General features: G+C 52.6%; 1 protein-coding gene, 2 long non-coding RNA genes and 1 other non-coding gene across 7 annotated transcripts; 1 reads left to right on the top strand and 3 right to left on the bottom strand.

Annotated features, from left to right (window-relative positions):
• The first annotated feature begins 1,547 nt into the window (after window positions 1–1,547).
• Window positions 1,548–10,332, top strand: LOC132246503 (uncharacterized). Of its 2 annotated transcripts, XR_009457824.1 has the most exons (4): window positions 1,548–1,765; window positions 7,988–9,316; window positions 9,780–9,909; window positions 10,118–10,332. It is a non-coding gene; the product is annotated as an uncharacterized LOC132246503 (long non-coding RNA). The 2 variants fall into 2 exon arrangements; XR_009457823.1 differs by having other exon boundaries at window positions 9,780–10,332.
• On the bottom strand, window positions 3,768–3,839 carry TRNAA-UGC (transfer RNA alanine (anticodon UGC)). Its single transcript has one exon. It is a non-coding gene; the product is annotated as a tRNA-Ala (tRNA).
• Window positions 10,333–46,170: 35,838 nt separating the features above from the next.
• On the bottom strand, window positions 46,171–57,724 carry LOC132246442 (maestro heat-like repeat family member 5). The gene is made up of 13 exons (XM_059719561.1): window positions 57,609–57,724; window positions 56,040–56,988; window positions 55,004–55,503; window positions 54,495–54,604; window positions 54,031–54,153; window positions 53,571–53,653; window positions 53,089–53,194; window positions 52,892–52,987; window positions 52,268–52,375; window positions 51,696–51,831; window positions 51,257–51,357; window positions 50,371–50,523; window positions 46,171–50,137 (listed from the first exon to the last, which is right to left on the bottom strand). The coding sequence occupies exons 3-13, from the start codon at window positions 55,500–55,502 to the stop codon at window positions 49,994–49,996; spliced, it is 1,659 nt and encodes a 552-aa protein (XP_059575544.1). The 5' UTR covers window position 55,503; window positions 56,040–56,988; window positions 57,609–57,724; the 3' UTR covers window positions 46,171–49,993.
• Window positions 57,725–61,824: 4,100 nt separating this feature from the next.
• Window positions 61,825–65,013, bottom strand: LOC132246422 (uncharacterized). 3 transcript variants are annotated; one of them, XR_009457674.1, is made up of 3 exons: window positions 64,979–65,013; window positions 63,675–63,825; window positions 61,825–62,230 (listed from the first exon to the last, which is right to left on the bottom strand). It is a non-coding gene; the product is annotated as an uncharacterized LOC132246422 (long non-coding RNA). The 3 variants fall into 3 exon arrangements; XR_009457673.1 differs by lacking the exon at window positions 64,979–65,013 and adding an exon at window positions 64,904–64,943; XR_009457675.1 differs by lacking the exon at window positions 64,979–65,013 and adding an exon at window positions 64,787–64,801.
• Between the last annotated feature and the right edge of the window lie 4,880 nt (window positions 65,014–69,893).

Consider the following 69,893-nt stretch of genomic DNA (forward strand, 5'->3'; position numbering starts at 1 on the left):
ACCATATTCTCTCTCCCTACAGGCTTCGCACTGCTTCACCGTTACACCTGATACGAGCTTGCAGTCATTACCGCTAAGGCATTTATCATCTAGGTTCTCTGATCGTACTAGTCCCTGGCACTACCAAGAATGCCACTCTCCATTGCCCGTTCCCCCCCCACAAAGTCATTTTTCTCCTGGCTGCTCTTTATTCGTCAACAGCTAGGTGTGGGGAAAACAGGACGTTCTGGCCCATCTTGTTTAGATAAAACTTCCAATTCACATTTTAAAAAGAAATGCTTAAAAATAGTAAATAAATAAATAAATAAAATTCAACCTCCTCAGAGCGTAAGGTACTATCTGTGATTTGCTCTGTGGTATGGCTTCAAGTTCCTCATTAATAGCAATGCCTTGTGTTAGAGATCGCACGCTGAAGCCATGGCTCCTTCCCTTAAAAGCAGCTTTCCGCCGAGCAACGCACAAGCAAAACAGTCCCTGTACGGCTGGGGTACACTGGCACGCGCAGTTTGGAGCGAGCGGTTAAGAGTCAAGGGGGTCTCTTTCAAATCACGGAAGTGGAGAGCAAATCTTGACTATGACAAATTCAGTGTAATGGCAATGTTTATTTTCCCCACTTGCTGCTCCAGGGCTGGCACCGTCGAGCGCCTCGCTGGACCTTTCGGTTTCGACACGAGAGAAGCGGCAGACCCGGCTGTCGGCCGCGTCGCTTCGCAGCCTCCTCACGGACACGCGCGCCGCTGCGCTGTGCTTGTCTTTTCAAACCGTCACTGGTTACCTTCCCGCCTCGGTGATGAACTCTAGTCTAGAGAGCGAGGCCAGCGGCCCTCCCTCTTCCTAGCTCACGGGCAGCCCCCTCAGAAACACTCGTTTCACTCGAATTTTTGACAAGGAAAAATTGTTTTTCCTGCTGCTAAGAAAGCCCCGACAGCTCAGACCGGTCTGAACTCGCTGAGCTCCTACGCGACCGCCCAGCTCACGCCTCGCGCGTGCAGCGCTGACACGGCCACTGTCGTCCGGCACCCCGCCACCGGGCCGCAGCATCTACCGGGAGTAAAGAGTTTAATCCACGAATTAACTGTAGCTGTGACTAAGGAAAGCGCCCTCCGCACAGCCGCGCTGCCGCAGCAGGGCTGGGGGACCCTCGGGTGCTGGGGACACACTTCCTGCTCCGCGCCTGCAGGCCGGACCCCGCCCAGTCCCGGCGCCCGCGGAACCAGCGGAGCACGAGCCCGCAACCGAGTCCCCCGACCGCGTGCCGGAAAAGGGCGGCCTACGGTCATATTTAAAAGCTCTCAGCCCGGAGGGACGTCCGCCACACCCAATTAGCTGCTGCGGCGCCCAGCGCCTATCCACCAATAAACGCGGGTATGAAAGAGGCAGCGCCCGCCCTTTCCCCGGCCCCGGCCCCGGCCCCGCCGGCCCGGGGGGGCGTGGCCTGGGCGAGGGTGCGCCTGCGCCGTGTGAGGGACCCGTAGTGCGGGAGCGGCCGCGGAGGAGCGCGGGGTTCTGAGTTGTGGGGCGGGGCGGGGCGGGGCGCAGCGCAGCTCCGGGCTCGGGCAGGGGCTCGGGATGCGCCCGGGGAGGCAGCGGGGAGCCGCCCGCCCGCCTACACGGCGCTGCACGTGCCCCGAGCCGGCATGCGGGAGCCCCGGGGCCGCCTGCTCCTTCCCTCCCGACCCCAGCCCCAAAACATCCGGGGAGCCCCCTCCTCGGCGCCTCCGGGTGCTTAGTGTTACCTTTTGCACGTGGCTGTTCACTAATTATTGTAAGTTTACATAGTGCTAATTAACGTTCATGTTGCTTACTAGTCTAATTATTTCTCATTCTAACGGTGCATGATTATCATGACGTTAATAAGATGATTTTTAACATTATTATCATGACATTAATGAAATTATTTGTAAAATCTGTTGGGCTCGCAAAACGCGCTCTGCATATTCAGCTTCTTTTAAAACAGTTGAACGGGAGCTAGAAACCCGACTGGGCTGGGCATCAGCTAATCATTATTATTGCAGTACTGCTATATCGTAATTATTCTTTATATATTATTGTAATTATTGTGACTGCCTGTATAGTGTTCCTGTTTTTGAAAGCCGGTGTGTTTTCTGCACTCGATGGAGGTGAACAACTTTTCTTTTCACCTCCCCTTTTCTTCAGTTAACTCTGAGACTGGGTCACCCGCTGCAATTCGCCCTCCGTGCATTTCTTGGTTGTGTCGGGGGTGAGTTTTTGGGGGAGGTAAAAATCCTTTTAAAAATAACTACATAAATAAATAGGTCTATGGCTGCTTTTTGGGGGGCTGGGGAGAAGCCCAAAGTTGCCTGCGGGCCCCGGCTCCTCCATCCCACCTACCAGGCTGAAGTTGATTGCTTCTTCCCAGTTCCTTTTTCAAAACTAATCTACACCCAATCGAAGCTTGTTGTTAATGAATTACACATCTTAAATAGAATTTCATTACATATTTGCTAATGAATATGTAAAATAATATTCTGTATCAAATATAAAGGTCAGATTAGGATGGGATTATGGGGCAAAATACTTCTTGGGCCACCCCAAACTGGCTGTTGGCGCCACAGGGGACTGTCCCAGAGCACCTTGACCACAGCGTTGCCCGGCCCAAAGTGCGGTTTGGCCGTGCTGGCTGCCAGCTGACACCCCCCCGCCCCTGTACTAAATATATGGGCGTGAGTTAGGAACTAGTTTTGGGGCTGCGATTTTAGCCAGAAATCCTTCTTGGGCCACCCCATGACAGACCTGTGCGCCATCGGGGACTCTGCTGGACGTCTCTCACCAGTCTTGCCCAACCCAAAACACGGCTTGCCCGTGATAGACTGCGAACTGACAGCGTGCCAGTTTCTGTGCTGAGTATATGGACCGAAATAAGGACCCGGATTTAGGGCTGGGATCATGGCTAGAAATCCTTCTTGGGCCAGCCCACGCCATGCCTCTGTGGCACATGGGACTCTCCTGGTTATCTGCGCAGAGTCCTGCCCATCCCAGGAAATGGTTTGGCTGTGCCTGGCTGCCAGCTGATAGTCTGCCCAGACACCACTAACTACAGGGGCCTGAATAAAGAAGTGGGATTTGGGCTGGGATTAGAGATGGAAATGCTTGTTGGGCCACCCCGCGTTATCACTCTGTGGTACCAGCAGACTCCCCTGACCACAGCTTGCCTGGCCCAACTCGTGGTTTGGCCCTGCCAGGATGCCGGCTGACAGCTCCCCCAGCCACAGTACTAAGTACGTGGGTTTGAGTAAGGAAGTGGAGCTTGGGCTGGGATTATGGTTGGAAATCTGTTCTGGGCCACCTCAGCACACCCCTGTTGCACCAGGGGACTCTCCTGCTCTTCCCTGACCAGAGTCATAGTATCATAGTACTTAGGGTCAGAAGGGACCTAAACAGCTGATCAGGTCTGACTCCTTCCCTCAGGCAGGAATGGGTGCAGGATCATATCACCCCAGCCTCCTCTTGAAGATGCCCAAGGTAGGAGAGTACCACCTCCTTTGGGAGCCCATTCCAGAGCCTGGCAGCCCTAAGTGTAGGGTAATGTTTCCTGGTGTCCAGCCTGAACCTTTTCTCTAACAATTGGAGGGTGTTATTCCTAGTAACCCTGGGGGGAACAGAGCCTCCCTCAATTCTCTCTGGTCCCCCATAGTGAGTTTGTAAATTGCTATCAGTTCCCCTCTCAGCCTTCTCCTGTGGAGGCTGAATAGGTTCAGGCCTTCTAGCCTCTCTTTGTAGGGCCTGCCCTGCTGCCCCATGACAAGTGGAGATGCTGGGGATTGAACCCAGGACCTCATACATGCAAAGCATGCGCTCTACCACTGAGCTACATCCCCTTTCAGAAGCTTAACCACTCCCTTGCTGTCCTGTCTGACTGAAGACATGGTTTGGCTGTGCCAGACCATGAACTGGCAGCCCCTGCAAATAGTGTCCTAAATTTATGGGTTTGAATAAGGAACTGGGTTTTGGGCTAGGTTGTCAACAGGAAATCCTCTTTGGGCCACCCCACACCATGCCTCTGTGGCACTGGATACAATCCCACACCCCCCAACCAGAGTCTTGCCTGGCCCAGAGTGCAGTTTTTGTGTGCCAAGCTGCCAACTGACAGCCCCCCATGCCCACTGTACTAAGTACATGGACCCAAATAAAGACCTGGTTTTGGACTGGGGTTATGGCTGGAAATACTGTTTGGGCCGGTTCCCCCATCCCCACTGTACTAAGTAGACAGGCTCAAGGAAGGAATTTCTTTTGTGCTGGGATTAGAGATGGAAATCCTTCTTGGGCCACCCCACACCATGTCTCTATGGCACCGGAGGACTCTCCCGGACACCACTGACCAGTCTGGCCCGGACCAGAGCGTGGTTTCTTCATGCCAGGCTGCCAACTAACAGCCCCCCATTCCCATGGTACTAAGTATACATGCTTGACTAAAGACCTGGCATTTGGGCTGAGATTGCAGACTGAATTGATGACCAATGTCTTGCCTGGCCCAGATGGTGTGGGGTGGCCCAAAATGGATTTCCAGCCATAATCCCAGCTGTTACCAGATTTGCCTGTCACTTTGGGGTGTGCTCATTTATTAGGGGTACATTTCTAGGGTCTTTGCAATTCTATCAATGTGCTCCTTGTGTTACCTGTGTTTCTGTACGGACTGTATCTCTGCCTTCTGCAAGTCCTCACCCCCAGTGGAGCTATCTTGCAGGACTCCATTTCAGTGGGGCTGGGTTCCTCCAGCCACTAAATCAGTCAAGTGCGCACGCACACACACACACACGCGCGCGCGCACACACACGCGCGTGCGCACACACACACACTAACATGACATGCCTGACCTGGCCAGGTTTATCAGGCTGACACCTTCACATGCCAGGAATCAGTTCATTAAGGTAACACTACACTGCAGTCAGACACCAGCACACAGTGAACAGAATCCCTCTGAATGCGGCTGGGTGTCCAGCTGACACCCTCATGGGCCAGCTTTCAGTTCATTAGGGCACGCCTGAGCCAAAGTGGGTCCATCAGCCTATACAAGCTGATCCTCTTACGTGTCTCAAACTCAGCACGTCCCAATCTTTTGCCCTAACTGTCCTAGTAGTGGTAGCCTCTTGATGAGCGGACCCCACAGTATTTCTGGGCTTCACAGGGATCTTTGGCTTAGGTAAAAGAAGCGTTGCTGCAGAGCAAGTGAGGAAGGGAAGTAGAGAAGGAAAAATGCATCCAGTTACCACCAGTTTCACTATAAAAGTTATTTATTGTGAAGCATATGAGTTTTATAATGGTACTAGTAGTAATAGACATGCAAGGGGAAACAAAGAAAACAATTACAATATTCCCCTGGTTTAATTGAGTATTTGGGGAAACTTAGCTGAAGCTTAACTAATCCAATTTAGGTTCAGAAAGCTATGCCTAGAGACAAAAAGAAAGAGAGAAAGAGGGAGAAAGAGAGAGCGAGAGCTGGGGTGTCACTGTTCCCAGGCACTCCGGTGATTTGATGACAAGCAAAGTTCCCAGCACGATCCTTGAAGGGAGAGGATCTGTTTCTGCCAGCTTCTTGGGAACAACAGCGGGTGGTGTCAGAGAGATTTTTCTCTCTTGAAGCACCCTGTTTGCTGCTTTACACCTTTCTTATCCCCTTAGTCCAGCCTCTTCAAAGCATTCTTTTAATTGTGTAAATGAAGAGGGTCCCAAGCCATAAGTGACAGGGAAAATCCTGTTATACAAACAGTTTCAGTTTAAATGAATGACCTTTCTCAGTGACCAGGGGTTATCTGGTTTGGAACATCTCAAGAAATGGATTAACAACCAGCAAAAACATCAAGTTTTAAGGAATAACCAGACACGTAGGAGCCATCTTGAAATTATGGGGTTTTATTTTCTTTTTTTCCAATTCCCTTCCTTTTACAACAAGGTGTCTATGAAACGGCATCTTGACATTTTCTCTTAACTTTTTAATCCTGAGCCATTTTGGTTGTGGCCAGCCTCAAGGCACTCATGCTTACAAAATCAAATGGAGATGCGCAGAACTGAGACAGGTTTTCCTGTAGATTGTCTGAAGAGGCTTCATCTTTTGTTAAGTGCACTGACGGCGTCTGTCTTGGGGCAGTGGATTGTTCTTGGTGCTGTGTATTGAGCTGGTCCCTGAGTGAATCATGATTAATCGGTAACTGGTAGCAGCCAGGCCTGCGGTGATCCCAGGTCCCATGCCTCAAAACAGACACAGTTGCACAAGCACCCATGTCACGAGTTTTGCCTGTCAGCAGCCAGAGGTGCAGGCCCCCGAGCCCAGAAGCCCTGCATCAATCCCTCGACAGCTGGCAGGCTTCGTGGCCTCAGCAGGGGCCACCATCACTGCAGTTTTCAGCCCACTGCACCTTAACACACACGGTCATCTATGTCACGAGTTTTGCCTGTCAGCAGCTCGAGGTGCAGTTCCCCCCAAAACCCTGCACCAATCGTCTTGAAGCTTGGCAGGCTTCATGGCCTCGGCAAGGCTACCAGCCCTGCAGCTTTCACCCCGCTGTGGTGTAACACATACACGTGACATGAGTTTTGCTTTCAAGAATGTGGGGTGCAGTTCCCCCGAGCCCCTGCACCGATCTTCTTGAAACGTGGCAGGCTTCATGCTCTCAACAGGGGCTGCCACCCCTGCAAGTTTCACCCAAATCAGACAAAAAACACAGCTGTAGATATTTCATTCATTCCCCATTATACCCTATGGCCGGGTCTCCGAGGTGGCTCCAAAGCTTCCTACTCACACAGGCCAACTAGTGACTACAATGGACTGCAGAACCCAGATCTACTCTAAGCAGAATTACCTCTATCGTCACATCCACAGCTGCCCCATTCAGGCCATGGAAAACTGTCTGTGCACCAGGCATGGCAGGATCGGCGCTGGGACAGTTGGCTGTGCCGACCTCAGAGAATGGGAGAGCTTTGCATCTCCCTGGGTGATTATAGGATCGTATTTCTGAAGACACATGTACTTTTGGGGCATCCAGAAGCAAAGACACACATTTTAATGGGATGGAAAGTGGGTCAAACCTGTTTCAAAGGAAGTGTAGAGAGAGTGTCTGATCTTTTGGGAAGGGATGTTGACTGTCAGCACGAAGACTTCTTAAATGAGCTCTGTACGATGGGAAACAGCAACGGAGAAGAGGTGGTGGGAGGTAGCCAGCAAAATCAGTGGCATTTAGGAGGCAGCAGTGCAGTACTTGGACGTACCAAGTAGTTATTTCATCTCGGTGAGCAATTTTAATTCATTTTTAGCAAAATCTTAAAAACTTGAAGACCTGGACTTCTTCAGCTGTGACATCACAAACCTGAAGGATTACCGGGAAAGGATTTTTGAGCTGCTTCAGGAGATCACCTACCTAGATTGATTTGATCAGGAAGGTAATGAGGCCCCCAACTCAAAAGATGAAGATGATGAGGGTGACTTCTCTAAACATGCAGTCATTAGTTATGCCATTCAGTCAGTATCTAAATAGAAAATTCAGACTAAAGTGACTGTGGAACTGCTGGAGCACAAATCAGCTACATGTGTCAGGTGAAGGCCAGTATCACGTACTGCTCCTATTGGGTAATGCGGGGGGGGCGGGCAATGCACTTGCGAAGAGAGTAGTCATGGATGCTGTGCACAGCTAAAGGAGAGCTGCACTTAGGAAAACGTGAGTACACATCTTTACACTGAGCTATAACTATATAATAGCAGTTATTTTATTGCTGGTACCAAAAGCTTTTTTTTTTTTTTCATACCCATCATCTCATACTCGATGCTGTGGCACATTCAGTTCTGTGTTTTCTCTTCCTATAGAAAGAGGAAAAAGAGGGATGTTACTTCTAGTCCTGTCTTTTTTTAAAGATTTCTGGAGGAGGTTTTGTAGCTGAATTGAGTCAGATTTCAGAAGCTCATTTAAGATGAATTTACAAACAAGCCTCTGAGGTTTAAGCAAAGCTGTAAGGAATTAATTTACCTGCCTTTCAGAAGGGGATGAGGAGGATGAAGCAGATGAAGATGAAGCTGGTCCACCAGGAGAGTACAAACAAGGTGAAGATGATGGAGGTTCAGATTTGGGGGAGAGTGAAGAGGAGGAAGAAGCTGGCCTTTCATACCTGATGATGGACAAGATCCAGGTAGGACTTACCCTATTCTACTGTAAGGCTCAGGATTTTCTTGACACTGTCTAGCTATAAACGTGTAATAATTTAAACTTGTATAAGCAGAATCATGTAAATCCACTATCATATATGTGCAATAGAGTACTTTAGAGACACCTTTTACTATCAAAGAAGTGCGTTACAGTAGGGGAACCGCCGCTCTTTGGTATTCTCCGTTATCTTGCTCAACATGAAATGCTGCAAGATTTATTACTTCACTGCCTTGTAGAATTAGTGTCATTCTGCACCAGATCACCACGTCAGATTTAGAGGAGAACATGGCCGAAACAAATCCACCTGCCCTACCAGGATGCTCACAAGTGTCTGGGGCGCTTCAGCCTTGAGAGCCATGCCCTCACCGTCCAGATCTGCAGGTTGTCAGGTGTGGGGCTGGGGCTTCCAGGCAGGGGGGAGAGGGTGAGTATGGAGGAGCTAGGGCCTGAGGGTGCAGGGGGCTGATCAGGATGTGAGGGCTGAGGCAAAGGGGAGACAGGCTGGGAATCGAGGAGTGAGGGCTGGCCACAGGAAGAAGTCAGGGAGAGGCTGGAGCTGTGGCCCTGGGAATGCCATGGGTTCGGCCATGTAGGGGAGAGCTGGGGCAGGGAGCGGAGACTTCCCCTGGGTGGGAGCACAGGACCTTGAGCTGCTCTTAGTGGAGGGAGGTGGGTGGGAAGTTGGATCCTGGCATTTTGGGGAAGGAGAAGGGGTTGGACGCTCCTTTCACCCCACTTATCTCAGGGCCCTTTTCTTTCCTAGCCAGGGGGGCAGAAAACCCGTGTGATGTTTGCTGAGCTGACCTGCAGGGAGCCTGATGGACGCAGGGGATGGGAATGGGGCTCTGTTGGGTTCGCTGCTCTGGGAAGGAAGCGAGTTAGAGCAGAGCAGGCGTGAGGACCAGGACTTGCAGGTTGTGCCCTGCTCTGGCTCTTCGAAAGGAGTGCTGTCCAGCATGCCATAGTGAGGGGCATGGTTTGGGAGGACTCCTGGGTCCTGTTTCTAGCTGAGGGAAGGAGGGCAGGGGGTGGGAGGAAGGCTCTGTGGCTCAAGACTCCTGGCTTCTTTTTGGGATCTGTCACTTCCCCAGAATGAACCCACAAATCATCTGTGCTTTGAGTCAATTGATACCTTGGGTGATGCTGTCAGCACATACATGGAGGTGAGTGGAAGCAGCATGGTGGGAGGTGTCCACTGCCCTGGTCAGAGGAGGACGGGGTTGGGGGAATACTGGGCCCATGGCTCGGATTCAAGGGTGGATGGCGATACTGGGCTTGGGTGGCCTCATGGGTCCCATCTGTCAGGCACAGGAAGGTAGTAATAGGTGCATGGGTCAGATCCCGGCTGGCATGGATGGGGTTCCCGTCAAGGGGCTGCATTGAAGCAGAAGGGTTACTTGGCTGGGGGTGAGCCCGTGGGTCCCACGGGAGGGTTTGTATACTACAAGCAGTGCCCTCCTGCCAGGGTCCCCGTTGGGTCCCAGTCGTGCCCTTCCCTGCCCAGCCCTGTCCTGGCAGTGGCTGATGGGGAAAATGTGGGGTCTTTCCATTCTCCTTCAGCATGGAAATGGCCTCTGCTTTGCCTCCCACCCCGTTCATGCTTTGCCTCCTGTCTCCTCTTCACAGCGGTTATCAACGTGAGCCATGATGCGATACGCAGACCAGCTGCCAGCTCTGGGTGGTGGAGGAGCAGTCCATCAGCCAGGTCAATGGCGACTTCGACTGCAAGTGGGAGGTGCTGGAGGCCTCAGGCCAGGTCAGCATTAACCGGCCCCCGGGAGTGACCTTGCTGTGGGGAGGCTCCTCGAGGACCTGCCCATCCCCTCTCAGAGACCTGCCTGCACAGCTTCACGTGCCCCCACACCCAAAGGACTCTGTAGAGGGGGCAGGGTCACAGGCATGGTTGTGGGTTGAACTTTGAAGATGTGGGGTGGGAGTCTAATGTAAGACATGTTTATTTTTAGAGCTGTTCTTCTACACCTGCTGCTTTCCCAGGAGAGAGAGACTTAATTGATATGAATGGGAGGGAGGGGGGTTGTACTGGAATGGTCTATTTTAGGCAGGAGTGAGGGCTGTCCTTGTCCCATTGCTGGGTTCCCTGCCCCCCAGTCTGGAGAATGGCTTGAGCCTTGTTTTGCTTCCACCCAAGAGGATTATATTAAAATATAATAAAGGAAAAGTGGCTCGTGATGGGTTTTATTCTGAAGGGGTAGGAGTGGGGCTTCACAGTACTGGCAGGAGGGACACCCCTGAGATTGCAGTGGACAGACAGACTGGGCTGAGGCATGGGGATGGAAAGAGCTTCCCTGTAAGACACATGGCTTGTCCCATCATAGACAATGATGGCTGAAAGGGACCTCAAGAGGTCACCTGGTCTAGTCCAACCCCCTGCTTAGAACAGGCCCACCCACAACTATATCACCCCAGCCAAAGCTTTCTCTACCGAGGCCTTAACCTCCAAGGATGTAGATCCCACAGCCTGTCTGGTTAACCTACTCTAGTGTTTTACTACTCTCCATGTGAGAGTTTTTCCTAATATGTAAGCTAAAGTTCCCTTGCTGCAACTTTCGCCCATTGCTCCTTGTTCGGCCATCAACCACCACTGAGAACAGTGCAGGTCCGTGCTCTTTGCACCCCCCTGCAGGGAGTTGAAGGCTGCTATTAAATCCCCCCTCAGACTTCTCTTCTGCAGACTAAATAAGCCCAGCTCCCTCAGCCTCTCTCCTCATAAGCACAGATCCAGGTTTTCTGTTCACCATGGACAAATGTGGTGAAACCCATCTTTTTCTCATTTTAAGGCAAAAAACCCAGATTGCCTCTTTAAGAAGAAAACATCCGGAAATGGCAGGTTCCCCATGCAGGCTGGCAGAGTTCCAGCCTGCAAGGGGCTAGAGGGAGCAGGAGGAGGGCGATCAGGCAGGGGAGGCCACATGCGTGCACACATGTGCGTGTGGCAGCCGGGCAGCCTGGAGAGCACCTCCTGCAGCTCCCCGCTAAGCCTTGCACTGCGGCCATCTGGGACAAGGATGGTGCCTGGGATCCACAGGTGCAAGGTGATAAATGGCGTCTAATGGCCAGGGAGGGATTAGCATCCCCCGGGCCCTGCAGAGCACACCCCTGCAGGGGGAAAGCATTTCCGATACAGGCTGGGCCTGGCACACACGTATTCATTAGAGCTGTCACGGCAGGGGGCTGATGGTCTCTGACTTCCCCCGGCAGGTCCCCAGGCAGCCCTTGTCCTGGTAACATCTGAATTCCTCTGTGCTTGCACTTCCTGACCTCTTGAATACTCTCACTCCTCCTGCCAAGCTCAGCTGGGAGCCGCTGGCCCCTGTGGGCAGGGAGCAGGGGCAGATTTGCGTGAAGGGGCTGATCTCGGCTCTGGGGGGTTCAGAGAGACTGCGCAGGTCCGAGCCAGAGACCTGTTTGCCTGGGGAAGGCGCGCTGGTCTGGATTCCCACCGTGGCCTGGGCACCGCTCCTCCTCATGCCTCCCACCTGGAGAGTTTGATGTTGCTCGGTCTCCCTGCAGTGACTTGCTTTCTGGACCAGGATGCAATTGTGGGATGCAGCGACCTCCAGCTCTGCCCGATGCAGGGACTGGGGGGAGAGGCAGAGCGGGCTGTCAGCGTGGCTCTGCCACCCTGGTCTTCTGGGGGCTGTGGCTCCACGCAACCTCCTCAGTAGCTGAGGGAGAGATCAGAGCTGGTGTCTGTGAGCAATCTCCTCTCCGCTTTGCCTCCAGTCTCTTGGAAAACCCCCATTGCCTGCAAGTGATGTGCTAGCTCGATGTACCTGCTGTATGTACATGCTATATATACGTACAAGTGATGTGCTAGCTCGATGTACCTGCTGTATGTACATGCTACATATACATGCAAGTGATGTGATAGCTCCCCTTCACACACAGCATAGGCCTGAGTCCCCAGCATTGGGAATGTACAGCTGAAAAGCATGCGCACAAAAGCAGAGGCAGCAGTGCAGGCAGATGTGAGACATCTGTTTGTGGAAGGAAGTCGGCCGTGTGCGATTGGAGCCCCCACGTGCCAGAAGTGGAACAAGAGCAGCAGAGACTTCCTGGGATGAAGCGGCTTGTTCATCCTAGGGAGAGGCAGGCTGAGAAGGGAGCTGACCGCTCTCTGGAAATACTGCTGAGAGGGAGAAGAGCCACACAAGAGACAAGACAATGCCAGCCCCAGGAGAAGTGGGGAAATAGGGGTCACACATACAAATAGGCTGAAGCTCAGAAGAAGGATTGTAACCATCAGAGCAGGAGGCTCTGGAGCAGGTTCCCCGTGGGAGGGAAAAGTAGTTTTAAAATACAGATTGACGGATTTGAGCCTGGGATCATATAGTGGGATTGCCTGCACTGGCAAGGATATGGCCAAGAACAACGAGGTCCCTTCCAGTCCCATGTTTCCTTGTCCTCCCCAGTCCATGGTCTGAGAAAGCTACGGGGTCAACACACCATTTACACCCAACCGAGGCCAGTAGATATCATTGGCGTCAGACAGATTTCTTCTCTGCCCAGAGTGCAGCTGCTGTCTGTTAAATAAACCCCCCCTGGGCATTGCTGTAGGCATGGGGGTGATGTGCTGCTCAGCTGGGTGGTCCTCACGGGGGGAGAGCACAGAGAAGGGAGGATGCTACTCAGTCTGTTTTGGGGGTGTCTGTTCCAGGATTGTGGCTGAAGTCACTCGATCTGCCACAAGAAGATTTCTGGAGGCGGTAAAGTGACTCTTATGGTGAGAAAGGGCCCTGCTGGCTGCTCCAGAGACAGCCATGGAGTTAAACCTGCCCCTGCACAGGCCTTAAATGTGGAGCTCTTTCCAGGTGCCCTGAGGGAAAGGGGCTGGGGCTGGAAGTCCTCTTTGTGATGCGGACAGGGCAGCCGCCAGGTTTGTTATAATCATTCTTGCTGCAGCCTTGGGGCCTGAAGATCCCTCTGATTCCTGGACATCACGTCATCTGGGACAGGGATGGTACCTGGGATCCTGCCGGGAACATCCTCTCTTATGTGCAACATGGTAAATGGCTTCTAAAAACCACCCCCAGGCCCTTACTGAGGATTTTATTGCCAAGGGAAGACCTTTCAGGTATGGGCTGAGCCTGGAATACACTGGAGCAGACGAAATCGTGTCACAGGAGTGGAGGGATCGCCAGGGCCTTGCAGAGGATTTCACTGCACATATCCAGTCTGGTCCCGTCTCCTCTTGAAGCCCCCCAGGGTAGGGGAGAGCATCACCTCCCTTGGGAGCCCTTTCCAGATGCTGGCAACCCTCACCATGAAGAAGCTCTTTCTAATGTCCAACCTAAACCTGCTCTCCATCGATTTGTGGCCGTTGTTCCTAGTTACTGGTGGGGGTGCCCTAGTGAATAGAGCATCTCCTAGTCCCTGCTGTGCTTCCCTGATGAAATGATAGGCAGCCACAAGATCACCTCTCAGCCTCCTCTGGTGCCGGCCGACGAGATTCAGTCTCTCCGGCTCTCCTCGTAGGGCCTTGCCTCCAAGTGGGACACTTGTGTTACAGGTTGGCTTAGGGCTGTGCGAGGCTTCGGACCGTGCTTCAGATCTGGAGAAGCTTTGGACGCTTCGGCATCCGAAGCAGCATGTCCGGATCGAAGCGCTGGCTTCGTTAGGCTTTCCAAAGCGCTTCGGAAAAGCTTTGGAGATCCGGCCATAGGGTATCATGGGGAATCAATGAAATATCTATAACGCTGTTGTTTTTTGTCTGATTTGGATGTAATGTGCAGGGACAGTAGCCTCTGCTAGGAGCATAAAGCCTGCTACGTTTCAAGGAGGTAGGTGCAGGGGTTTGAGGGGAACTGCACCCCAAATTCGTGAAAGCAAACTTCTGTCATGTGCACGTGTTGCACCACAGGGCAGTGAAAAGTTCAGGGGTGGTGGCCCCTGGGGAGGCCACAAAGCCTGCCAAGTTTCAAGATCGGTGCAGGGGTTTGGGGGAACTGCACCTCGAGCTGCAGACAAGCCAAACTCATGCCGTGGTGACAGTGTGTGAGTGAAGGCGCAGCAGGGCGATAGCTGCAGGCCTGCGAGCCCCTGCTGCGGCCACAACGTCTGCCAGCTATGGAGGAGGTAGGGGCAGGGGCTTCTGGGGCCCTGCACCCCCAGCTGCGGACAGGCAAAACTCATGCCGTGGGTGCTTGTGGGACTGACTGTCTCAGTCTAGGGGCAGTTGATTGTATTGATTATTCCCTCTCCTTAGTCTGCGGGTTTTTAGGTGTTAATGGTTGCTAATTGACTAATTATCTAGTAGCTACTAGTAGCCAGGTCCTGTGTATTGAGCTGGTCCCTGAGTGAATCATGATTGATTGGTAACTGGTAAGGCAGTAGGTTAGCAGCCAGGACTGCAGTAGTCCCCCCACCCCGTGCCACAAGACAGACACGATTGCACAAGCACCCATGTCACGAGTTGTGCCTGACACACAGGAGGACACTCTCTTATCAAGACTTGCTCCAAACAGTGGAACTGAACAGTTCATCTATTGATTTGTATTTCTCTTATTAAAACAAGGAATGATCACACAAGATAAGGAGAAGATCACAATCCTGAGAAAATGCTCTTTATTTAATGAAACGAAAAGGCTCTGGGGATATCGGTCAGAAAGGACCAGGAGCTGCTGGCAGGATCAGACAGGGAACACATCTGCAAGAAGGATCTGATCTTCTCTTTGGAGGTCTAGGAGACTCTGAGTTTCCACCAAAGACCACTTTGCCTCGGGAAACGCAGCCTGGGTGTGCTGCCTTGGTCTTAAGCCACTCTTCTTGTGGCTGCGTGGTAGCAGGAAGAGGGTTTCTGCTGTTAGATTTAGTGCCAGTGACTTTTCCAAGCTCTTGGGTCTGTTCCTGATTGCCCTGTCTCAGCAGGATGTGTCGCCGTTTGGCTCCCTGCCCTGAGCATGCAGAGGCTTCTTTCTTTCTAGCGTTTTCCTATTTTCCACGGCCCCTGAGTGTAAAGGCAATGTCTCCTCCCCTTCTCCTCCCGCAGCACACACAGTCCATCTAATAGACTCTCATAGCTGCAGTATCCTCCAGGTCATTTTTCGGGGGTGTGCCTCGTTAGGATATTCAGCTTCTGCCCAAGCAGGAGCTTCGTTGTCTCCACAGGCCCCCTCATCTATTTCCCAAACACGGTGGTCCAGCCTCTCTTCCACCACCTCCTCCTTTAGGAGTGCCTGCCTTGGCCTCTTCTCCAGCCAGATCCTTCTTCGCCATTTCTTCTCTCCAAGCCTATGCTCTGCCCTCCGCAGCTGTGGCGGCCCCTCTCTGCACCAGTCCTTCTGCCTCATTTCCCCCGAGCCATTCGCATGTGGTTTCTCTCGTGACAACACTACTGTCGAGGAGCTTCTCGCTTTGATGGGAAGTGCTTGGCTTCAGAGAGGGGCTTAGCGCTTGGGCCCTTTTATAAGGGAGCTGCTGGCCAGCCCGGTCCCATGTAATCACTCACCGGGGGCCAACCAGACTTGGCTTGTCCATATATGGCCATCAGAAGGGTCCCCATCCAGTCCAAGCGCCCATATAGGGAAACACACGGCTATTATGACTGTAGGCATTGCCCTTACATGGGCATGGGACTCCTGAGTGGTTTTTATGGCCATGTTTGGCCATGTATGTGTGTTTTCTTATATGGCCAAAGATGGCCAAAAGCCATGTGGATGCCTGGGACTAGGACATGGGAGCAGTGGAGACAGTGGATCTGGTGCTCTGGAGAAATATCAGATCCCCTCCTTTCAGTGCAGGAGCACTGCATTCAGCCTCCTGAGTCGGAGAAGTGGGGGAGTCAGTGGATCCCCTGAGATGTCCTCTTCTGTTCAGTCATCACTCCTCTCCATTCTGATTTCAGCAAATCCAGACGCTTTCTGTGGCCATGGTCAGTGCTGACTTCTCACGGGCAAGAAGCCTGCTGCCACTTAAATGATCCCCGTCACAAAAGAACCGAAATGACGTTCCCTGTTGTCACCAAGTGTGGTTCACCTACGCGCTCATCTCTTGCTTGCATCTGAGCTCTCCCTTTACCCCTATCTCACGCTGAGGTCTGTCCTTACCGGAAGCACAGGACGTCCCCCTGCCACAACGTGGCAGCCGCCAACCCCACCTTAGCAAATCCACACTACTACCCTCTGCTTGTCCCTGTCTCCCTAGACATGCCATGTTGTGCTCTTCTCAGGCTCAGCCTGATCCCCAAATCTGACTTGAGAAGTTGGCCAAGTGTCTCTTGGAAGAACAAATGCTAAGAGGGGTTGTGAGGGAAAAGCCCTTGAGGGAGGTCACTGCAGAGGGCTGCGTGAGGTTGCTTTACTGAGCTGGGATGCTTTGTGACGTACATAAGTGAGCTCCTCTGTTGTACTCAGCTGGGCCGAAGACCCAAGTGTCTATGAAGTCACTGGCCCTGTGTCTTGACTTAGGGGTCTGATGTCAGAGTAGGCTTTGTGAGGAAACTGCCAGGGTGATCTCATAAGAGACAAACTTGTGAGATGTCTCACTAAGGACTGATGGACGGACTGATTTCCTCAGGACTCTCGTAACTACATTCAAGTATAAGTCTCAGTAAAAAAGCTCACATGTCACTGACATATAGGGGCAGGAAGAGGAGGGAGGCAGTGACGGCTCAATGCCAGCTCTCCCCTTGACTTGAGAGAGACCAAAGAGTTGGAGCTTCGTGCTCAGTCCCAAGTCGGTTTGTGCCCAGAGAGGAGGGGGTTTAGGGAAAGAAGAGCTCGTGGGCCCAGGCACGATTCCGGAGGGAAGGGATGTCCCCACAAGCTGAGGGGGAGGATGAAATGAATACGGCCAAGTGGGATTTTAGCGTGACTCTCCTGGGAGTGGGTGTTTCCTTTCAAGCCCCAGCTCCTGGAGGCCTGTGATTGTGGCAGAACCGCGCTGCCAATGAGGAGTGGGGGCTGTGCCCCACATGTCTGGAGCACAGCAGGAAACCCCAAAGAGGAGAAAGCCAAAGACAAGGACATTTATGATTACAAGTGTTGGTTGCAGCCAGAGTCCTGATTTTGCAAGGGTGAAAGACGGGTGTGGGATGCACCTGGGCTTTCCCCATTTTCTCACCTGCATTAATTGGGGAGGAGTTGTCCAAATGTGAACAATCCATGGTCACCATACCTGATGACCATATATGGACGTTTGGATCGCTATAGGACAGTTTGATGGCCATATATGGATAGAGCCTATGTGATTGGTCGGCTGCAGTCAGCAGCTCCTCTATAAATAGGGCCAGCTGAAGCTCTGGCTAGTGACCCGAGTGGGAAGCTGCTCCCAGACATGGGGTGCTCCCACTGCTGGGGCTTGGTGGCCGTCAGGAGCTTGTCCGCTCATGGCAAGAGGCTGTTGGAGGCAAAACAGAAGTGGAAGCTGTTGCAAATGGTGGCAGGCAGAATGCATCGTGGGAGGCCATCACTGCGGCTGTCCCAGAAGGCTTCTTCCATCTTGACTCTGCAGCAACCGAACAGAGGTGTTGGCAGCATAGGGGAGGAGGACAAGTCCGGGGATCCCATGTCATCTCCTCCTCTTCCTCCTCCGGGAGATCAGTGACTCCACAGCACCGCTGCTTGTCCTCAGGAACAGGGAGATCCAGTGTCTCCACAGCGCTGCTGCTCCTTCCCTGAAACGGGGGGATCCAGTGTGTCTCCAGCACAGCTGTGGCTTTCTCTGAAATGAGGTGATCCTGTATTTGTGGTGAGACACCGGGACATTCGCTGCCTCTGCTGCGTCTCTGAAATGGGGCAATGCAGTATTCCCACAGCACCGCTGCTTGTGGCAAGAAACCAGGACATTCGCTGTCTTGTGCTCGTCCTCCAGGAATGGCCCATGTAGCCACTTGAACTTCTCCTGCTGTGGCGGGTCTGCCCTCCGCCTCCATGCCCTGGGCCATCCTCCATAATGCTGTAGTTCTGTAATAAAGAGAATTAAGTTTAATTAATAAATAATAAATATTTATTTAAGTGCATATCCAGGTGTGTCTTTGACTCGTTGTGTTGGTCTCCACTTGGGCTCATGGGTGGTGCTTGGACATGCTGTGATTTCATGCTTCCCCGTCACTTTGAGTTTGGAGCTGATGGAGAACAGTATTCTCTGTCCGTAAAAAGGAGTGAGGCACATCAGTCCCCTTTCGGACCCACATGCTCTGCCCTGGGCTTAGGCCCTGTTTCCCTAGAAGAACCCTCATTCTTTTATTCCAGGGCCAGAGCCGGATCCTTCAGCAGAAATTATCCCATTGCCCATTGGATTAAAGGATTGCAGGCATTGTGAGGCTAAGGTCCAAGAAACTGCTGCCCTCACAGTGCTGTGTGAGGTTGCTTGTTAGGAAGCTTTAGTGTGCTGTAACAACCCCACGGGGACAGAGCTTTGCCATGATCACACCTAAGCTCTTCTCCCTTGTGCTGCAGATGTGATGACACTGCTGTCTGTGAGGTTTCTGGTGCAGCCCCTGGAGTTCGCTGGTGCAACGTCTAAGCCCAGGCTTTCTAACCCGCCTGCCTGGGCTGATCTCATCCTAGCAGATGAGCCTGAGAGGCAATTGAGTGCAGAAAGGAAACTTTCTGGTTCTCAGCTAACAGGCAAGGTGATGCTGTTGCTCTTCACAGCGACAGCTGAGAGGGAACATAAAATACTGCCCTTGTTGTGTCCTGAAGCTTTGTACATCACTGTGTGCATGGACCAGGAGAAGGAGTCTGTAAGCAGTCAGGTCCAGCACTTGCTCCACCTATGAGGGGCCTAGGCGGATATCAAGGCAGGAGGATCTGCTCATGCTTTCCTGGTACTCCAACCTACTCCTCCAGGGGTTTTCAACCTTTTTTCGTTTAAGTTCCCCCAGTGGCTGGACATGGAAACTGAGGCAGCGTCAGAAGGTGGAGAGGGATCAGTGGGATGCAAGGGATGCCAATATTATTTGTGGGATGGACAGAGACCTCCACACTCCCCACTGCACCGGGGGAAGAGATGTAACCGTCGCCCATCTGCAAGGCTGAGAAGTAGGACTGTGCGAAGCTTCAGTCTTTGATTCGATTTGGTGGAGATCCAGACTGCTGCAGGAAGGTCTATTCACAGTATATTTCTAGGCCCCAGCTTTAGTGCATGTCCCCAGAAACGCTCCCCTAGTATCTCCCGAGCACCGCTCCTTCAAAGGACTCTAACCTGAAAGGAGCACATGTCTGTCTAGTGACACAGCTTAACCACTGGAGAGTGAAATGATGTTGTCAAGATGGGAATTTATGGCCAGTCTCCTGACATTTGGTGTTCCCTTTCAAGCCCCTGCCCTGGCATTTTGGGATGTGGCATGAGATGTGCTGAAGCGAGTGGGAGGGAGGGATGTGTTTGAGGGTGCAGACACAGTGCAGGGGCAAGGCAGGGATGCCCCAGATCAATCTGTTTTAGCTGAACCAGTACAACTGGATATGTAGACAACCCTTGCTTACAGAGAACACATTCGCTTTGAGATTTCCTGAGGCCCGTTCTTCAGACTGCTCATAACCTTCAGGAAAGGGATGCTGAGCCCAATTCTTACCTCACTAAGGGCTGGATTAAAAGCCCAGTGCAGTCAAGGGAGACCTTTAAATCAGATCCGTGCTCGGGTGCACATTAAGAGGGCTAGCACGCAGTGGAGCAGGCATGTGCAAGTGCTGGCCAGCTCCACAGCTGCAATGGAGAATGAAAACCTGAACTGTTCTAGGCTCAGCCTAGTCCTTTTCCTTTGTCACCTTTTTTGTCCTTTGATAAACTGAGTCTTTTGTCCATTGATAGACTGATTGTAATGATGTCTATCCAGACTGAATATTTCTCGATCTCATTTCAGTCAGCACAACAGGGCCCTGCTCTCAGATGGGTCTCCAGGTTTTTAAACCAACCTTTAAGTGTAATATTAAACATTTTAAACACGAGAGGCAGCCACTCCCTGTGCTGTTCAACCTGCATTCTTTAAGGTACATAATTCCTGATTGACACAAGGCCTGTGTGAAGCTGCTAGTGTTCGCTTCGGATTCAGACTGGACCAATTCGGGGGGCGGTGATTCGATAGAGTGATTCGAATCACCGCCCCGAATCGATTCGGCTGCTGCCAAAAGAGCCAAATGTCCAAGTCGCATAGGCCCCATCCCCCGCCTGCTCTCCCAGCCCTGGCAATAGATGCTCACCCGCCCCAGCTCCCAGCTCTTTGAAAAAAAAGCCTGTACTCAGTGGGTGCTGCCCAGTGCGGGGTGGGGGGTCGATCCGCGCTGCCCCCAACTGCCCCCGACTCGGGCAAGGAGCTAAGTACCTGCAGATGGAAGCTCAACTCCTTTCACAGCCTCAGTTGTCCTTCCCACCCCGGGGAAGCAGCGGTGAACAGGCTGCGTGGACCTTACTCTGGCTACTTAACCATCACCAATGTCCAGGTGGAGGATGAGGCTGATTGGTACTGTGCTACCCAAGGCAGAGATGTACAGCAGCACAGCGCGAACCTGAGATGCAGGACTTGACCAAAAACTTGCTCTGCCCTTCCTCCGCCTGTGCTCTGCTTGAGTTCAGTCTGTGCCCGTGCCGCGTGCCCACCAGGGTGATGTCTTGTGTCTCCATTGCTTGCTCTTGCAGTCCCCCGGTCTGGTGGTTTCTAGGATTTCTCAGTCCTTGCACAGTTAGGGCCACATTTGGCTCCAATGAAGTCCCCGGGAGATTTCCCATCCACTCCTATTGGGCTAGACTCTCCCCGGCTCTGCTCTTCCTGTGGTGACTGGGTCATGTGATAACGTGGAAGAAAGCATTTTAAATGTGAGGTGAGAAGGCTTCTCCGGAGTCAGCGTGCGGACGTGTGTGTCTATAATGTTGCCTTCAGGGGTCTGGTCTCAGCCCGTGGTGATCACGAAGCCCTCCGTGTCTCCAGTGTCCCCAGGAGGGGCTGTCACTCTGTCCTGCGGCCTGAGCACTGGAGCCATCCCCAGCAGCAAGTGTCTGTCCTGGGACCAGCAGAAACCTGGCTCTGTCCCTCAGATGCTTACTTGTGAAGCGAAGAGATGCTCAGGGATCCCCACCCAGTTCTCGGGGTCCAGATCTGGCCACAAGTTCACCTTAACCAGGGGCCCCGGGGGTCCAAGCTGAGGCCGAGGCGACTGCTGCGGTGCTGTGTGGTGCAGTGGGCAGTGTCGCAGTGCCGCGGCTGGATGCAAAGTGAGGAAAAAGCCTCTCTTGCCCTCCCTCCCTCCCTCCCTCAGCCTGGGCTCTGGGCTGCTGCACAGCTTGGCTCCTGCCTGAGCCAAAGGAGTCGGTGTCTGCTCCTCATCAGGAATGTCCTCCCCTGCGCTGCTCGCCCCCTCCTGCTCCTCCAGCTCTCTGGGACAGGCCAGCAGCTCTGTGCCCACGAGAGCACAGCGCCCGCGGCCCAGGGGCACTGCCCAGGCACCTGGGGACTAGTCCCACCTGCCGCTATGAGAGCCATCCGCCAGTGCCGGTGATAGAGCTGCTGGGAGCCAGAGCAGGCGCCTGCTCCGACCAAGCCTGGGGCTGTCCTGGCCGAGGCATGTGCTGGCCGCTAAGTCAAAATGCAGCTCCTGCTGCTCTTGGCCCTGTCCTGCACACCTCACCTCCATCTGCACTTTCTCTTCATCCCCCATCAGCGCTCAGCTTGCAGCAGGATTTGGCTCCTGGCAGGGAAGCGCCTGTGCCCGCCTGCCCGCGGGCGTCCAAGCGCAGCAGCACCAGGGAGGGAACCAGGCGGGGGGTTGAGTGGAGCAGGCTCCTGGGCACTGCCCGTGCAGACACGGCCGAGCACGTCTCCGTTTCTCTCAGCTCTTCCAGAGCTGCCTTGTATGTCAGCTCCTTCCCCGTGCCCAGCTCTGGGGGGCCTGACAGGGCTCTGTCCTCATCCCTGTCACCATTACCTCCACCCCGACCCTTGGGGTTCACCCCTCCAGAAGGTCTCCAATGTCCCCCTGCTGCATACGGCTCTTTGCTGCTCTCCTCTGCATCTGAGCGGGGCCCGCTGCGTCTCCCCCTGAGGACCTGTGCCTGGGCACAGAGGTCTTCCTGCCGTCTCTGGTTAAACATGGCCATGCTGGGGTTTCACTTTGGGCGCCTCCACTTGTTTCCCTTCCCTTCTCACCCCAAAGGCAGGGACCACGGTCAGCATCATCATTGTTTCGTGCTCCCACCATCCCCTCCCTCCCAGCGGTGCCACCATGTTCCTGCTTAAGCTGCAAAAGGGCTCTTCTTCTGCAAGAGGCCAGTGAAGGGGAACTCGCCTTCTGCATGTGCTGCATTGGGCTCTGCCTGAGCCCTGGAGGGAGGCTGTCCCAGACGCGACACCGTATTTGCAGTTCAGTCTGATCCCCGGCAAGGAGATGCTGGGCTCAAAAGGCAGTTTGGGAGCCGGGGAGAAGTCTAGCCCAGGGATTGGCTGGCGGCTCTCCTTAAACTGGGATTGTCTCCCCACCCCGGGATGGAGAAGGAGAGGTGCGTGCTGTGTGAGAAGGGCTGGGAGTAGCGGGAGGTGAATTTAACCCCATCAGTACTGCTCTAGCCTTTTCGGTCTGCTTTCTCCAAGGGGATTTTCCCAAAGCAGTCAGGGACGGCCTTTCTCGGTTTCCCCTGAAGTCATTGGTTTCCATCTCAGCCCTGGGAGACTCGGTTTACTTCAGTGGAAACATTTCTGTTAGAAATCCCAGACACAGGTCATTTGGGAACGTAGCTGAAAGATTCAGAAGCCAACCTGCATGCCCCAAGGCTTTCCCAACTTGCACTGCCCCAGGGGTCTCCATTGCCAGAAACCCTTCTCCAAAGGGAGCCGATCATCAGCTTTGCTTCCAGCCGTGCTGGTCTGGTGGCACGTCACCCAGACCGTGGAAACAGAGGCCGTGTCCCCCTCCAGAGAGGGGTGGCTCTTAGCGGATGGGGATGTTGGTGTCTCCGTGCAGGGTTGTCCTCATCTGATCACGGAAAGATCATTTTTTCCAGGAGTGATAATTGTGTTCCTACCTTTCTGTACACTTCAGTCTTAAATGACTTGCCCAGGTCCTGCGAGAAGAAGGTAAGGCGTCCGGCCTGGCAGTGCTCGGTGGACCGACTCGTGAGCCAGCAAAGGCAGAGAGAGTGCAGCGGTGCCACGCGCGTGTTGTTTCTGCTAGCAATACTGTTTTCTCCTCTTCAGAATAAATGCACGGAGAACTACAAGCCCAGAGACTTGAAAGCCTTGTCGGCAGAGCTGTTGCTTGTTTTTCCAGCCTTTTAAATGGGGCGGCCAGGTCAGCTCCGTGACGCAGAAACCTCCGTTATCTGGGATGCTGAGACGGTGTCCGCCAGCAGGGACGGCACATGCTCCTGGGAGTTCCGGCAGGAGGGCCAGATCCACAGCGATGCCCACAACAAAGATGCCTCGCCATCGCAATCATCTCTGGACACGTCTTCCTCACAGGACGAGCTAGGACTCCTACCTTGCTGGGTGACTCTAACCACCGCCGCTCTGGCCTCAGCCTTGAGGTTTCTCCTAGACGCTTCGAGAGCTGTTCCCATGGTCTCCTTCTTACCGTCTTGAATACAAAAGCAAGAGGAGTGGGGCCTGGTCTCCTCTTTCTGGGTCTGGAGTTGAGCCAAAACGTTCCCGGCTGGCAGAAGAGCAGAGACGTCTCCAAAAGCGTAAGGCAAACTGCAGTCCGTCCTCATGTGGTCTTGTGCTGTCCACACTCCCGTGGGGCAGGGACCTGGCTCCACGCACGCTTCCTTTGCAGGAATAATTGCAGCAATTCCTTGAATGACGAGTATCTGCCGTTCCTCGTGTCGAAGACTGTATTTGTAAAAATTAATATATAGCGGCTGTGCATGGACAAGCGTAGCGCCTTTCCCCAGTGTTGTCACCATGCTGCTGCGAAGCACTGACTCTTGTAGGTTGGGGGGTTTGTGCCCCTATCCCTGAAAGCAGCTGCAGCTGTCGTGTGTGCGTGCGTGCAAGGGAGTGGGGGTCCTTTCTTTTTCCCTTTGAAAGGATCAGAGTCAAGATGAACGTGTCTTTCCCAAGTGGCCACCTCTGTGTCAACACCAGCACTTCTCAGCCTTGTCTGTGATGTGCCCTGCCCGAGTTCAGGTTTTCTTTCCTGTCAAAGTAGACATTGCTGAATCCCACGGGCCCAGGGGAGGAGGAGGGTGCTTGAAAACCCTGAAACACGTGTACGGGCTCTGGAGCCAAGGCCTTAGCTTGAGAGCCGACGCCTTGGCTTACTAGCACTGAAAGCTAGTTCAAGATCCAGCGTGCTTGTCGCCTCTTATGGCATTTGCTTGTTGAAGAGTGAAGCAAAATCAATCCGATTTACTTCTTGTTTCTTGCAGTTCCTTCCCAATTAGTACATTTACCTAACAAACAGACAAAACAAAACCAAAAACCAAAAAAAGAGAAAAAGAAAAAAAAAGCTTTCACTCACATGTATAAATCATAAAAAAATATTTCTATGCATTTGGAGCTTAACCAACTTGACAGTGTTCATTGAAAGGGAAAAAAGATGCAAATGTGACGTGTCAGCTCTGCAGGGCGTTGTTTGAGCCTCATGAGAAGTGTGTCACACCGGACAACAAGGCAACTGGGCGGTGGTGTATTTTTACGTCTGAGGAGCAAGCTTATACGTTTTGGGATGAGTTCTTCTATGCTCAGTATTGGCTAACATGTCAGCATGGTAAATCTTCTAGTTTATAAAGTGATCCCATAATTCAGATGATTATAGACTATATAACTTTGCTTTAGCTGATGATAGATTAGGTCTTTTTCTGTGCAACATGAAGAGCTGAGGGAAAAAAACCTCCTGGTTTTAAATGACTTTAGACCATGTCAGCTGCAGGGTGATCGGTACATTTGAGTGTGTGGTGACTTTTTATTTTGTGGGGCTTTTTAATAATCGCTGATAATGTTGTGCTCTTTCCTAAAGAAGACATATTTCCTCCTATCAGCAGGTCTGATAATACCTAGATCTCAGATGCAAGGTCTTTGGCTGTGTGTCGTCTGCGTTTGCGTGGCACGGGCTCGGATACTTGAACGCCGGCGTGGTTTCCTCTGACTGAGTGGGGACCGACCAAGGATTGAATTCCCCACGCTGGTCTGGGCCCAACCCCTGTGCAGCATTTAACTACGGCATCTCTCAACAAAAGGAGCGCTCACAAATGGCAGGGAAGCATTTTGGAGCATGTGCTAGCTCTCACTGCAGGGAAGGGAAACTTGTACTGGACTTTCCAGGGAAGCCAGTCCCAGGATGGGGTTGATTTTGTCTGCATCCAGGTCACACACCGTGCCCAGTCCCTATGCTGTGGACTTCCACATCTGCCACTGTCTTATGCAGTCTAATCCACCTTTTCAGACTCAAGTCACCCCTTGGAAAATGTCAGCTTATGTTTTGACTATGGAAAAATTGAGCAAATCTCTTGTAAAGACCTTAGGCAGACCACAGCAGGCCAGAATGCTTTTGTCACCATTATTTCCTATATGAAATCTGGGTTTCTCCTGTGCAGGTGTGTACACAACTAAGAGTGGGAATAGTGAGTCACCCTCCAGACCCCTCCCAGGATCTCCTGGCACCTTGGCTGAGAATTGCTGGCACGGGGCAGAAGGGGCGGGGGTCTTCCCCGGGCCGTAGTCCATGATTTTGGAGAGGCAGGGGGTTCCCCCTGGGAAAAACTCCAGCGCCACAATCAGGGCTCGGTTTTCCAGCCAGCTGTGCTTGCATCGACTGCATCTCCAGCTGGGGCAGGGAGCGGGTGTCAGCGTTCAATAGTAAACTGCTTGCCTTGTAGCATGTTAGAGAACCCAAAAAGCATGAAAATGTATTCAAAAACTTAAATTGAAGTGAGTAGTCTTGCTAATCATGAGAAAGGGCCTGCATGAGATCAGGAGGAATTTTAATGTGGTCTCCAGGACGAGACGATGGAGGCATGTTTGTGCCAGCCACTCTTTAGCAGCATTGAACCAGAATGTCAGGTGGGAGCCCGAACGGGAGCTGAAACTAGGGGGAGGGATCATAGCCGCAAAAACGGGGGAAAGCAATGCAGAACTCAGCTTTTTTGCGTAGAGTTGTAGGTATGAAGATGGCATGACAAATATTTCACTTAATTTCAGTTTTCCCTCAGAAATGGGATGCCCTTTCAATGCAGGTGGCTTTGCACAGGACAAGTATGGAAATCTTGAGATCAGCACCTTTTCCATTGGGACCATCTCCGTTCCCTTTGGTTGCAGAGGTCAAGCTGCCCTTGGTGGGAACAAAGGCTAGGACACACTGTAGGTTCAACACATCGCCCCTGTACATGTTCAGGGCTGGCACGTCCCCTTCTTGGGGACAGTCAAGAAAACAGAGACCTAGTGCTCTCCCCACCGCTCTCTAGGACACTTATTTCCAACTGCTTTGCCACGACCACTGTCAACCTTCAGTAGTTTTCAGTTCACCTTTCCCTTTCATCATGAAACTTTTAATTGCAGGGAAGGATGTCTTTTGCATTTGTGGATCATGTCTGGGGAACCATTGCTCTAAGATAAGCTGCACTTCCTCTGAATATAGCAGTTGCTGTTGTGAGTACGTATGAGTCCAACGTAACTCTTATTCCTTCCCTAGCCGCTTACCTTCTCTCATTGTGTTTGATGATAGCTCAGGCCTGAAGTGCCATGCAGCCATAGCCCCAGGTTGAATGGTTTATGATGAAGGCTTGAACAAATCGTATGCCGTGGTACAGTGCACATACAGATACTGCTTTGCAACCAGTGGACACTAAACTATGTGCACTTATTTCCCAATGTTTGGAACGACCACTGTCAACCTTCAGTATTTTTCAGTTCACCTTTCCCTTTTCTCATTCTGCATTGGGGCTGGCAGAGCTTCCCGCAGTTTGATCCACTCTCTGGTGGGCTTGAGAGACAGGCAGGCAGGGCTGGGGCATCCGCAGGGGCTGCGCAGGCAAGAGATGAAGCATGGCACAGGCATGTACTGCAATGAATGGCACCCAGCAGGAGACGGACCCCGGGGTGCCACCTCAGCAGCCCCTGCTGCCATGTGCTGCCAGTGCCCCCCGGTCCTGCAGGCTGGATCCCAGCGCGGAGCGGGCTGGAGGCTGCCAGCCCCTGTCCTGAACACCAAGACCCCAGGGGCAGGTTTCACGATGCACACGTAGTCGGTCCCCCAGGCCCTGCACGGCAGGAGACGAGCTCCGCAAGGATGTCTGCTGTTGTGCATGGATGTAGGACAGTGATTCGTGCCCCTTTGAAGCCTTGATGCCAGAGCTCACCCGCAGTGGGAATTGGCCTGAGTCAGGCCGGCAAGACGAGGCTCTCAGTGAGACAGGAAGATCGCTGTGTGGGCTGTGCTAAATACACTTGAGTGACCAGAGAAAACTGCCTGATCATTTCTTGGCCATGATGTAAGTGCCTGCCTTACACACTCACACACACAGCACACGCAATAACCTCTGGAACACGACTGAGCTCCCTGCTCTCTGTCAAGGCAGAGTTTTCCCACCATGGTCTGCTCAACGTGCTGGAGAATGGGAGGCCTCTGGTTTGGCAAGTCACATTTTAAAACTTAGGCTACGCGGTGCACCCATCTTTGCATGTAAAATACTTCATGTGGAGAAGGGGACCGAGGTGGGATAACATGAGATAGATGAAGACCAAGCTGTTAGATGGGTGAGGAGGAGTCTTAGTAAGCATAAAATTATAGCTGTTAGTCGTGTTTCAGCTCTTGCAGCAGTAGTGCCTTCCTAAAAACAGAACTTTTAATGATCCTTGAGAAATGTCTGTTCTCTATTCCCATTACAAGGATGGGAAGGACATGGCACTGTTTAATACCAGGAAATGAAAGATCTAACCTTGTATAATTTAACACAGAAAAGCACTTACTCTGTGGAAATTTGATTAGGGAAATCCTGCAGTGCGTCTCCACCTCTCCCTTCAGAACGGCACCGATTCTTCCCATACTTCTCCCTAGTTCATCTACTAGCTGAGTGGGAACAAGGACATCTCCAGAGATGATGAAGTGCCAGGATGCAGGACAGGGACATTTCTACCTGGGAGAAGTGGGACAATCTGTGCCTTCTCCTTTGCCTGAGGAAGGGTGAGGGAGCCCAGTAGCTTACAAATAAAGAAGTTTTTTTTACAACTATTTACTTGGTCTAATAGAAGATACCACCCTGTAATAGCTGGTATAAGCAAGTCTTTTGGGTCTGGACCTGTGGTTCTGGTCATTAGAGACCTTCATGTAAGCACCAAAGTTCATCAAGGATGAGCCTTTTTGCAGGTAAGAGTACATGGATTTGGAAATTGTGGGTGGGTGCAGCAACCAGGCCACACTTTAGAAGTCAGCTGAACTTTGAGATGACTTAAGAGTTCAACATGTCCACTCCAGACACTTCATAGATGAGAAAGGGCCACGGGGTGGTGGGGACAGAAGAAAGGGAAGGTGACGATTTTACTCATTCCAAAACTAGGTCTTACTTTGTAAAGCTGTATTTCTGCTAGGAGTCCCTACCCTACTCAACCTTGAGTATATCTATATCTGTATCTGTAGCTATATCTATATCCTCCATAATGGCCCAAAGAATTGTGGAGAAAACTCAAACGAATTGGAAATCGTTGGGTATTCGTTTCTCTGAAGTCTCATAAGTAGGCTGCTTGTTCTCCATGCCCGCTTTCTGCTGGACTTGTTTCCCAAATACCAAGTGTTATCTCTGAAAAATCTGAATAGGAACACATTGTAAAAAAGGTTCTCTATTTTCTTCATTTCCTACTGCAGTTTTCTGAGCAGCGGGTTGGGGTCCTGTCGCTGGAGTCATTCAAGAGCTAACTGTCTGCTTTCATAGCAATTCTTTTCATAGCAATTCTTTTCACTTTCCTGTGGGATGCCTAAAAACCTGATGTCTACTTGAGCATCCCAGGGCCAGTCATGTAAAAAAACACCATCTAATTCCTAATTCATAGATTCATAGATTCATAGGGTCGGAAGGGACCTCAATAGATCATCAAGTCCGACCCCCTGCATAGGCAGGAAAGAGTGCTGGGTCTAGATGACCCCAGCTAGATGCCTATCCAACCTCCTCTTGAAGACCCCCAGGGTAGGGGAGAGCACCACCTCCCTTGGGAGCCCGTTCCAGACCCTGGCCACTCGAACTGTGAATAAGTTCTTCCTAATGTCCAGTCTAAATCTGCTCTCTGCTAGCTTGTGGCCATTGTTTCTTGTAACCCCCGGGGGCACTTTGGTGAATAAAACCTCACCAATTCCCTTCTGTGCCCCCGTGATGAACTTATAGGCAGCCACAAGGTCACCTCTCAACCTTCTCTTGCGGAGACTGAAAAGGTCCAGGTTCTCCAGTCTCTCCTCATAGGGCTTGGTCTGCAAGCCCTTAACCATACGAGTGGCCCTTCTCTGGACCCTCTCCAGGTTATCCGCTCCCTCTTGAAGTGCAGCGCCCAGAATAGCACGCAGTACTCCAACTGCAGTCTGACCAGCGCCCGATAGAGGGGAAGTATCACCTCCTTGGATCTGTTCGTCATGCATCTGCTGATGCACGATAAAGTGCCGTTAGCTTTTCTCATGGCTTCGTCACACTGCTGGCTCATGTTCATCTTGGAGTCCACTAGGACTCCAAGATCCCTCTCCACTTCCGTGCCACCCAGCAGGTCATTCCCTAGGCTATAGGTGTGCCGGACATTTTTCCTCCCTAGGTGCAGCACTTTGCATTTCTCCTTGTTGCACTGCATTCTGTTGTTTTCTGCCCACTTGTCCAACCTGTCCAGGTCTGCTTGCAGCTGTTCTCTGCCCTCCGGCATGTCCACTTCTCCCCATAGCTTTGTGTCATCTCCAAACTTGGACAGAGTACATTTGACTCCCTCGTCCAAGTCACTGATGAAGACATTAAAGAGTATTGGTTCAAGGACCGAGCCCTGCGGGACCCCACTGCCCACACCCTTCCAGGTCGAGCCTGACCCATCCACCACGACTCTCTGGGTGCGACCCTCTAGCCAATTTGCCTCCCACCAGACCGTGTAGTCATCCAAGTCACAGCCAATTAACTTGTTCACCAGTATGGGGTGGGATGCTGTATCAAAGGCCTTCCTGAAGTCTAAGTATACAACATCCACCCCCTCCTCCTGCGTCCAGGTGTTTTGTAACCTGGTCATAAAAAGAGACTAGATTAGTCAGGCACGATCTGCCTGCCACGAACCCGTGCTGGTTTCCCCTCAGCATAATTTGTCCTGCCGGGCTCTCGCAAATGTGAGCCTTGATAATTTTTTCAAAGATTTTGCCAAGGATGGAGGTGAGACTGACTGGCCTATAGTTGCCCGGGTCCTCCTTCCTCCCCTTCTTGAAAATGGGGATCACATTGGCCCTTTTAAAGTCCTCCAGGACTTGTCCTGTGCGCCACGAGTGCTCAAATATTCCCGCCAGTGGCTCTGCAATGATGTCGGCCAGTGCCTTCAGCACCCTCGGATGGAGCTCATCCGGGCCTGCCGACTTAAAGGCATCCAGTTCCTCCAAGTGACTCTGCACCATCTCAGGGTCTACGCATGGCAGTCTGGTGCCTTGCTGCAGCCTCTCTACAACCCCAGTGAGAGACTTGTCGTGCCCCTCGCTTAGGAACACTGAGGCAAAGAACTCATTGAGGAGTTCAGCCTTGTCCCCCTTGTCCATCACCAATTGTTTCTGCCCATTTAGTAGGGGTCCTATTCCTCCCTGGGCATTCCTTTTACTCCCTATATATCTAAAAAACAATTTCTTGTTGTCTTTTAATGTTATCATAATTTCAGTAAAATATTAATAAATGTTGAATCGAAGAAGCATTCTGCCTTTTGAAAAGACATCTTGTTCAGGAGAGTACAACTGTTTAAAAAGATGACCTTTAACAGGACTTTTTAACTAATAAATATTTAATTGTCTTAAATAATAGGAACATAAATGTTTTAACTATATACAATTTGTCATCTCAGGAATGGAGTTTGCGCAGCCATTCTGCAGACACTGTCCGGGTGCATGTCCGTGCTTTTGCCATATTTAGATGAAAACTGGAACTGACCCAGGCTGGGGGCTAAAAACTTGATCCTGCCAAACCTTCCCGGACCCCAGAAATCCCCTGCAGATCCTGCATCCCCATAATCCCTCCCATGGATCGTGCTTGCCCCCCATCTTTCCACAAATTGTGCCAACCCATTCCCCACCCAACCCCCCATGGACTGCACCTGCCCCCCCACCGCCACCCCCCTGCAGACACCCCCTGCCCCCTGCCCCTCTGCCGATGCCCCCCTATCTAGGGTTACCGGGGGGAGCAGGGAGCTGTGGGTTGGGAATGAGGAGCACCAGCAGCGCTGGGGGGTGGGGAAGGGGCCACGTTAGTCGAAATTGTTCTTGGGAATGCTCCCCGGGGGAGACACGTGGGATCATGCCCATTGTGTTCCTGGGAGCCAAAGACCTGGACCCTCCAGTGAAGAGCCAGGAGGTAGGAGCTGGGCTGAGAGAGAGGGCGAGTGAGCACAGGGGCGCTTGTAGGGGGCTGAGGAAGTGTGAGCGTGTGTGCATGTGTGTGCATGTGTGCGTGTGGGGCCGTGCTGGGCAGGATATGTCAGCTGAGTGGAGCCCGGGAGGGAAACCCCCCTGCCCAGGTCCCTACTTACTTGAGCCCCCCGGGACCCCTGCGAACAGAGAGCACAAGCAGGTGCAGCCCAACTAGGGAGCAGCGGTTTGCACGGGAGTTCGTGCAGAGGGGCGTGCAGAAGGTGCCCAGAGGGCTGGGCCGAGCAAGCGGCCTGAGCCCAGAGGCCTGAAGAGCAGCTGATGGCTGATCTACGCACAGAGCTTTAACCTGACTTTGCAGGGGACGGGGAAAGGTCAAGTGGAGCGTGCCCGGGGACTTGAGCACAGGAAAGCTCCCTTGTGTAGGACACAAAAACAACTGTTTTTCAAAAGCTAATGCAGCGGTTCTCCCACAGCATCTCAGGACATCAAGGGGGTCAGCTGGGACCTCAGCTGCCTGTACAGCAATGCCAGGAGCATGGGGAACAAGCAAGAGGAGCTAGCCTGCCGGCTCTCTACTGGGCAATATGACCTGGTAGGGATCACAGAGGGGAGGCTGCAGGTTCTGCCCGGGACAGACGGCAGCAGCAATTATCTCTGGTGCTGGGCGCACCCCGTGCCCAGTGCTGGTTCCAGGCGACAGGGCAGCCTCCTCTCATCCAGGGCACAGATCCAGGGGCTCAAACTACCGGGAGGGCAACTGGGCTGTGCTGGACTCCTAAGAGATCATGTTCGCACTTGAGCCCGGCCTCTTGAGCTTCATGCTCGCGCTGGTGCTGGAGCTCCTTGTGCTGGTGCTGGGCCTCCTTCTCCATAATCTGCATCTGCGTCAGCTCCAGGTCATGCTTGAGGTTGTGCTCCTCAGCTTCCAGCTGCAGCTGGGATTTGCACAAGTCCCACTCAGAGGATGGCCCCTCGGGTTCTGCATGGACACACGGAGGTGATCTTGCAGCCTGGTCATCATCACACAGGATCTTAATCAGGTCTTCTCTCTTCTGCTCCCTCCTCTCTCTCTCTTCACCTCTTTCAAGTTGACCACAGTCATGTGGTCATACTCGTCAGCCACCTCAGCTATCTACACTGACCACTTGACCCGATGCCAAATTAGAGATTGTTTGCTCAAGGGGTTCCAGTGACTCTGCTTCCTTCCCCAAATGATGCCTTCAAGACACAGGTTGTCGGATCCCACAGCTACCAACACACGTGGTGGGCCAGTAGGGGGTGCTCCTGCATTGAGCCATGTGTCTCACTGCACCCAACCACCTTCCAGGATCCAAGTGCCTCCGTGGGGGCACCTCACGTCCAGCCGCCCCCACTCCTGGAGCACAGCTGCAAGCCTGGGGTAATGAAGCTACCATCCACAATCTGGTCTGATCTTGGTCCTGTGCCCAATGGGAAAGACAGGCCTAGTAGTCCTTGATGGTATTTAATCCACTGCACAAACTTGGGGTGCTTCCCTGTCTGAAACAGATATAGTGGTTTCCCTTACTCAGCCGAACCAAGGGGATCCCAAGGCATCATCTACACCTTTTCCCAATGAGTCTCCCATGCTACGTACACAGGAGAAACGTATTGGTTACAAGAAGTAGGTTTGGAATATGGCACAGGATAGAGCAATATCAGAGAAATCCCTTAGTGCAAACGGTGGCATGATAGCCTTTGATCACGCATCTGAGTTCATGCAGGCTATCTATTTAGTTAGTGAGGCTGTGCAAAATTTTGCCGGGTGTTTCATTTCAAAGCTGTTTCAAAGTGTTTCAGGCTCAAAACAGTGAAACTGAAACACAACAAAAGGAGTCAAAATGAAAGAAGGGCACTTGTAACATTTCAAAAGCTTGAAACCATTTTGAATTTTGAAACAGGGCTTACTTGTTGTCCCCGACAGCAGCGGCAGCCTTGTCATATCCGGCTCACAGATCTGGGGGCTTGCATACCTGGGAGGAGTCTGGCACAGCGCAGCAGCCCTGCCAGGGGTGTGAGCCCCCAGATCAGTGTATCAGATGAGGGGAGGCTGCAGCTGCTGCCTGGAACAGGAGGCAGCAGCAATTCTCTCCGGTGCCGGGTGCACTCCATGCCCAGCCGAGATCCAGGGGCTTGCACCCCGGCAGGACTGCTGGGCTGTGCCACACTACTCGTGGGGGACCAAGCTCCCGTATCTGTGCCGGATGAGGGGAGGCTGCAGCTGCTGCCTGGGACAGGCAGCACCAGCATTTATCTCCAATGCTGGGTGCAGCCTGTACCCCCGGGAAGGCTGCCAGGCTGTGCTGGACTCCTTCCAGAAATGCGAGCCCCAGACCTGTGAGCTGGATGAAAGGAGGCTGCCCTGTCACCTGTGACTGGTGCTGAACCCGAATAAGCCCAGCTTCGAAACGCAAAATAGTTTGAAACTTTCAAAATGTTCTGAGTGCCCTCGTTTCATTTTGAAGCTGTATCAAATCCTTTTGTTCTGTTTCAATGTCACTGTTTTGAGCCTGAAACACTTTGAAACAGCTTTGAAATGAAACACCCGGCAAAATTTTGCACAGCCTCACTAACTAAATAGATAGCCTGCATGAACTCAGATGCGTGATCAAAGGCCATCATGCCACCGTTTGCACTAAGGGATTTCTCTGATATTGCTCTATCCTGTGCCATGTTCCAAACCTACTTCTTGTAACCAGTACGTTTCTCCTGTGTACGTAGCATGGGAGACTCATTGGGAGAGGGTGTAGATGGTGCCTTGGGATCCCCTTGGTTTGGCTGAGTAAGGGGGACCACTATTTCTGCTTCAGACAGGGAGGCACCCCAAGTTGTAGCAGTGGATCAAATACCCTCAAAGACTACTAGGCCTTTGTTTCCCATGGGGCATAGGGCCAAGATCAGTCCAGATCAAGAATGGTGGCTTCATTTTCCCCAGCCTTGCAGGCATGGTCCAGGAGTGGGGGTGCCTGGTCGTGAGGTGCCCCAGGGGGGCACTTAGAGCTTGGAAGGTGGTCAGGCTCAGTGAGGTGGGTGGCTCAACGCAGGAGCACTAGCTACTGGCCCACCACGTGTAATGGTAGCTGTGGGATCCGACAACCTGTGTCTTGAAGGCATTATTTGGGGAAGGAAACAGAGTCACTGGAAACCCTTGAGCAAACAATCTCTAATTTGGCATCGGGTCAAGTGGTCAGTGTAGATAACTGGGGTGGCTGACGAGTATGACCACATGACAGTGGTCAACTTGAAAGAGGTGATGAAAGAGAGAGGAGGGAGCAGAAGAGAGAAGACCTGATTAAGATCCTGTGTGATGATGACCAGGCTGCAAGATCACCTCCACACATGCATGCAGAACCCGGGGGCCATCCTCTGAGTGGGACTTGTGCAAATACCAGCTGCAGCTGGAAGCTGAGGAGTGCAAGGTCAAGCATGAGCTAGAGCTGAAGCGAATGGAGATGGTGGAGGAGGAGACCCAGTGCCAGCACAAGGAGGGCCGGTGCCAGCACGAAGAGGTCCAGCGCCATCATGAGCATGGTGCCCAAGAGGCCAGGTTCAAGTGCAAACACCACCGTGCAGTACTCAGGATGCAGTCAAACCCTGGAGTTGCAGGCGCATAGTGAGCCCCAGCTGCTCCCCTCAGGCTGAACACCCCAATCTTCCCTCACAACAAACATGGAGGTGATCTAGAAGCCTTCCTAAAAAAAGTTTGAAAACTATGCATGCCACTGCAAGCTGGGAAAGGTCTTGAGCATATAACTAACCTTGTCTCCCAAGAGTGCATCACAAACTGCTGGGGATCAGGCTGGGACCAGGCAGCCAGTGAACAGGGACTGCCAACAGCGGAGCAGTTTGCGGCAGTTCACAGGCCAGTCGTGGGCAGGAGCACGTGGGGGCTTATGCCAGAAATTCAGGGAAGTGAAGGAGGAGGGGTGCTACTATGGGGTGACATGGAGTGCAGCCAAGGCCCCTGCCCTGCTGCTGCCTCCAGACTGCAGCTCCTGGGAGGCCTCCACCGAGACAGGCCCCTTGGGTGGGTCGGCAGTGCCCTGAGCCCTGTCTGCGGGGGTTGCTGGGCGGGACCTGTGAGGCCTGGGGGTAGCGTGGGGGCCGGGAGTCTCTTGCCTGTGCCACCTGTGCCCGGATTGAGGCCCTGGAGGGGCAGGAGAGGGGACTCCAGGCAGAGGTGAGCAGGCTGAGGGGCATCAGGGCAATTGAAGAAGGGATTGATGGTTACTTTCATTCTCCTGGATAAGGGAGGAGCACCAGGAGGTATGTGGGGGTGGGAGGGAAAGGGGCTGTGGGATGGGAGTGAGGGGCACCGGCAGGGCTGGGGGGGCAGGGGGAAGGGTATATACCCCTTCCCCCACCCGGGTGTCTGCTTCTTTGCAATTGCAAAACCCGAAACAAACCTCCCTCCCATTTTCCCCCTATCCCTCCCACTCCTTGTGCCCAACATCCCTCCTGAACATAAATTATATTTCCTTCTGCTCCCCATTCCCACCTGACCCCATCCCTCCCATGCCTGCACCCCAACCCCCCACAGGTTCCCAGTGTCCCCCAGCCTGACGGTGTTATTTATGTCAGCTCCCTTTTAAAAAGCTTTCATTCAGGTCTGAGCCTGCTGCCTCTAAAGAGGCAAGGTAGGCGCCTCCTCTTTTTCTTGATTTCGGCAGGCCCTGGGGTGACAACAAAAGCTGGTTTTCTTCTTATACTGAAGTCTGCATTGCCCTGGCTGTTCATTTCAGAGAACACGTTTGCTCCCTGTGGGAAGACTAGCTCTGCAGAAAGAGAAAAGCAAAGAAGCGTCGAGTGATTTACTCTGGATAGTAGCACTGCAAGCAAGCGTAGAAAACTGGTGAGCATTCAGAGGTGCATGCTGGCTGGACACGTACCACTTTGAAGTCTAAATAAGGTTCTTTCATTTGGTCTTTACTAGTTATAACACCTCCTTTCCCACCAACAGCAAAAGTATGAGAAGATGTTGGACCATCCAAAGTCATGCTTCTGGAAGTCTGAGAACACCAAACTTACCTGTGCACTAAATGAAACAGTTTTCTGGCTCGGAGATCATTGACTACAGACAGTAGCACGATGTATACACACAGGGCTGTACATTTAGGTTGAAAGGCAACCATTTGATTTGCTTCCTTAATGCATCATTTCCATGTGTGGTTGTCTACAGCTTGCATGTGTTGGGTTCTTTATTCAACAAAAAGGTCAAGGCAAATTCCTTTCCATTCAGCTGAGACAACCCCTTTACCTCCTCATGCACCAAGAGCAGGGGTTGAACTTTGCCTTTTGGCAGCAGAGGAGATTGCTGCTCCCTGAGCTCACAGATACCTGTCTGCTAGCAATGGGAGACAGCTGTTTTCCAAAGAGGTGCGTGTGTGGGGAGGGGGGACACTGGGATGTTGGGCTGCTGGGTGCCAGAGGTGAGCAGAAAGAAGCCTGCTCAGCCTGGCTTTCTCCCCTCCCTTTGCGTCTTCCCTCTCTTCACTGGCTCTGAAAGAGGGCTGGTAAACCCAGGGCAGGGCCTGATACTGCTGCTGATTTGACGGTGATGATAGTTTGACCTTGCAATGGTCAGGGATTGATGGTAGACTCAAGATACCCAGCAGGTTTAGGGCTTGCCAAACACTGCAAGTGCAATGCCTACAATCCAGTAGCCCTCTGTGAAGGTGAAGCTGTTCTGTGGGGAATGCTTTGGATTTATACAGTGCTTTCCCCAGTAGGGTCTTTGACCATAAGTATGGCTTTAGGCATGACAAGAGTACAAATAAGTAGTAAAGGTTAGCACGGGCATGCAAAACCTCAAACAACTGGTGGCCAGGATCCCAGGGACAGTACATTTAAAGAAAAAAGGAATCTGGGAATTTGGTTTTACCTTTGAGGGAATATTAAGGGCACGAGGATATGTCATCCCTGTGTGAGGAAGGTTAAGAATCACGTCAACGGACTGGCTTGGCTAAACAGCAAATGCTTTTGTGACTTGAAACTTAACAAGGAATCTCTCAAAATGTGGAAGCGTAGCTACAATACTACAGATGGCAATAAAGGAAAAACCCGGGCAGACCAAGGCACTGTAATACAGCTACTACGAGACACACAAGCACCCTTTGAAGTTAGATGTCAAGGACCAAAGGAAGTGTAGGTCCATTACTGATTGGGGAAAGGGAATTAAAATTGCTCAATGTGGAAAAGGCAACGTGTTTAATGACTTCTTATCTCAGTCCGCATAAAATGTGTCCTAGAGGTATCAGGACACACCTGATAAGAAGTTGCGTTCATGTTCTGTTCTTGAGCCTGAAGCAATCCAAATCTATAAAACAGGATTCTGGCATGGCGCTATTCTGGCTTTTATAATGTTGGGTTCCAAAATGAGGAACGTAACTATATCCAGGGGATTTTAACTTAATTCTTCTCCTTAACAAATGGATGTTTTTCTCTGGTGTTCTTTAAAACAAAATGTCCTCACTTGAGATGTCAAAACAAATGCATGATGGGGTTGAGGGAAATTCTATCCTAACCCATAAGTCGGAAAAAAGTCGATATTGTCCTCTGTAGAATGAAAAGGAGAGTTATAATGAACTTGATGTGAGAGGGGCTGAAAGGGAGGAACACAACATGCCACTGTTCAGGTCCAGAAAGCCGACAGATAGAACAGGGGCTGGCTACCTGTGGAGAATTTCATCCTGGGCCAGAAACAGATCCTAGACCCAGTTTGACTGTGTGACTTCCAGTACACAGATTCTGGATAGGGGAATGTCTGTGCTTTCTGCTTCTCTTCGTGTCTGTTCTTCATATTACAGAATCGGACCAAGAATGTGCAGATGATGTTTCAGAATGGCTACTACAATCTGGCCATCATAGAGGAACCTGAGATTCAAGTGCTCAAACTCCCCTACGGTAAAAAAGGAGAAGGAGAACTGAGTATGTTCATTTTTTTACCAAAAGATATCAAGGATAACTCCGCTGGCCTGGAACAGGTAAATCCTCTGATCTCTGAGGGTGTGTATAAAAGGCTTATATACGCTGCCTATGAATGCACTGATATCTTTGCTCATCTTCAATTACCTGGGCAGTACAGACAGAAGAAAAGGCAATAGTAAAGGTTCTTTATATTTTCTCCCATTTACTGTGGATTTTGAAGATGCCTGTTATTAGACCGAGAACATTCTATTTCATTTCCTTAGACAAAATATACATGGTAAATTGCTAATGAATAAAACTTTGGGGATTTAAAAAAAATTCAACAATGAATCCTGAAAATATGACTTTTTAGTGACAATCTAAAAAATGTTACTTTGGGAGCGCGGCAGGATTGAGCATCAATTGTGCTGGTTAGATATTTCCCACATTTCAAATACAATTTGATATCTTTATCTCAAAAGACACAGGAAAAGATTAAAATATATTTGGAAATGGTCCTACTTCCCATTCTTCATTTGATTATGAGCTGTGTTCTGGTAATCCATTTGTTTTTTGTAATTAAATAAGCATACTAAACATGAAATTGAAAACCAGATTCACTCCACTTGCACAAATTCAGCTCTTTGGTCTCTTTGTTTTTTCATCCTAAGTTTTCTATTCTCCTGTTTTTGCCCCTGTAGCTTGACAGCGCACTCACCTATAAAAAATTTGTAGAGTGGACCACAATGACGGAGATGCATAAACAAAACGTGAATGTGTACCTGCCCCGATTCAAGATTCAGGAAAGCTATGACCTTGGGAAAACTCTGCAGGCTATGGGGATGCTTGATTTGTTTGACACTTCAAAGGCTGATTTATCAGGAATGAACGGAAACCGTGATCTGGCTGTGTCCAAAGCCATCCATAAATCTTACGTGGATGTTAATGAAGAGGGCACTGAAGCAGCTGCTGCTACAGGGGTTGAAATAATTTATACAAGTCCTGGGATGCCTTATGAGTTTAAGGCTGACCACCCCTTCCTCTACCTTATCAAAAACAATGTAACCAACAGCGTTCTCTTTTATGGCCAATGTACCTCTCCTTAACTGGAGGGCACTTTGAAACAATATAGGAAGACCTACAACCTTGTTGTAGTGAGGATAAAAGATAATATTTCTCAAGTTTTTTGAAATTTTGCAAATTTGAAATGAGAGATTTTTGAATGCAATGGCTTCTAAGAAAAGTCTCCTAATACAGTGGCCGCAACCATACGGCTCCAGTCTGGTGTGGACCGAGTGCCTTTAGCAGCACATTGGCAGTGGGGAGTTTTTCCTGAGCCCAAGCCAGGGTCAGGCATCTAGGAGCTGTGCCTGTGCCACTGCCACTGCTTCTCTCAGCCCCCTACCCTCTGGCTGGGGGGGAGAGTGCAGCTTCCCACTGGCTGAAAGCTTTGCCTATGCTACAACTGAGGGACGGTGGTGGCGATAAGTGGCAGAGGCCCGGGTGCAGCTAGAAACTGCCCAGCTCTTGCACAACCCCTTGCTGCCTGACCTTGACATGGGGGCAGGTGCAGGCACAGGCAGAGCTCTCCACCGCCAGTGGTTCTGCAGACTGAATCTGAATATGTTGCTGGCCCCTCTTCTATGATGTTATTGTCTTTTGCCTTTATATTGCTTAGAACTTATTGTCTTTATATTGGTTATTATAATGTAACCAAAGCAGCTATCTCCTAAATTTGAAATCATTTTGACTCCATTACGTGTTCTTGTTTCCATGTGTTTTAAACTGAGGAAAGTCTGAGTAAATCAGGTGGCCAAGTTGATGCCCCTGTTCATACAGAATATGGCAGGAGACATTTCCCACAGTGAGCGAGCTGCAATCCTATTTTCTGGCTCCCTGGAGCCTTTCTTATAGAAAACCCAATGTTATGCCTTCCCTCACGTCCTGGCATTACTCCTCCAATATAATCACATCAGCACTGCTTTAAAGAAGGGGTGCTTTCATGTACACTGAAAATTGGCAACAGAAGTAACTGGATAAACCCTCAGGTTTATGAAGTTTTGTAGTCACTCACCATATCGACAGCTACCCGGAGACTTTCTTCTTCACCATCATCCCCGTCCCCACCCTGGCCTTTCCCTGAGCACAGGGAAGGGGGAGATACTGTTGCACAGGTAGCTGACCTTCTTGCTGTGCACATGAGTAAAATCTCCTCCTTCCTTCATCAATCAGGGAGAGATCTCGGGAAAATTCTACAAATGTGGCAAGCGTTCCCATCTCTCTGCCCAAACGCTGGGAAGCAGGATGCCGCCTTCAGAATAACCCAACTTTCTGTCTGAGGACACCTGGGCATAAAGGTGCCTAGACCTAGACAACAGGAACCAGAGGGTTGTCTCTGAAATCCTGCTCCTCCTCAGAGCCCAGGTGCCTGACTCAGGGTGGTATGTCTGGCACTAAAAGGAGCCTACCTCTGAGGGGAAGCTGCAGTCATGTCCACCTTTTGCATAAGCTTAGTGGTTAGAGCACTCTCTCAGGAAGTTGGAAACCTGAACTCGAGGTCCCCCTCAGACTGAAAGATTGCACCCTCCATTTCCTACTTCCCACAACAGTGAGCTAAGCCCTGACCACCAAGCTGTAGGCAAGGCTGGGATGGGAGATTGGCGACACCCTCGACATCTCCCGAATGTGGCCAATGCGCAGAAAAGAATTCATGAATGACAGGATGGGAAGGGGTCACAGTGTAGAGAGCACTCATCAGAAGCCCAGTGTTGAGCACACGTCTTGCAGAATGGAGAGACAAAGGTTTTTGCCTGTTCCAAGGAGTGGTCGAGTATTATACACTGGAGATTCCCTGGATGACATGGAGGGAAAATAACTTACGGAGCCTCCCTCCTCCCTCGAACTTTTCTGGAGAGCTCCAGCCCAGCCCAGGTGGTATGCAGGGTTTGGGGCTGGACCGCGTGGCTCCGGGGCCGGGGTGGGGAGCGGGCTGGGGCTGCAGGCAGCTCATCCAGGAGGCAGGGTGGAGCTGGCTCCCCACATCTGTGCGCACTCCCAGAGGGGTATGGGGGACACATACTCCCAGATTTGTGTGCAGGGTGGGGGCAGGTGAGAGTCGATGATTCGGACATAGACACAGCTTTATATATTTTTTCTACATACCTCAAGGTACCAGGTGGCTCGTGAACATCGGGATGGTGGGGCTGACGGAGCATCCCACGGGAGCGCAGGGGGGTCCCCAGCACGCTCAGCGGTGCACCCGGAAGTGGACAAGAAGCACTTTCGGTTCACTTCCAGGTCTGCCGCGGAGCGTGCAAGTGACCCCCCCTACCCCTGGCTTGACAACGAGTGCCTCCTGGGTTGGGGGGGCACCCGGGGTCTACTTGCAGCTGCTCACCGAACTGGGAGATGCGGGGGAGAGGGGTCCCCCACGTGCTTGGCGGCGGACCCGGAAATACTTCTGGTCCACTTCCAGGTCCGCCGCTGAGCACGCGGGCCACCCTCCCCCACGCTCCTGTGGGACGCCCCATCTGCCCCACCATCTCGGCGTTCACAAGCCGTGCCTGGTACCTCGAGCTATGTAGAAAAAACATTTAAAGCTGTGTCTATGGCTGAATCGCTGATTCTCCAAATCAGCACTGAATCTGCAGATTTGGGTTCAGCCAAATCAAATCGGGACAATGATCCAAATCAACAAATCGAATCAGTGTCCCCTGAATCAGGCCGAATGCAAATCCAAATCAAATACGGCCTGCTTCGTACACCCCTAAGAGCTAACCTCTGGGATGAAATCCTCAGGGCTCCTTTAAAACAAATCACCTAATTTTCCCAAGGGGTCTTTGTCCCCTCAGTGATTCAAGACCAGAAACAACCCTCTGCTTGGTGCTACCAGTCCATTCCTTCTTTTTGCACCCTCGCCTTTTGGGTCCTGAACCCCACCAATTTCTTCTCTCTGGCTCCCGTACCTTCTGGCTTAACTCTGGGAGGGGACTTTTCCTCTTCAAGGGGACGGAGCGCACCCAAAGCAAGCGGCTCTTCTTCTTCTTTGCTTTAAAGAGAAAGCAGTGTGTACTGGTCAGCTACAATACACCGGGTGAACCCTTGGGCCCCAAACACCTGGCTACCTTGCAGGCAGTCTCTTTCAGGAAACATCCCTGCTGGCTTCTCACTTGTACTCTCAGCTTCCTCCCCTGCTGCCTTTCTCTCTCAGTCTCCGTTTGCCTCTAGCATCTCCATTTTCAAAAGGGTCTTTTTTCACTGCCCTGCCCTTCTCTCAGGTGCCTCCCAGGCACAAGAAACAGCGAGGAGCAGGGATCCTAGTTTTCTCTGATTTACAAAACATCCCCAATTTTCAGTTTAAAAAAAGGAACTCCAAATCCACATTTTTCCGTCATTTAAATGAAACACCACTAATATAGAGATGTGTACACAGTGGTGTTGCATTTTAATCATGGAAAAATGTAGATTTGGAGTTACTTTTCTTTAGCTGAAAATTGGGATTTTTTTAAATCCGAGAAAATCAGGATCCCTGGTGGGAAGACTCTTACGTGCAGTTAGGTCGTGGCTGAAGTCCACTTGATGTGGCAGCATTGGCAAATGAGCTCCTTGTTGCTTGCAGGCCCGTTACCTGCCGAACACCTAGGCGTATCTCTACAGCGCTGGTTCGAAACACAATTAATCCCTTTTTTCCCTGTGCACAAGCTACTTGGGGAAACTTGCATTTTGCCAGCTACAACTGAGCACCAGTTCACCATTTCCCATCCCCCCCGCCACCTATTTGTCTCACACTTATTGTCCCCCATCCCTTCTGATCCTCGCTGCCACATATTCGCATATTCACAGACCTGCAGTTTGCATATTGACTTCTTTTCCACCATGGAGAACACAAAGCGCCAGCAGATTGTCCCTATGCCTGAAGAAGGGTGTTTGTGCCCGAAAGCTTGCAAAGAACAGGTTTTCCAACTATTTAGTTGGTCGAATCAAAGATCAAGCAGCGTCCTTCCATTCGCACCGCAGCTCAGACTTACCACAGGAAACACCAGCAGCTGGTCTGCGCCTCCATGCAAGCCCCAGGTAAGTACCTGGGGTTTACCCTTTCCCAGGGGGAGTCCATACTCACTGAGAGAGGGTTGGTACTCCTCAACCCCGTCGCCCGCAGGGTCGTTTTGCCGACCCCTCTGCAGAGCGCTCCTCGATGGCATCATCATCACCGTTCTCCCCTGCGTGTCCCAGGCAGCAAAGTTGTTGGGCTCCTGCGCTGCATTCCCGTCACACTGCCGCGTGGACCAGGCAAGCCTCCCTGGCTTGTGAGGGACAGCTTCCCCTCCATTTTGTGCGATGCTGAGAGGCAGCGTCCCCTCCGGTTTGTGAGGCCGCAGAGCAGGCAGCTGCCCCTCCGTCTGGGAAGCCTTCACAACCCCTGTTACTGAACAGGACAACTCTTGGGCTAATTACCTGAGAAGAAGCCAAATCCAGAATATCTTCATCTTAATTATACAAGGACTCTTTAATTAGTTGTCATTAGTCAGTTATACGTATAGAGAAGGCCACTTTAAATCTTTTAGCAGTTAGGAGATAGATTGTTGTTTCCTGAAGGCTGAGGTGCTCAAGAGGTTGGCTATATAGTAACATTGTTTTTACCTCTAGACATTTCAGCACAGGCATTCAGGGAAGTATGTGACATGACATGACATGACATTATTACCGCTTGCCTTACTGCTTTGGTTAGTGGATTTTCGTACCTTAGTGAAATTAGTAATATTAACACATGGTCGATGGTGCAATAACAATCTGTTGTAACTATTTAGCGTGTGGAGCGGTGAGTGTGGTCGTGTTAGTTGAAGCCATCAGGGACCTGGATGTGACCAAGCAGTGAGATATTGCTCTGGGGGTTTCTTTGTTACGTCTTGTCTTTCTTATGTCTTGTCCCTCTTTGTCCCCAGGAGCTTGGCAACTTCATTCAATGTACAATGGGGAGAACTAATGACAACGACTGTCATGTCATGCAATGGGAGAGCATTGAATGAGCCCACCGAAGGGACGAAAGTGCTCAGACCATTACCATCTCTGGACAGTCGGATTGCTTTTCTTACTAGAAATGCTTTGAAAAGCTGTATCCCACTCTTCACGCAATTCTTGAAGCAGAGGTACAGCTATATTCGTTCACAAACTAATTGCTTTCACATTCATTAACAAATGGGGCGATTCTGAGGGGAGGTAAGAGTAGTGGAGATGCTATCTTTTTGTCATACAGTACCAATATGTCAGCAACAAAGTCCAATCTTTTGGGTGGTGATTGGAACTGCGTATTGGATACGGTGCTTGAAAACTCAGTTACTGTTAACAGAGTCTATCAGAAAACTGAAAACAAGCCCTCTTATTTATTAAAAAGACCTAGGATTGGTAGATATCTGGAGGCTTCACCAACCCAGAGGTGAGAGGCTAGACCTGTTTCTCACCAGTTCACTTGTCGTACTTCAGGATTGATTATTTTCTCATACCCGGTCTCTGGTTCCTGCTTGTTTAGGTGCAGAAACACAACACATCTTAATTTCTGACCCAGCTCCCATTATAATAGCAATGGATTTAAATCATTGTATTAAGAACAAGGGAAGCTGGAAGCTTCATACTTCATTGCTTAAAGATACTAAATTCTGTGAGCAATGGAGAAATCGATCGCATAGTTTACTGAAGACAACAGGCATTACATGTCATCTGCTGTGACTGGTTAGGGAACCTTGAAAAGCTACTTTTTAGGGGGAAATAGATAAAGTGTGCTAATGAAAGGGCAAAACACAGGTCTCAAATGTTATTTGCAGCAGAGCAAGATATTTCACATCATGAAAGAGCACGTAAACTAGTTCCACAAAATGAAAATATATTTAGATCCCTCAGAAAAGCACAATAGAACTCCAACTAGCTGAAAACCGCAAAACATTCACACTTAAATTTTTATTGCAAAAGTATTTCTTTAAATACAGGATTTTTAGTAATCCTTTGACCAAGTACTGCTAAATGATTTCTTCAGTCAGCTTCGAAAGGTTGTTTTCTTTCTTCAGCCAATTCCTTTTTCTCTTGCTTGCCTGTTTCGCATTCTGTCATATTCATGTTCACTAGATGGACTTCGAAGTCTTCCAGACTTCTTAAATTTTCTTTCCTGAAATCTTCTTATTCCATCATTTTAAAATTTTCTATTATAATGCCCTGCTTATTCTGCCTGTCATTAACCATTGTGACTGACTGCCAAGAATCGATAGTCTACTGCCATCTATTACTGGCGGGGACGGTGCATGGGGCACTGGAATACCACCAAAGCCGAGCTTCCCTGAGCATGGCCAGGCTTCCGGCGCCCCGTGCACCCTTGGATCCAGTGGGTGCTGCTTGTGAGCTGGGGCTGCACCAGTGCGCCTAGCTCTCAGCCGGGTGGCTGCAGGGGAATCGCTGCTGCCGAGGGAAGCACCTGGGCCCCCGCAGCGCATGTGTTACTTGCTTTGGTGTGGTTTCTTTGGTGTATTTCTGTGATGACATGAAAGGAATCTAGAGTTTTACTTCTGTTTAAATATTGCAGTAAGATCCCCAAGGATGTAAATTAAAATAATAATAATTCAAAACTAGATGAAACCAACAAAACATTTGTGATTACATTTTTATTGCAAAATTATTACTTTAAATACAGGATTTTAGGATAGTGATTGACCGAATACTTTAACAGAATCAAAAATTCTCACCCTTCAAATGGCTACATAAAGCTGTCCATGTGTAAACACAGGCTTAGGAATACAAGCACATATTTTGTCAAAAGTTTGACCTTGTGACTTGGTTACAGTCATAGAATAAGAGGGCCCTTGTATACGTGACTAACAGCTCTTGTATATGTGAGGAAATAGCCCATTTAAGTGGCTTCGTTGCCCATTTTTAACCATTTAAATGTGTAATGATGTACAGGTTCGGTGGCATGTTAAGATTTAAATGAGTTTTTGCATAGCAAAGTAAAACACATCCCATGTGTATTAGTTTTCTTCATAACATATTACAGCGCTATTCCTCACATGTACAAGGGCCCTATCTGGAGGAGGCGATGGGGATGGTACATGGGGTGCTGGCAGCCTGGGGGTGCTGGCAGCCTGAGGGTGCTGGAGGAAGCTTGGGCTTGGTGGGTATTCACTGCCCCGTACCCCATCCCTGACACCTTCTCTGGCTGCCATCACACCCAGCTGCCATCCCACTACCATCCCGGGGCAGCCAGCCCATTCCCGGGTGGTTCCAGGTGCTGGGAAGGTGGCAGGGATGGTGCACGGGGTGCTGGAAGCCCACCAAGCCTGAGTTTCCCTGAAAACACCCAGGCTTCCAGCGCCGCATGCACCGTTGGTTCTGGCAGATACTGCCTGAGAGCTGGGGCTGCACCCGAGCAGCTAGCACCCTGCCCAGCCGGCCCAGTGGGGGTCTGCCACCGCTGCGGGAAGTACAAGGCCCTCCTACAGCTCAGGGGCTGTAAGACCCAGTGGCAACTCATGCAGGCAGGCTCTGCCAAGTAAAAAACCCCACAAAAACAGTGAGGGGCCTGATCTTCATTTTTTTTCCTCCCAGTCCCTGCCTGCATCTCCCGTGGCTGAGGAGTGAGCTGCCAGTGGTTCATGCAGCCCCTGAGCTGCAGGGAACTCCAGTGCTTCCCGCTGTGGTGGTGGCACTGCATGGGCAGCACCCACCCGCTGACACCCGGCCCGGCAGTCCTGTGGGGCACCATCACCATGCAGGGAAGCACTGGAGGCCCCCAGCAGCTCAGATCCCACTGGCAGCTCACCCTCTGGCTGCAGGAGAGGCAGGCAGGTTCTGGAGGGGAAAAATGGGGAACGGGCCCCTCACTGCTTTATTTCCCCACCTCTCAACCCTGCCCCCTCACCTCCGTGCCCTCGCCGGACCCTACCCACTCCACAGCAGAGCGCCCCAGTGCTTCGTTCTACCTCTAAGTTGTCTACATATCTGTCTGAAATGGTCTTATTCTGTCTGCACTTTTGGTTGTTTCAGTTTCAGCATTGCGATTGGCTGCCAAGACAACTAATCAGAGTGCTCCAGACAGACAGAATAAGTCTCTTGTGATGATACATAAACATTTTGACATGGGATTGCATGTCAGGTCAAGAAAGTTAACATGACTATGAGTGGCGTGACAAGGCAGGTAAGTTATTGGCTAGAAGACTTTAGGCAGAGGCATCAAATAGCAGATCTCTGCAATAATTACCTCCAATGATAATACAGTATTAGATTAGAAGCTATATGAATTAGATTTGAATATGTCAAGCAATTGAACTAGAGAAGGAGATCACGTTACAGAAAGTTACGGAGGTGCTGCATTTCTTAGAGAGGGGAAAGCTCTGGCAGTTTTCCATCTGAATTTTAGAAAACTTTCCAGAAAAGTCTGGCAACAATTATTATAAACTATGTACAGTGAAATAGTTGAAAATGGAATTCTGTCTAGAGAAGCAAGAACAGCTTTATCTATTTGTCTACTCAAGAAGTGAAAGAAAGGTTTAACATGTGGAGCCTACCGCCCAATCTCAATATTGAAAGTTGATAACCAGTTTCTCACAACATGATGAGCTCTAAGACGTAGTAAGGTGATTCCATTCTTGATACATGCCGTACAGGTAGGTTCTATAAAGGGTACTTTGGCCTCGAATAGTTCACACAACTGCCTGACTCATCAGCAGCTGTTCTCTCACTACACTGGCAAAGGTGCTATGATTGGAGTTGTGGGAGAGCTGTGCCTGGCTGCATCCGATTCTAAGAGACTGGTGAGTGTAATCTCTGCTCCACATGGAGGGTGAGAGGCAATAGAGCTGAACAACCCAGTCCCAGGTGACCTTCCAAACTATTTGAACCACCTTGGATTGACAGACTGGTTTCATCCTCTGGATGCCATAATTTTCTGCCCTGTTCTTAACTGTCTGCTTCCTTGATGCCATTTTCCATTTTCCTGTTATTTCATTTGGGCCTTCCAGCTGATTGTGATATTTAGTAAAGTACTGCATCGGTATTATTGTGTGTGCTTCCCATTGTTTACCTGCCTTGTCATTATCATTCTTTATCCTCTTTATTCTCATGTTCCTCTTAGTCCTAAAGCAATCCCTTTTATGTTTTTGAACCCTTAATCTAATTTCAGTGCGTCTCTCGCAAACACCAACCAAATTCAGAGGGGTGTCCCAAGCAGGAGTCCCCCGCAACACCAGTGCTGCTGGTCAGTCTGGTTGAACCTTAATCCTCCTGTCCACTGGTAAAAAGTGGGCATCCTGGGGCCGGTCAAATCGTTGACTCACCCACTTGTCTCAGGGCTAACTGCCCGCCTCCCTCACCTGCCACAACCTTGATGATACAGGTGAAAGATGAGAACATGGCAGGAAGCTGCCCATTTACTTGCACTGTGTAACAGGAGGCCCTTCCTGCCCAAGTTTTTCTGGGCTAAGCGCCCGCCTCTCTTTCCTGCCACACCGTGGCAATACAAAAGGATGGTCTTAATTAAGAGGTAGGCTGTCCATTTCTTGCCCGAATGCCTGGGGATGTTATCTGCAGCTCCAAATCCTCCCCTATGCTGCAGCTCATGTCTCACAGCTGGCATCCCAGTTCTTAGCATCTTTGGCCCCATCCTGGGCCCCATAATCCTCCAGTCTGGACCCCAACTGGCTCCTTCCAATCAGGCGGCCTACTCCGCCCTCATTCTGGGCTGCCTACCTCCCTGCACTCTTCCCCCTCTCAGGTGTGCCCCACACCCCGGGACCTTTGGCCACACAGGCCCTGGCCTCCCCTCCAAGGCCAGTTAGAAACCCCAGGCCCTTGGCTCTGGGCGTCCCTCACAGTGGGCCCCTGGCCCTTTTGACCCTTCTGGTCCTGGCCCCAGCACTGACCAGTTGAGGGTGCCTCAAGTCAGGATTGTGAGCATCTAGTCCGCTCTCTCACAGGGGTCCGCCGTCTCAGGACTACTATGGGGTTACCCACCTGGTTGTGGGAGCTGGGGTTATTAAGGCGCCCCGACCCGCCTTTCACCGGGGTGGTAACTGGCCTGGCATTTCCTGGGGGCTCCCACGCCACTAGGAGCCCCACCAGGCCACCCATTCCCGGCAGGGTGCAGTTTTCGGTCGTGCCCAGGACCAAGAGCCTCCTAGCCATCCCCATAAGCTCTTTCCCTTACCGCCTGGTTGTTCCTGCTGCAGCTCAGCGAGGCAATGTTTCTGCCTCGGCTGGCAGCAGCAGACTGCAGCCTTTATATAAAAAGTTGTCAAAATGACTGCTGCCATCAGGCACTTGCTGGATGCCTGACCCAGCCCTGAAAGTGGCAGGCACTAGCAGTGCCCTGCCACACACTGATACCTAGGGCTTGTATACACGGCTCCGACCTCCCCTACACCGTGTCCCATGCCTCGCAGTTGGCATCCGTGGCCTCACACCCAGCCTTTGCTTGCATCAGGATGGATGGCGCTGCTGCGGAGAGATGGGGATCCTTGAGGCACTCTCCAGATGACTGTGCCTCTGCAGCTCTTTGGGCAGCTGATGGAAGCATTTCAGGATTAGGAGCTTCCTCAGTACCCTGACGGGAATTTCCTTCTCCTGCAAGGGTACAGAAACCAGTCAGGGACTCCAGGGCCACCAGGGACAGTCAGGTAATGACATTGGAGCCAGCACAATCCCAAACCAGCCCAAAGACATGTCTACCAGACGCGTTGTCCCCCACCAAACACACACCGTCTTTAGCTTCCCTACCCAGAAATCACCCTCTCCTTGGCTAGAAGTGAGAGAGTGTGTCCTGCCACTCATTTCCTGAATCCAACCATGCTGCTCACCTCTGCCCCCGTCAGGTGACCAGATTGCCCCAGGATGGCATAGAGCAGAACCACCCCGGCCTGGCTCACGTGCAGCATGACATGGTGGATCCCCAGCAGTGCCCTCTGTGCAAACGCTCTCCTCTGGTCTTCGGAGAGGATCTTCCTGAAGGCCTGAAACCCACAGGACACAAGGCATTGTTGCATCCCAGAGCCAGGCTCCCCGTCAAGGAACTGGAATGCGTTGCCCTTTTGATGGGCTGTGGGGAGGATGAGAGCCTGGCTGGAGCCATGGCAGGTCACTCTACTCGACAGCCTTTCAAATCTCTCAGCGGATGCAAAGTCCAGATAAGGAGAGGAGGACTCAGGTCTTGTTCCCCTCTCCTGCCCTGGCCTTCTCCCTGCCTTTCACATGGGGCTGACAAGTAGCCTGGGATGGAAGCTCACAGTGCTGCCTACTGAAACCCAAGGGGAGGGTGGTTCTGCTTTTTAACTGTGGAGAGAAGAGCACAGCTTGTCTGCGCTTCTGCACAGAATGGGACTTCCTGCAAGGATCTGCTGGAGCAATGGTGGGTGTGTGCTGGCTGCTTGCCAGCCCCAGGTCAGAGCTGCCCAGCTCAGGACCTCCAGTGTCAGTCAGGGAGGGACAGTGGGGTCCTGCAGTAACTTCCCTCCCAGGGGATTGTCCTTGGGCCACATCAGCGTGACACCATGCAAGACATACAAACCATGGACGTGGCTAGGACTCGGACATACAACCATGCACCCTTGCTCCTCGCTCTAAGCCTGACAGAGGGTGCTGTGGGCTGAAGGTAGAGCCTTCCTCCTGAAGGCAGGAGGCAGGTATTCCAGGGAAACACAGCCCCATCCCCTGAGCTGGTGTACAGAATGGGCAGAGCATCCTTACCTCTCCCATTGTGGCCAGATCGATGTAGAGGAAGATTCGGTGTAGGTGGTGCTGGTGCTGGCTGATGGGCCACAGCTCCTGTGCCTCTTGGATGTCTTGCCCTAGGACAGAGAGAGGCTGGTCAGAGCTGCTGTTCTGGCTTCAGAACTGAAAACATGTGAGCGCTCTGAACTGCAGACCCTGGGATTGGTGCCATGGTACAGATGATGTCTAAGAGCGGAACCTCCCGATCTCACTGAGGCCAGGCTGTAGCCCAAGGGTTACGTAACACCCTACAGTCCCTCCCCTGAGTTCAAGGCTACTGCTCCTGCCCTCCCTGAGGCCACTTTGCCCTCATGTCTCCGTGAACTCTCCCCCTATGTCAACTTCCCAGCTTGCAGACCCTGGACAGGCTGATTTTCTTAGGAGATTCCCACAGCTGGACTCAAGGTTTCCATACCCTTCTGATGCATCAAGATCTTGTAGAGGTGGGAGAGGCCCTCCTTGGCCTGGCGGCTGATCTCCTCCACTGGGTCGCTGATGCACAGACCCAGCAGGGCCACCAGGTCACCCACCAGGGGCACCTTGGGCGAGTCCTAAGGAAAGGCAGAGGACAGGGGAGTCCATCTATGTCTGACCGGCAATCACCTCAGGCTCTCTGGGCCGTGTGCATCTCCTGAAGCCTGAGAAATAAATCTCTCTGCCTGCCATACAGCAGGGAGCCAAGGGTCTAGGAGCGGGCCCCCCTGAGGACTCCCTGCATTTGTTGCTCCAGGAGGAGCAGCAGGGCTCCTGAGACAGGCATGAATCTGCCTGGAGCACTCTATGGCAGCTGCTGCCCTCTCCTGAGACAGGGGCTCTTAGCCAGGAGCACAAGCCCTTGAATCAAGCACAGCCAGTTCCCAGCCCTCACTCTGCCATGCAGGGATCCTCTCTCCTATCCCGCACTTACTGCTGCCACTGCTATCCCACAGGCTTTTTCACCAGCCCTGCCTCTGCCTAAAGTCAGGACCTGACACAAGGCTCATTTACCTCAAACTGTGGGAGGAGGGAGACTGCAAAGCAGAGCAGGCTGGTGGTGATCTTGATGGCTGTGGCTCTGTCCCTCTTATCTTCCAACTGGAGCCACAAGGTCAAGTGCTGTGGGTGGAAGAAGTTCATGGCAGTGGACACGTGCTCCTGTTGTACCAATGATCCCCACCCCCACCCCCGCCTGAGTGCTGACCCTTTAAGCCCAGGGTAAAACATCAGCCTCAGGGGGCCAAACTCTGTAAGAAGGGATTGTTGCATCCAGCACGGCCCTGCCCCCAAACGCCCTTTCCCAGCCCCGACCCCTCCCTCTGCATCTCAGGGATGGTTTTTGTCTCTTAAAGCTGGGACCAGACTCTGTCTCAGGGCTGCTCCTCTCCTCCCTGAACAAAGACAGCATGACAGGAAGGAGACAAAATCCTGTATCCATGCCAGGCTCCAAAGCCAAATCCAAAGGGGCATCCTCCACTCTGTGGGTAATCCCTGAGGGATCGGCATGGTGAACTCGCACCAGACTCCTGTCTCAAGGAAGGAGCCAGGGATTCTTCTCTGAGGACCGGCTCCTGCAGTGCACAGGTCATTGAAGCTGCCCCCGTCCTAAACCCAGCCTCTCCCCATGGTGCTCACCTGCCCGATGAACTGCAGCCTGGCCAGGCTGGGGGCAGTTGCCAGCAGACACCTCAGCGTGGCCTCCAGGTACTCCACGCTGATCCGCTGCATGCCCTGGAAGAAGACAGAGAGCCAAGAGGGTCAGTGCTGGAAAGTCCTGTGCCATGTCTGCCAGGGGATGGCTGGTGGGACTGTGCGGTGAGAGAAAGAGGTACCTGGATGTGCTGGCTGTTGTGCCCTGTGGCCATCAGGAAGGTCTTGTGGAGGGCGATGTAGAGGAGGCGCGATTCCAGGGCTGGCTCCAGGGCTGGCTTCAGTTTGCTGTCAGGAAAGAGGAGCCTGTCTGGATGGAGCTCTGTGGGGCTGGCATTGGCTCTGATGTGGGCAGGTCTCGACAGGGAAATAGGCACCCAGAGGCGACAATATGAATTGAAACCTCAAGGAAGGCTGAAGTGTGCCAGCACCCAAGGGTCAGGGTTGGCCCACTGACCCCTGTGTTGCCCGTCCCACTGATCCTTGACCCTCCAACAGTATCCACACTGTCGGCCCTTTGCTGAAGGCCCTTGTGTCATCATTACAGGGAAACTCAGTACCTAACCTGGGGAAAGGACATATTCCCACCTCGTCGGCAAACCAGGGGAAATCTCTGGAGCTGAGCAGTGCTGCAGTTAGTGCAGCTGGGCAAGTGAACAAGTACCTGAGGATGCAAACAACAGCCATGCTGTAAGGAAGGATGGTGCTGGGCTCTTCTTCACAGTCGGACAGCTTGTCAATCAGCACCTGAGAGACGCATGGGGGAGCGTGAGAAGGAGACCTCACAGTGCTCCTGGGGCACCTGGATGCCACCGCCAACCTGGGCCCCCCCTACCAGTTCTCTCCTCCGCCCTCACTGAACACGGCTCTCCTCTTCCCTCCGACATGCTCATGAACACCCTGTTGGTCACCCGGTTTCCCCACCCGCTCCCACATCTGTCCTCCAGCCCTCTCATTCCCCTACCACCCTGTACTCGTTCACCCCACAATGTCCCGCTTCTCTACCCGCTATCCACACACCTAGCAACACCTGCCCTCACCTCTTCACTCCAGTCCCCATTCACACATCCTCTCCTGGCTGCTTAACTTCTGACCCGAAGCAGCCAGTGCTCTTTTGAACTCACCACAATCCTCTCCACAAGTGCCGCTTTGCAGCAGGGCGGCTCTAGGGTGTCCTCGCCCCTCTCCATTGTAGCCAGGCACAGCGTGGGGACGGCACGGAGGAAAGTGAGCCCCTCATTCACAGTCTGCATACACCATAAGTTACAATGGGAAAAGGCCGGCTCATAGCCAGGAACCTGCCTGCCCTCCCAAGGGGAGCGTGGGGCTCAGATCTGGTGGTATCCCCCGTTCTCAATCCACATCTCCTCCTGGGCAAATGGGGTCTGGCACAGGGATGGGGTCTCTGTGGGGAGGGGTCCCCAGGTTGTTTGGGACAAAAGCACCCCCGACGAGGGTCCCAGCCCACGTGGGCTGCACGTGCCCATCAAAGGCTGTGGCTCACTCGGTTCCTCCTCCCCAGAGGGCCACATGGTGGGAGAGTGGACGGGCTGGTGCTGGTGCTGGTCCAGCTCTGGGATGTTCCTACCTGGTCCGTGCTCTGGAGGTGCCGTAGGATGACTGAGAGGGCGGCTTCCTCCAGGTAGGTGAAGTCCTCCCTCTGCTCTTCCTCTGCCTTGTAGAAGGGCAGGACTGTATCTGCAGGGAGAGGGAGAGACTGTGATGCCTGCTGCTGCTGAGGGGAAACAGAGGGGCAATGCAGAGGAGAGGTGTGTCCACGTTCCTGCAGCCCAGGAAATGGCCCCGTGGCTGCCCAAGTGCTATATGGCCCCTCTCCATGCGCTACCTCAGGCCCCGCCTGTCCCAGCACCCCAGGGAGGTGCCTGCCCCTCTGGGAGATTTGGGGACCCTCACGTACAAGGCTCCCTCTTCCCGCTCCCCACCCAGGACCATGTCTGTGGCCCACACTGGGGGTACGAGGTCTCCTGTCACTCAGGCTGTTGCTCTGCCTGGGATCCCCCGGCCCCATCACAGAGCGACTCACCGCACTCAGGGGTCACTGCCCTGTTTGCACTGGACGTCTGGGTGTCACCTCACCTCTGGCGGTGGCAGCATGTTGCTGGAGGCCCACAGCCTCCTGGGAGCTGTCGCTGTCCTCCCTGGAGGAGCTGGAGCCCAGCTTGAACCAGGGCCTGTGCAGCTCCTGCCCTGGGGAGCCTGGCTTCTCCTCCCAAGCCACGTGAGGAGTGGCCTTCGGCTGGGCTTCAGCGCTGGGGTCCTGGCTGCTGTGTTTGGGGCTGGAGCTGCGCGGGGGCTGTGCCTGGGTCTCTGGCAGTGCTGGGCCCTTCCTACCCAGCTGTATCCTGGGCCACCTCCATCGGGGCCTGACTGGCTCCTCTCCCTGCTCTTCCGTGGCTGCTGGAGGTGCCCTTCTTCTCCAGCCCACGAGACAGTGCCACCACCTGCCCTTCCTTGATGCAGCCTCTGCCTGGTGGTGGCCGCCCTGCTCCTCCTCCTCAGGCTTCTTCCTGTCCTTCTCCTGTCCTGGGGCCATTCTTGCCATCCTCTTTCTGAGGATCCGCCTCAGCCTCTCCATCCTGACACAGAAACAGTTAGGAGTGTGGGTTCAAAGCTGTCTCTCCCTACTTGTCTGTCTGCCCCTTCCCCGAGCTGGGTGACTCCCCCACATCCCATGCTTTCCCCTAAATACTGGGTGCCAGCTATTGGCTGTCAGAGGTTTGCAAGCTGTTGGCTCAGGACCAGAGACCTTCAGTTAGTTTGGACTAACAACTCCCTCCTCCTGCCCTTGCCTGCTCTCCTCATTCAAGTCAGGGGGACTGAACGTTGGGACTCAGGATACATCCTGGGAAGTAGGGCACCTTTTCTGGGAGCTGTGAGCACTCAGAAACTCCACAGATTTGGGCCCCCTGGGACACGTGGCCGGGGGAATGGCCCCTGGCAAGGGAAGTGTTGGAACCTCCACTCCTTGGGGATGTTTGCAAACACACTGATGATGGTGCTGGAGAGCCCCAGAGGAGATGTCATCACTTCTGGGCATATGGTTTCCCGCCCACAGCTGCTCCTCCCTGGCCAGAAATGGGAAGGCGGCTGGGACAGGCTGCAGACCACTCACTTGCCCTGGAGGGCTGGCGGACTGCTAGGTAGAGTCTTGCAGTCCCTCTGGCTGGGTTCCTCGCCTTCTTCTGTGGTCCTTGGCCTCAACGGGTCCTGCCTCCCAGGAGTCTCTGCAGCTGCTGGGTGCCTCAGTAGATGCAGCTAGGTGGATGTGTCTTGTACCTGGAAGGGGACTCTGCCATGTATTAGGAGACTTGTTGGAATATGCCGTCGTGCACTGCCCCTTCCCCTACAAACACATGAAACACTTCCCTTTCTCCTGCATCCCTCCCCCTTCCCCCTTCCCTTGCTCTCTCCCAGGCATAACTGCCCCTCCCTGATTTCCCCTTACAGCCCTCGGTGGCAAAACTGGATAAAGTTGTACAGGTCCATTGCCCCTCATGTCTGCTCTTGGCCTCTCTTCTCAAAAGGCGCGCTCCCTCTACCTTTTCTTACCCAGTTCCTTTTTTCCCGACTAGGCCTGTACCCATGTTCTGCACCCTAAGTACATCTAGCATGATATCTCCTTAACCAACAACTGTTGTTGCCTCTATGCTGGTGGGGTGCCAGATGCCATCCGTCCTGGCTGGATAGGGGGACCTGGAGCAGGAAGGATTTGGCAGCCTGGAGTCACCAGGGCAGGCAGAGATGGTCTGAATCAAAAATAAAATACACAGACAAGGTTAAAGCACAAGCAATTCCTATCATGTGCTATTCAGGGCTTGGCCTCCAGAGTGACTTGGGCTCCTCTGCACTGCTCACGCGCTTGGGAGAAAACATTAGTAATCCCCAACCTGAAGTCAGAAAAGACCATTGCTTCAATGCCAGCTTCACAACCACCTGCGCCTCAGGGTGCATTGTCTCATTACCTGATCCTCAGCTGCTTGTGCAGGGGAAAGGTGACAGGAAAGAAATCCTCCTCTGGAACAGGCTCTCCTGGGACTCGGCGACGGTCACCAAGAAAATCACTAACAACAAAAGGTGTCTTTCATTCTCATGGATTTGTCTGAAATAGTTGCATCTGTTGACTGTGGGGCAACGAAGGAAGTGAATCCTTCAGTGCGATCAGTGAAGAAGGGTGGGGATTGAGCGACACCTCTGTGGGTTGCAATGTTAGGAGCTGTCTACGCTGTTAGCTAATAGTTTCATGGGTGAGTTTGAGGATGTGACAGGCAGGAGGAGGAAGGAAGACAAACATTTCCTAGACGAAACTGCATCCTTTGGAGCCACAACCTGGTAATCTGAGGTGTGATCCTAATGTGGCGCTCATGTTTGGCTGCCCTATTTAACCACGGGGGGCATGGCCCTCTACGTCAGACCTCTTGAGCGTACGTTGACAACATTTCGTAGAGGCAGGACACTGACTGCCGTGCTTCCCCTCTTTCACCTCTGTCAAGGTTCGGGTGTTAGGTGTGTGTTGTGGCAGGGTTGAGAGCAGGCTGGTACAGGGCTCGGCTAATGGTGTGTATGGGATGGTCTGAACAGGGCTGATGCTGCCTGAGGAAGGGGTTGCTGAGTCCTGTCTGCAAGCCTTGCTCACCTCATGTTGTGGCAGAAGAGGGGGCAGCTTTCCCCATCCCTCACTTACCCGCTCCTCTCCAGATGGAGAACAGCCGTCAGCACCGCTCCGGCCGCCGACTGCAACTGACTGCCGTTCCCCGGCGCCGGCGCGATGATACGAACGCTGCCGCGGCAACGCCCGGGGATGAGTTCTGCCAGGCCCCTCCCCCTCCCCCCAGGCTCCCCCGCCCCCAGGTCCACGCCCATTTCCTCCTTCGCCCACGCTGCACGCTCCCCGGTGGCCCGCGGTCCTGCGAGCACATCAGTTGACCCCCAAGTGAATTACTTATAAGGGATAGAGAGCTGAGCCGGAAAGAATTAAGGGAAGTGCTTCATATATCAGGTGTCAAATATGATATGAAATACTCCACAACTTTTTCCGTGAAGTTGGAGGGAAAGGAGAAATGTTTCTTTTCTCCCTCGGACACGTGGAAGGAGCTGGAAAAATCCTGTCCTGATCTAACACGAAGAGAGACAATCACAATTCCTTGAACAAAATTTTTACGTGTCTGTTTGTTTTAATATGTAGCAAACCCCCCAGATTTTCTTTTTTTCTTCTAAAATGCATTCCCTCCCCTTCCCTAACCGTTTCTGACATTTCTCCCCCCCCACCATTCCCTATAGATATGTATAAGTGAGCTAAGACATAGGATAAGCTTCAGCATTTCATTTTAGTAGCAACCCTGCTCTGGACAACACCTACTAGACAAGGACCCCTTCCCAGCCTGGAGAGGCAGCTATCCCCCCTGCCCCCTCTTCCACCAGGGACTTGCACTCTGCTTCTCTTCCCTACCTGGACTCCAGCCCTTCCACTGAGTCTCTTTCTCCTGCTGCCATTTTGAGAGAGAGAGAGAGAGTGTGAACCAATAACTTCATGGGGCTGTGTAGTGTGTTGTCTGTTTAACAATCCTGTTATTTTGAAACCCCGAGTTGAAACCTACATCTACTCCCCGTCAATTTGTGGCCATTGTTCCTAGTTACTCCAGGGGGTGCCCTCGTAAATAGAGCGTGTCCTCTTCCCTGCTGCCCTCCCCTGATGAACGTATAGGCAGCCACAGGATCACCTCTCAGCCTTCTCTTGCGAAGACTGAAGAGATCTAGGTTCCTCAGTCTCTCCTCGTAGGGCCTTGCCTGCAGGCCTCTGACCATACGAGCGGCCTCCTCTGAACCCTCTCGAGGTTGTCCACATCCCTTCTGAAGTGCGGCGCCCAAAACTGGACGCAGTACTCCAACTGTAGTCTGACCAGTGCGGCACAGAGGGGAAGCATCGCCTCCCTGGACCTGTTCGTCATGCACCTCCTAATGCATAATGAAGTGTGGTTAGCCTTGTTGATCACTTCGTCACATTGACGACTCATGTCCGTCTTGGAGTCAACTCCCTTTCCGGCACTGTGCTGCAGAGAAGGTCATCCCCCAGCCTGTACGTGGGTTGGTGGATCTCTTTGCCCAGGTGCAGCACTCTGTACCTGTCTTTGTTGAACTGCATCCTATTTCTTTCTGCTCGTTTTTCCAGCCTGTCCAGATCTGCCTGGATCCGTTCCCTACCCTCTGGTGTGTTAACTTTGCCCCGTTATTTGGTATCATCTGTGAACTTGGACAGGGTGCTCTCCACGCCCTTGTCCAAGTCAACGATGAAGACATGGAATAGCACCGGTCCAGGGACCAAGCCTTGCGGGACTCCACCGACCACATCTTTCCAGGTCGATATCGACCCGTCCACCACCACTCTCTGGGTGCGACCCCTCAGCCAATTTGCCACCCGCCTGACCGTGTAGTCATCTCCATCACAGCCGCTCAGTTTATTTACGAGAACAGAATGAGATACGGTGTCAGAGGCCTTCTTAAAGCCTAGGTAGAGGACATCTACCTCGACTCCTGCGTCTAAGCATATTGCGACCTGGTCATAAAAAGAAACCAGGTTATTCAGGCAGGATCTGCCTGCAATGAATCCATGATGATTTCCTTTCAGCATCATGTCCCCTGCTGGGCTCCCATAAATGTGATCCTTAATGACTTTTTCTAGAGTTTTCCCAAGGATAGTGTTGACACGAACTGACCTATAGTTTCCTGGTTCCTCCTTCCTCCCCTTCATAAAATCTCACTATTTCCAGCTTTCTTGAAACAGCTGAGCAGCAAAGAATTAAGGGAAGTGCTTCATATATCAGGTGTCAAATATGATCTGAAATACTTTACTTTTCCTGTAAAGGTGGAGGGAAAGGAGAAACGCTTCATTTGTCCTTCAGACACATGGAATGACAATCTTGTCCTGATCTAACATGAAGGGAGAGAGTGACGATTTCTTGAAGAAGATGTTTCTGTGTCTATTTATTTATTATTTCTTTAATTAGTTGTGCCGTATTGTGGTAGTGAGATACAGCTGCTGGAGTCCAGAGGCACTGAAGGGACAGCTTCCCCTCCATTTTGTGAGGCTGCTGAGGGGGAAGCTTCCCCTCCATTTTGTGCGATGCTGAAAGGCAGCGTCCCCTCCATTTTGTGTGATGCTGAGAGGCAGCATCCCCTCCATTTTGTGAGGCTGCTGAGGGGACAGCTTCCCCTCCATTTTGTGCGATGCCAAGAGGCAGCGTCCCCTCCATTTTGTGAGGCTGTTTAGCAGGCAGCTGCCCCTCCACCTGAGAAGCCTTCACAACCCCTGTTACTGAAGAGGAGGACTCTTGGGCTAATTACCTGAGAAGAAGCCAAATCCAGGGTTTCTTTACTTTAATTGTACAAGGAGTCTTTAATTAGGTGTCATTAGTCAGTTATACGTATACCGAAGGCCACTTTAAATCTTTTAGCAGTTAGGAGATAGATTGTTGTTTCCTGAAGGCTGAGGTGCTCAAGAGGTTGGCTATATAGTAACATTGTTTTTACCTCTAGACATTTCAGCACAGGCATTCAGGGAAGTATGTGACATGACATGACATGACATTATTACCACTTGCCTTACTGCTTTGGTTAGTGGATTTTCGTACCTTAGTGAAATTAGTAATATTAACACATGGTCGATGGTGCAATAACAATCTGTTGTAACTATTTAGCGTGTGGAGCGGTGAGTGTGGTCGTGTTAGTTGAAGCCATCAGGGACCTGGATGTGACCAAGCAGTGAGATATTGCTCTGGGGGTTTCTTGGTTACGTCTTGTCTTTGCTATGTCTTGTCCCTCTTTGTCCCCAGCAGCTTGGCAACTTCATTCAATGTACAAAGGGGAGAACTAATGACAATGACTGTCATGTCATGCAATGGGAGAGCATTGAATGAGCCCACCGAAGGGACGAAAGTGCTCAGACAGAAAGTGCTCGTTGACAGGCATGCATGCCTGGGTTGACACGGTGCTGCAGGACCCGCCTGGGCAGAACCGGGTCGGCACCGGCCAGGAAAAGCAGCATGCAGCTGAAGCCAGCGTCCCATGTGCTGCCGGGGACAGGAGGAGGCCGGCCAGGTCTGCGCGAGCCAGCAGAAGCGACGGCAGAGCCGCGTGCCGCTCGGGACTGACCGGTGCAGGCTTGTCCCGTCCCGAGCGGCACACGGCTCCACCGCCGCTTCTGCTGGCCGGTGCAGACCCGGCCGGGCTCCTCCTCTCATCCCCAGCAGCACACGAGAAGCGGCCCCCTTTGGGCCGTATGTTGGACAAGCCTGCTTTAGGGTATAACCCAAGGTTATCTAAGTGGGGATTAAAAAGTAACCATTTCCTTAGGAAGAAGCCACTCATAACTGCACAGGTCCTGCCCTTTCCTCAGAAATGTCCAGTGATCTTCAGTGTTGGATTAAAGCAGGGGTATCGCGTTCACCTTGCCCCAGGGGTGCCGGAGTAGGTTGGATCCAGAGTGGAGACGCGTCATCTGGCCTGTAGGGCTGCTCGCAGGGCAGAAGTGTGGTGGTGGGTCAAGCAGCATTAATTGCTCTGGTTCCTAGAGCCACGTTGGCCGCTGCTTGTCCTGACATCACGTTTGGTCCACAAGCAGCCCTGCAGGCCACGCGACACAGCGCTGCGCTCTGGATCCAGCCCACAAGGCTGGGAATCTGGCAGTGGGACGAGCGGCAACTCCCGAAGCTGTGGATATTAATGCTGCCACTGCTCACCCCACCACCCAGGACCCAGACCCGCAGGCCAGACCACATGGCTCCGAAGGCTGGACCCATGCTGCTGTATTTTTGACAGCCCTGGATTAGAGAGACGGCTTGTATAGTGTGGTGGGGCAGTTCTTATATTCCTTCAAAGAAACAAAGCCAGCTCTGCAGGCACAGAAAGTCTGAACTCTCCTCATTTCAGATGCAAAACCACAACATCCCAATATTGGAAACAGCAAGTTTGGTTACATAAATGAAAATGCCTTTTAAAGCTTTCATAAAAGTGGAGGAATGTGCGCTGCCACTGCGACTGTGCTCTGCGGCAGCGGTGCTGCTGCCACAGGCCGGATAAAATGGCTTGGCAGGCCGCGTGTTGGACAAGCCTGATCTACAGTCATATGAAAATGAAAGAGTACCTTACAGGAGTAATTGTGCACGGTCAAAGTGTATGCAGGGTTTAAGGAACTATCTAGTCCACGGAGTAAAAAAGTGAAAAGCATGGTCCAGCCAATGAGTAAATGTCCATTTCTGTCCACGTCTCAGTTCCAAGCAGAACAATATGAAGATTAAGTGTCTTGTACATCTGCAAATAGAACAAGCATTAAAAACAAGGTGCCATCTACTTGTGGGGTTTTACAGTAAATGACTGCCATATACTCATGCTGATGATGTTTCAGAGACCTTCTGCTTGGCCCAAGATCTTTCTGCAGTTTGTTCATGTATATTATTAGTTAGAAGAACAATATGGACTGCAGAGTATGTATTTTCATTCGTTCACTTTATTTGTTATACCATTTCTCTTCACCTAAGATCTTCCTCTGCCCTGGTAGTTCATGATTACATTCCCTCATGCATTAACACATTGACATCACGTGCATGCAGTACTCGGGAGGGGAGGAAGCTTGCGGGGCAAGAGTAGGGAGCTGAGGTGTGCATATAAAATGGGGAAGGGGCTTGCCATCAGCAACCAAAAAATAAACATGATGGAAGCAATTAAGAAGCTCCAAAATCAGGGATTTGAAAGGGGCATAAGAAGAAAAGACCCACGGTCCATCTAGCCCAGACCCTGCTCCAGCACTGGCAGAAATGGTCACTACAGAGGTAGCGAATGCAGTGGTTGTCAACCTGGATCAATCAGAGGAACCCCTCAGAAAACATCAGCTCTTCATTTTCACTCTTTTTTAACTACTGAAAAAAAAACCCAGCAGTTTTCTGTTGCAAAGAACTCAAAGACCACAACTCTGGATTTCTGTTTGAAATCTCTGGGTGCATCTTGCGAATCAGATTTGCCCACCTAATGGTGCTGATAGGTGTGGTACCCCTGGCTCCCTCGAAAGGATCTAGCGTCCTAAGGTATAGATTTTGAGGGGCTCAGTGTGAGCACCCTTTGCTACAGAGAGGCTCAGAAGTGGGAAACCTATGTGACCTTTTCACTTAGGAGAGCAGGGCGAGTCCCCAGGGTTGATATTACAGGATTTCAGTTTTGTGGCCGATGTGGCACACTGCACCTGAAGGTCACTGAAGAGGCATGGAGGGAGCTGGAGGAGGAAAGCAAGAGTCCCAGGGAGAACAAGGGAATGGCAACGGCACAAGAAAAACTGAAGGGAAGCAGTCTGCTGTGCTGGCTGGGACATGGCACTCCTCCCTCTCCCCTGGCCTCCACAGCCAGCGCAGACACAGCTCCCTCAGGCGCCTCCAAACGTCCCGCGGCCCCTTGGCTTCTAGGTAGCGGTGGCCCTGGCAGTGTTGACACCAGGTCTCTGGGGCGGGGAGCTCATCTGCGGTGCAGCTGGGGGTCTCTGAGGGAATCGGCCTAGGGAAGGGGGCTGCACGGTCTGCATCGTCTCCTGTCCCCGGGTCTCCCACCGTTGGACCAGCTCCTCCTGCAGCTGCTGCTTTACTGCCTGTGGTGCCGACCACCGTGGGGACACCCCCAAGCCCATCCCAGGAAGGACAACGTGAGGGACCTTTCCTGCCCCCTCATCCCTTGCTTGATGCCCCCCTGGGTCCTGATCCCCCAGCCTCACCTCAGGCTGCAGCAGGGCTGCCAAGGGAAGGGCCACGGCTGCCACGGGCTCCAGCACAGCCACCAGGACAGGCCTCCCCGCACCAGGGCCTGGGCTCTCGCTCCCCTACGCTCACACACGGTGCCGCACCACAGCGTGCGGTCTGCGGGGCCTGCGGGCAAGGAGACAGCAGGGACGTCACCACGGGATGGGAGACACGGGACCATGCCCCTGCCCTTGCCCCAAGGTCTGCCCAGCCGTGACCAACTGTCCCCACGCACAGCAGCCTCGGGGTCGTCCTCACTCCGCTCCTGCCCCGCACAGGCTGCACGGACCAGAAACACCCAACCAAACCCCCCCTCCTCACTCCTGCCCGGCCTCTGCCAGGCCCTGCAGCCCCTGCCTGCACCCAGCGCGGCCCAGGGCCCTGCGCTTAGGTGCCTCCACTGCCCCCACTTCCCTCCCCCACAGCACCCACAGGGGACAGCCCCCCCACCGCCCTGCTCTGGGCCCCGCACCCCACAGCCCCCACCCACGGCCAGGCAGGGCTGGCCTGTGCAGCGTGGCCCAACAGCCCCAGACACCAGTGGGGCCTCCCGCCCGGCACCTCTCCACTCCCACCCACAGCCCCTGCCCCACCAAACCTTGCCACTGCCCCTCACCCTTGACCCCTGCTTCCCCAGCTGTGCCCCTGCCCGTCTCCATCAGCAGCCCCTGCCCCCCAGCCCTGCCAGAGCCCCCCCACCCCGAGCCCCTCACTCCCCACCCGCAGGCCATGTCCCGCCAGGCTAAGCTCTGCCCCGCACGCCCCCCGCAGCCCCTGCCCCCCAGCCCTACTGCTGCCCCGCACTGCCCACCCGCAGCTGCCCTGGCTCCTTTCACCAGGTGACATCAGAGACCCTCAGGTGGGAGTCACTCCTGCTGCCGCCCCGCCCCGCGTTAACCCTTTGGTGGCAATAACCACTGCAAGACCCACAGAGGGGGCGGGGCTGGTCCAAGGCCAGGAGACACCCCTCCAGTCCCTGCCTCAGTTTCCCCTGAACCCCTCAGCCCTGCACCCGCTCCCGGGGAGACCCCCCACAGCTCCCAGCAGTGCTCCCGCCCCAGCTCCAGCCTCAGTCTCCCCAACCAACCCCGGGCCTGCAGGCCCCGTCCCGCACAGCCCCGCGGTGCCCCGCGCTCCCGACCCGCAGCCCCGCCCATGCCGGAGCCCCGCCCCTTCACTCGCAGCCCCGCCCCCTTCACCGCACCCCTGCCCGCCCAGGCAGGCCGATGCGCCTCACTCTTGCCCCGCAGCCCCTGAGCCGTGCACTGCCCCGCCTCACCCGGAGCCCCGCCTCCGGCCATGGCGTCACACACGTGACGTCATTGGACGGCACTCATCGTCACTCCTGCTGCCGCCCCGCCCCGCGTTAACCCTTTGGTGGCAGCAGCTGCCGCAGGACCCGGGGGGCGGGGCTGTTCCGCGGGGAAACTGAGGCAGGGCCCCGGCTGCCCCGGACCCTGCAGCGTCCTGCTCGGCCTCCCCTGCCTCCGTTTACTCCGCCCCCGCCCCACACACGGCTCCCGTCCTGCCGGACCCTGCCTCAGTTTCCCCCCGGCCACCCCCGCCCGGCCTCGCTCCTCGGGGCTCCAGGAGGAGGGGCAGGGCGTGCGGGGCCAGGGGCAAAAGCTGCTTTGATCCACAGCAGTGCCGACACCGCGCCCCGCCCGCCCGGCACTGCCGCAGGGAGCGCTGGCCCCACCGGCTCCCCTCCCCTCCCCTCCCCTCCCCCCCTGGCCACAGCCGCCGCCGCCCGCGACCACGAGCACGTCCCCCGGGCCGGCCTGGGAGGTGTCTCGGCCCCAGCAGCACGGCAGCAGGCTTGCCTGCACCCCTGAACGTGGGGCCCATTGCCCTTCCCCACTGGGAAACATGCCCTTCCCACAGCCAGCACCGGCCCCGGGGACCCTGCAGCCATGTGGGCGCTTTGCACAGGCAAAGGGGAGGGGTGCCAGGGGAAAAGGGTGCTCAGGACACCAGGGACCTGTGGCGCGTGCAGCACGGGGGATCCGCGCGGCAGCACAGCAAGCAAGGGTCCCAGCTGTGCTCACGCGTCCTGACCCCTCAGTGCCCGTCTCCCTGCAATACACCCCTGGCCACAAACCTCCCCCAGGTCCCTCCTGCCCTGCCAAGAGCTCTCTTCCCCTGACCTGCTTTCCTGCCCCTCCATCTCCTGCCCCTGATGCCCTTCCACAGGGGTGGGGCACTTCACACCCCGTGCTGCACCAGAGCTGTGCACCCTCCTCCTGGCTCGACCTCTGGGCAGGACACCACAGGGCACTGCCACCTCCTAGCGTCATCGGTTGTCAGGGGCCGGAAGGGACCTGGCAAGGTCTTCGGGTCCAGCCCCTGCACTGGGCTCAGGGGGGCCCGGCCAGGTGACCGCCCAGTCTCCGACTGAGATTCCCAGGGGAGGCGACTGCGCCAGCTCTGCAGGGAGTTTGTCAGTTGTTCCCTCTCAGGATCAGGCTGGAGAGACTGGAGACAGAGGGTTTGTGAGGCACGTGCCCCACAGGTGCTTGGGCACGCTCGTCTGCTAGACCCGGGTGAGCAGGATGGGGGCACTGGCCAGTGGTGGCAGGTTTTGTGTTTGGAGCTGTAGGAAGTCGGCTTCAGTTGTGGTGAGGAGACTCGTGCACTTATCATGGACAGTGCAACTGTGACACGCCACAACCTGCCGACGTCCGACCCCCCGGGGACCTCTGCACGTTTACCTGCGCTGCTACATCCCCCTTCCCCGCCTCGAGACGGCGTCTAGCGCGGACCATGGCCTGCGAAGCGGCAAGTGGGTGAGCCATAAAAGTCCTCGCATTGGGGGATGTTTTCACAACAGCACGAAGGGTGATAGGATGAGTCTAAAATGTTAATGCCATGCATATACATCGACACCGATCAGTCACCACAACCACTCCTACAACCGGTTTTAAACTAGCACCTATTACAAAACAAAGCCCCAAATAAGCACCCTCCAAATCAAACAAACCCGAAAAACCGCAACACACGACTCTCAAAAATGTCAAGTGACTTCTAAAAAAAACAAGCCCAATTTTCTGCTTATTAGAAGAGGACATGGCAACCTTGGTAAAAACCTTGAGCTGTTCGTGCATGCCTTACCTGGTGTGACATCACCCAAGCCTCGTCCAATGAGGAGTGCCGCAGTCCAGCCTCTCGCTCACTCATCTGCCAATGAGGCCAGAGGGTTTTACATATTTTCCCAGATGCAGGGCCCGGGCTGCCGTGTGCTGAGCACGTGGCCAGAACAACCGGGCGGTCTTGCCCACACACACACACAATGCACAACGCAGCGTGCGTGGGGGCGTTACACCTGCTTTGCACATTCACACACCCATTGAGATGAGCTTTCCCGCGCCTCCTGCCGGGGTCTTGCAGAGGTGAAGGGTGAGAAAACAGACACTGTCCTGCACAGACACAGAGCAAAGTCTGGGAGGCACCGCGCGGTGGAGCTGCCGCATCTCCTGCCTTCCCAACGCACAGCGGGACTTCAGCGGAAGAAGAGTGCCGACGGCCTTTCTCGAGCAGTGCGCCCAGAAGGAGACTATAAACGCCACAAATGACCCCTCCATCCTTGGCGCGCATTGGCCCAACTGTGCCAGAAGGCATGTCCTAGGAGACACGCTCTCCATGCCCTTTCCTCAGCTGCTCTGGGCAAACCGTAACCCCCAGACCCTCTCTGGGGAATGCTCTCCACCCTTCCCCCTGGCACACGTTGGCACAAGGTGGCAAGCAGTCACCTGCAGGAGGGAAAGGGCTGATGATGGAGCATCCTCCCTTACTGCATGTGCCTCCCGATCCTGCTCATGGCAGTGTGGAATCAGAAAAAATATATGCCTTAAACTTTGATTATTTTAGTTATAAGATGACATAACCGCTTTGTGTAGAATTGCTGGCTCGGTACAGTAGAACAGATAAGGGCAAGTGTTTGTTCTTTGTAACTCTTCTGCAAATGCTTCGCTCACCGCGGCCTTGAAGGTAAAAAAAAAAAAAGTATGTACAAAGTAGATTTCCAGGTGCAAGAAGGAGGTTTGTGAACTAACCCTATCTCCCCCATAATTCCCATCCTGATAACAGCAAAGAAATAATGAAGTAATATTATAGCCGCTTTTCATGCTAATTTCACTATATGATCACGTGGGTTGTAAGCGACTGTTAAAAAGTATATAAGCCTCCTGATTTTGCTCTTGGGGGGGGACCCCTTCCAAGTGCTTGGGAAATCCATGTCACTTTGGAACTCCCCCTACAGCTGTAGTTTCTTTTGAATAAAAGCTTCTGCTGACCTGATCCAAAAGTACTCTGTGTGTGTTTCCATGACAATTCCTGGTGCCGTGACTCGGATCCAGAACACAGGCTGAGGAAGGAGGACCGCAGGCTACGCCCCCCCCGCCGAACCCTGAGGCGCCAAACTTGAGAGGTAAGAGACCTAATTCAAAATCTCTATTGGGGTTTCGGAGGAGGACTGCCTGTAGGCTCCCAACTTGGCCGTGGAAACTGGATCTGAACCTTGTTAAAACAAGTCAGTCTGAACCTTACTGCCGGCTAAAATTTTCTGTCTGGTAAAGGATCTCATTTTGTGTCTGGTAACGTACGTTTTAGGGAGAAACTGTTTGAGGCACCTTCATCCAACAGCACATCGGGCTTGTAGTTAATTAACTAAGGCGGTGTGGGGTAGGAGGTCTGGCTGACTGAATAAATGTGCATGTGTGTGTGTATTTAGAAATATGAGCCACTGACCAGGACTGAGACTACGGTTGGGTTCAGCCGCCCCAATTCTGCCTGACAGGGCAGTTTTGAAAGCAAGGGGACCCAACTGGAACCTCGTGACCCAGTGGACAGGGCGTCTGAGTGATTTTGTCTTTTCCAAACCCCTCGTCCCAGTAGCTTCTGCCGAAAGCAGGAGTGAAAGGATCCCTCTAGTGTTTCCCTCCCCATTTCCATTTTATGAGCCGGTGTCGGGTCAGAAGCCTTTTGTCTGGGCAGTGAAAAACTGCGGGGCAAGGCACTGAGCGGCCCGGACATCCTAAATAAGCCTCTCCTACGTCTCCCTGTGTGACTGAAAATGGGAACAAGTCAGTCTAAACAGGTTCCTGTCCCCCCTAAGGGGACTCCGGCGTACTTTATGTACACACACTATTCTCCCGAGACTTGCAAGTACCTGGATAAGTGGAACTGGTACACTAGGGATGATCCTGTGAAACATTTTCCACAGGAAGGAACATTTGATCAGGATAAAATAGTGCACTTGAGAGGGGCATTAGAGTCCCGTGGATCCAAAACACCACAAAACCAGTGGGACGCGTTCTTTTATTGGTATGATGAAATGTCCAAAAGGCGGACAGAATCTCAAACTAGGAGCCTAAAAGACTCTCAAGAAAAATTAAAACAGCAGTTAAAAGCTGTTCGGGAGAAATTGGCTGCTCTCCCAAATTACACGCTGGCCACATGCTCCAATGTATCCAGCATTGCCCGGGGCGCCCCCACCACCGGAGCCAGCAGAGGATATCCTTGACCTTTGTTCGAACCCTGCTCTCCTGGGACTCCCACATCAGCAACAACCGGTTCAACATCAGGCTGCAGCCCAGGCTAGTGACCCATTAGCTGAAGCTCCTTCAGTAAATCCATCCACGGAGCTTAATAGTCCGGACTCATCCACCATATCTGCCACTCAATCATCACCAGTGTGGCAATTTACTCCTGGGTCACAACCCACCACAGGTGTATTTAGAAGAATGGGAATAGGCATGGAAAGATCTCCCATCAATCTGAGATCCCGAACTGCACAAGTTTACCCCCTAAGACAAATGCCAGGCATTGGCACCGATGGACAAAATATAGTAACTGTGCATGCACCCTGGACTCCAGGTGATCTCTACAATTTAACTCAAAAGTTCCCAAAAATCAGGGAAGACCCAGAAAAATTTCAGGCTACTGACCAATCTGGTCCGTTTGTTGAATGCCTTATATCTGGTAAACCTGTCTCCTGTCTTGTCGACACCGGAGCGTCCCGCTCCACGCTAAAGGCTGCTGAGTTTCCTTTTCTACCTTATTCTCCTGAAACTGTAAATGCTGTCGGTATAGGCGGACAACCTATCCCACATCCCGTCTCTGAACCTGTCTCCATCTCTATTGGCCCTTTGTCTGAAAATCATGCCTTTCTTCTTAGCCCCTGTGCACCTGTCAAC

This window comes from Alligator mississippiensis, chromosome 16, assembly GCF_030867095.1.
Source record: "Alligator mississippiensis isolate rAllMis1 chromosome 16, rAllMis1, whole genome shotgun sequence".
Taxonomy (NCBI): Eukaryota; Metazoa; Chordata; order Crocodylia; family Alligatoridae; genus Alligator; species Alligator mississippiensis.

Excerpts from the sequence above, each read along its gene's own strand:
- LOC132246442 (XM_059719561.1), bottom strand. The coding sequence starts at position 55,502 with ATGGAGAGGCTGAGGCGGATCCTCAGAAAGAGGATGGCAAGAATGGCC. Across the intron at positions 54,154-54,494 it reads ACCTCCAGAGCACGGACCAG|ACTGTGAATGAGGGGCTCAC; the intron begins GTAGGAACATCC and ends TGGTGTATGCAG. Across the intron at positions 50,138-50,370 it reads GTCACCTGACGGGGGCAGAG|GAGAAGGAAATTCCCGTCAG; the intron begins GTGAGCAGCATG and ends GTACCCTTGCAG.